General features: G+C 46.6%; 1 protein-coding gene across 1 annotated transcript; it reads right to left on the bottom strand.

The window, feature by feature from the left end:
• Window positions 1-12,722: 12,722 nt before the first annotated feature.
• Window positions 12,723-71,257, bottom strand: Fstl1 (follistatin like 1). The gene is made up of 11 exons (XM_048422537.3): window positions 71,081-71,257; window positions 70,884-70,940; window positions 31,674-31,778; window positions 28,227-28,356; window positions 27,129-27,161; window positions 25,326-25,456; window positions 21,203-21,321; window positions 19,898-20,010; window positions 19,493-19,603; window positions 17,001-17,077; window positions 12,723-15,378 (listed from the first exon to the last, which is right to left on the bottom strand). Exons 1-11 carry the CDS (start codon window positions 71,240-71,242, stop codon window positions 15,334-15,336), a joined length of 1,083 nt encoding a protein of 360 aa, XP_048278494.2. The 5' UTR covers window positions 71,243-71,257; the 3' UTR covers window positions 12,723-15,333.
• Between the last annotated feature and the right edge of the window lie 832 nt (window positions 71,258-72,089).

Below are 72,089 nucleotides of genomic sequence, written 5' to 3'. Positions count from 1 at the left end.
GACGCTCTGCCTCTGTTAGCTAACCTGCCTCCTCCTTCAGTTGTACTTAGTAAACACACTGAGTTTCCAGGATGCTGGTGCATCTCCATCAGTGTGCACGGCCCACCCCACCTCAGCCTTTCTGTTCATCTGTCTATGGTGTCTTCATTCCTTGTCAGTCCAGCCAGGTCAATCCAAAGCCATGCAGGTCATGGCATAGAATAGTTGCTAGTAGCAACAGTCTATGTCATTTAAAAAAAATCCTTTCTCTTTTCTCTTTGAGGAGGGCACAACCCCTTCTCAAATAATCACTCAGGGACTTGTTCTTTCTTATGAATGTCTGACCTTAGTTTGATTTGTTCCTCGTCAGTTTTTCTTAACTTAAATTATCCCATCCACCTTTTGTCTCTGAGCTTTTACCCTTCTCTATTCTATAGACCTTTCTTTTCTTCTTACTCCGTTGCTGGCCCTGGCATCGTACTCTTCTTCTTGTCTTGTTTTTGCCTTTTCTCTTCTTTTTATTCTCTCTGCCTGTTGGTCCCACCTATCCCTCTCCTGCTTAGCTATTGACCCATTCAGCTCTTTGTTAGACCAAGACAGGCAATGTTAACAGCCTCACAGAGTTAAACAAATGCAACATAAAGGAATGCAACACATTTTTCCACCATTAAACAAATGCTCCACAGCATAAACAAATGTAACACATCTTTGACTAATATTCCATAACAAATCTACGAATGTTTTCAAGTCCCACATCCGTGCTAGACTTACTGCGAGGGTCTGACAGCATCTGCTTCGATCTGGCTAATCATTCATGTTCTGTGTAGTTTTCCTTTCTCCCCTTATTCGTTCAAGGACTGATGCCAGCTTGGCCCAGGGTTTCTAAAGTTAGAGTTAACTTATGCTCATGTAAGTTATAATTTAGACTTATATAATACAGAATAAAATTCTCTTTTATAATTCTTATCCTCCAACTTGTGCTTCATTTAGGTTTCTCAAATGTGTTTTCGCTTCTTACACACACATATGTTGTAAAAATACTTCCAGAGACTGGTGGAAGGTTGAAAAGTTAGCAAAGATTGAAAAGCGATCATGGACAAGTTATTCATTAAACGGGGTGAAATTTTATTTCTGAGAATAAAAATTTGAAGAATGAAACTGAACAATGAGATTAGTAATTTGTAGCAATAACATGGTCAATGAGAATTTTTTGATTTTTTTTAAAGTGTGTGTGTGTGTGTGTGTGTGTGTGTGTGTGTGTGTGTGTGTGCATGCATGCATGCCTTTCATGGCTGTGCAGGTACATGTGTGAGTGCTGGTGGATGGTGGCCAGAGAATGACCTCAGATGTCATCCTTAGAAATACTAAAGGAAGTGTGTGCACTTCCTATAGACAAGGTCTCTCATCGGCCTGGAGGTCCTCAGTTGGGCTATCCAGACTGGTCAGCAAGACCTAGGGATTCTTCTGTCTTTGCCTCCCCAGGGCTGGAAGTAAAAGCACATGCTACCATGGCAGGCATTTTCATGTGGGTTCTGGAGAGGGAAGGTCCTGACGCTGTCAGTCAAGCACTATTCTGAATGAATTCTCTCCCTACTCTGGAAACTGCCTTTTAATATTTGATTTTCATTTGGGTAATTCCCTAAATCCAACCTGACTTGACCTGGCTGTAAGAGAGAAACAAGACTTGCATAGATAGGAAGTGCTTGCTGCACCGGCATGAGGATTCAATTTCAGATCCCCAGAACTCCTGTAAAAGCCAGGTGCAGAGGCACACATCTGTAACTGCCAGTGATCAGTGGGGACAGGGGTCGGGGTGGTACCCCTGAAACTTGTTGGCCAGCTGGTCCAGCCAATTATTGAGCTCCAGGTTCATTAAGAGACTCTGACTCAAAAATACGGTGAAGAGTAACTGAAGAGTACTCTAGTGTCAACTTCTGGTCTACACACACACACACACACACACACACACACACACACGAACATGTTTACCCATACACTCTCGCATACACACAATTTAAAAAAAAAACTTCTGTATGCCAGTTAGTAATGGCGCACGCCTTTAAACCCAGCACTTGGGAGGCAGAGGCAGAAGGATCTCTGTGAGTTTGAGACCAGCCAGCCAGGTCTACAGAACAGGACAGCCAGGACTACACAGAGAAACCCTATCTCAAAAACACAACAGGACATATATATGTCTTTTATAGATATATGCTTGAAATCAAGCAACTTTAAGCTGCTGATACCAACATATTATATGTTTTAAGTGCCTGCACTTACTTACTGGACCAAAGTAAAGTGATATGGCCTCAAGAAATTAAATTAGGCCATTTGGAGGGTCCACTGTTGGTGAAGACTGTTTGTTTGTTCCCAGTTGCCCACCCCAGAAATGATCACACAGAAACTATTAATTAAAACGCTACTTGGCCAATCACTTAGTCATACTTCTAGCTAGCTCTTATATCTTAAATTAATCCATTTCTATTATTTTACATTTTACCACAAGTCTTGTGGTTTACTGGTAAGGTTCCAGGGCATGTCTGTCCCCTCTGGCAGCTGCACGGTGTCTCTCTTACTCTGCCTATTCTCTCTCTCTCTTTTTCCAGCCTGGCTATAGTATGTTAAACCATTGGCTGAAAGCAGCTTCTTTATTAACCAATGGCAATAAAACATATTCACAGTATCCAGAGGGGAATCCCACATCAGTCCATAACAAAACTTAAGCTGGGGAAATTATATTGAGAGCAATCAAACATTTTATACTTTATCAGAAACAGATATAATGGCCACTGTTAGGATCAATACAGTTGTAGTTGCCAGGATACAATGATGTTTGCAAGCAAGGCAGGGTACACAGCTTAATGTCTAAGACCAATTGTCCTGTCAAGCTCCCATGCTTCCTTGACCACAATGGGATCATACAGAGAAACACGAAGCAGCCTGAACCGTCGCTGCCTGAGGGAGCACATCAATCTCTCAAGAACTGGAAGGCACACTGTGCCCCAGGAGCCATGGTCTCTAACCTGAAAAACCTGTGACACATGCTTCTCAGGCAGTTAGTCCAGGCCAGCTCCATGGTTCCCTGCAACATGCATGTATGAATATTTAAGAAAATATTTTAAAAAGAGACTTCAAACTTAAATTTTTTAAAATTCTTATTAACTATAATACAGTCTTTTGAAAGGCGAACTGATGGAGATGGGGGTGCGCAGGATGGAAGAAGAACACGGTACTTTCTTGAATGTCTTAAAATTGGAGTGAAGTAGATCATCTAAGCCACCCACCATTCGGTCTACTTGGAAACGTGTATCAAGAGGATTTCAAGTTGTCCAACCCATTTCTGACCATGCGTCCATGTTCCCTGAGTCACTTTCCCAAATTTATTTGGTTTCTCGTGTCGGTTAACTTGTAGTCACCATTGCAATCTCATAAGAACCATGGTGACCTTAGGAGTCATCTTAGGGGGTAATAGTTCGGGAGCAGGGCGGGGGGCGGGGACACTTTCTCAGCATGTGCAGAACCCAGAATGAAATGAAGGAAGAAGATGAGAGGGATATGCTGTGCTGAGTCTCAGAAGCAGCTGGGCACGGTGACAAAGGCCTGTAACCCCAGCACTTGGATGTCAGAGGGAGGAAGAAGGTCATCGCAGGATGGGGACTAATCTGCTCTACATAGCAAGTTTGAGACCAGCATGAGATTTATAGACGGACTCTTAAAAAGCATTTAATTGAGCCTTTCCCCAGTTACAGAATGCTTCCTGCTACAGCCTGGATGTGTACACCCTTCAGTTCACAAGTTTAAACCTAATGCTGAGTTCTCTACCATCATGAATGATAGTGAATGTTCCTATTAAAGAGGCCCGAGGGAGCTTATTTATCCCATTTGTCCTGTGAGGACACAGACAGAAAGCACCATCTTGGAGGGGTAGAGCAAGTCCTCTACAGACACCACATTTGCTGTGCCTTGATTTTAGACTTTCTAACCTGCAGGTTATGAACAATATAATGTTTTAATTACTCAGTATAAGCTATTTTAGTACAGTAGCGTGAATAGATCAAGAAACTATGGTGTGCTATGTCCTCAGGATTGAAATAGTCCTTCCTGGTGAGAGAAAGGAAACTCACAAGGTACAGGAAGTTCACGCAACCAACAAGGTTGAGGAAGCTCACCAAGCTACCAGACTGAGGTCCACTAAGCCCTACCCGAAGGTTATTTAAGTGGTAAATGATGACAAGGAGAGAAGACACTTTTCTGCTATGTTATAATGTCCTAGTAACGTTTCTGTTGCTGTGGTAAAACACCAAGCAACTTGGGCATGAAAACGTTTATTTCAGTTTAGTGTTGCAGTCTACTGTGAAGGGAAGTCAGGGTGGAAACTGAAGCAGAGGCCATGGGGGATACTGCTTTATTGGCTTGCTCCCTCTGGCTTGCTCAGTTCGCTTTCTTATACCCTAGGCCCATCTGCCCAGGGATGGCACCACCCACAGGGGACTGGATCCTTCTACATATTCGTCAATAGAGAAGGTGCCCCACAGGCTTGCCTAAAGGACAATCTGATGGGGTTATTTTTTCAACTGAGGTCCTCTCTTCTTTTCACTTCATTTTGGGTTCTGAAAGTGTCCCCGCCTCCGCTCCACTCCTGAACTATTACCCTCTAAGATGACTTCTAAGGTCACCATGGTTCTTATGAGATTGGAATGGGGACTACAAGTTAACTGACACGAGAAACCAAATAAATTTGGGAAAGTGACACAGGGAACATGGACGAATGATCAGAAATGGATTGGATAACTTGGTATCCTCTTGATACACGTTTCCAAGTAGACCAAATGGTAGGTGGCTTCATATCAGGTGGGGAAAAAAAACAGCCAGGATGACAAGGAGCTCCTGAGAGGCAGCTTTTTTTTACTTCCTCACACATGCTGTGGTGGGCTTTCTGGTGATACAGTTGTGAGAACATAGCCTCTTACCCATGTTTCTGTAGTTTACCAATTAAAATTTGAGAGGATTTTGTTTTTAAAAAAATCTATTATCAGTGCCATTTCCGGGGCAAATGGAACACAGGGACCAAGAGAACCAAAGGTAAATTTGGGAGCAGCAGTCACGTGACTCCCGCTATGCATAAGTGCATAAGACACGCAAGTGCCTAAGGGCAGAGCTTCTACGGCACAGCTCCAATATGGATTTCTTCCCACAGGATTGTGTATATGGCTGCAGCGGCCTTGCCTGGCCCCTGCCGTGGGTGAGAAGACACGCATCTGAGGCTGAGCTGAGGATGGAGCACCTGCAGGGGAAATCGTAGTGCGATCCTCTTCCTGTATGTAGTATGGGATGTAGCGTGTGACTACAGGAATGTCTCCTAGAACAGCTGATAGATGAAGGAATATTGCGAGTCCTGAAAGCAGTACTCATGAATGTAGGCAGGCAAAGGCAGCAGGTACCTGGCCCCGGCTGTGAGTGGGGATACATGTATCCGAGGCTGAGCTCCCTGCCCGAAGGAGATGAAGGAATTACAGCCCAGGGGAAAGGACAGGCAGATGCTGTTCTCTGGAATGGCCACTGAAGAAACAGGAAGAGTGGAGAGAGGGAGGAGGAAACTGAGATGTTGTCCTCGTTCTTATAGTTAATGGGGCCTGAGAGAAAGGCTAATGATTAGACCCGCACTAAAGAACCCCAGGTAGGAGTTGAGCAGTGAGGGAGGAGAGAGTAAGGAAGAAGTGTTAGAAGGTAACTGTCAGGGAGAGCTGGGGCTATAGCCCAGTGGCAGCGCACCTGCCTAGCATCTGGAGGGCCCTAAATTCCACCCCTGGGACTGCTCCACCTTGTAAGGGATCATTTAAGCTGGGCATGGTGGAATATACCTGTAACCCCAGCACTTGGGTGGTAGAGCAAAGAGGATCCAAGATCACAGTCACTCGGCTTCATAATGAGTTTGAGGCCAGCCTTAGCTATATGGGATCCTGTTTTTGTTTTTAAAGATATACCTTTATTATGATAAAGGTAAGAAAGATCCAACCTTTATTATGGAGAAAGGGAAAAAGTCTATGAATCAGTTCTCAGATGAGGGCCTTGATCTTGTGCGGTGCAGGAAACTATGGTGATCAGGGAATGCTCTGCCTCGAATTGCTTGGATTGTAAGAGACTTCTGGCTTGTGAGGCTGTGGGACATGGGGACAGATGGGGTGTTTGGAGGGCTATGGAGGTGGGAAACTGCATAATATAGTCACTCACCCCTGCTCGAGACAAAGGCTGCGGAACCTTAGGCCAGAGGAGGGTAATCAGTTCTGGCTGAGGTCCCTGTGAATAGCAGGGACTGGAACACAGCCAAGGAGAGACAGGCGTGAAGGAAACGGCACAAGAGAAGCAGTACTTGATGTACAGACCGTGGTCCAAATAGGCCTGGGGTCAGGAGAGTTAAGACAGAAGTGAATTCAGCAGGAACCTCCATGCCGGTGTGCGGCTGTAGCAGCTTGGCTCAGACGCAGGGTAAGAAGGAGAGGCTCTGGCAGACCTGTGTGATTTAGACAGGCGTGTAAATTGGGCTTACCACGTGCCGTGCGGGAAACTTGCAGCAGCGTGTGAGGAGAGAGGAAAGCCAACGGCCGTTGTTCAAGGTCATGCAGAAGCAAATCTAGCAAGATTTGTGTTGAGCTGGAATTTCTAAGGTTGTGGGGGGAGGAAATGTGACGGTGTGTGGGGGGTGATAGAAAGGCAGATGCTGGACTAGGGGAGCCATTGGAAGGCTTCACATCCGAGGTGGAAGTTAGAGCAGAACAGGTACAAAATACTGAGCTTGTCCCAGAGGTGGCCAGTAGATCACCAGAATATGCTGTGTGTGTTTCTCCTCTGCAACAAAGCACACCAGGGTGGCATTAGTGGCCGACACTGTTTGCTCAGGTCAAGGCCCTTTCTGCAGTCAAGTTTAGTCAATGGCGAATCAGTGTACAGGGCACACTGCCTAGAGTCTGTCTGACTAGGAGAACCTGTGTCAGCAGTGGGCATGTGTTGGGAGCCACCTGGAGGCACAGGTGGTCCTGCAGTTTGGAGGTATACCTGGCTTGGCCGCGTGGGGCTGAGCACCCTTGCCTGCACCCTTGCTTGCACATGCTCAGACCAGCAGAATGGCATTAACCAATCAGGACAGCGTTCAAGCCTCTCCACCGTTTAAAAGCAGCTGCCTCGGGACTCTACTTCCTCTCTCTAAGCTTTCTCTCGTCCCTGCTCTATCTTCCCTTCCCCCAATTTTCCTCAATGGAATGCTCCGAATAAAGACGTGACCAGGGAAGGAATTCTCGTTTTTAGTGGCATTCATTCCTGCCGGACAGGATGCGCGCCGCAACCATGCGTGAGGGCATGGCCTGTTCCCAGCAGTCATGGGCCAGAATAAGGAGCATGCGCTGTTCCTCCCTAGTCTGTCAGGGTGGGGACACGCACATGACTATACCCCAGGATGAGAAGGCCACGTTCATGGATAAAGACTGGATTACTGAGTGCTAAATCAGGCCCACCCGTGTAGCTGTGCCTAATATTTCTCTCTTGACAGAACAACAGGTCTGAATGATGAGATGTTTTTGTGGTATTTTTCAACGGGATAACATTTTTGTTTTCATTTTCTTTAATTAAAAATCTGAGATATTATAGGAAAGAATGGGTTTCATTAAGCTGTTTTATAAACATATCACTTTATTTGTTATTATTCACCCCCATTTTCTATTATATCCTCAGGTCTCCTTAGCCCTTCTTGCTGGCGCCCTTCCTTTCCTGAAATAGTTGTTTTTTAATACTTTTCTGTCATACAAATTCCATTACCCACTCTTTTACCTCTTCCTTTAGGAGTTTCTCCTCCTCTCTCATGGTAGTCTATTTTCAACACACACACACACACACACTCCACAAACCCACACTCACACACACACACACCCCTCCACGCACACACATACACACACGCCCGCACACCCACACCCACCCACACACACACACAAACCCACACTCACACACACATATACCCCTCCACACACACACATGCACACACGCGCGCGCGCACACACATGCACACAAACCCACACTCACACACACACATACCTCCCCATACACATGCACACACACACACACCACACAAACCCACACTCACACACACATACCCTACACGCACACACATGCGCACACACGCGCACACACACACCACACAAACCCACACTCACACACACATACCCCTCCACGCACACACACGCGCACGCGCACACACACGCGCACACGCACACACACGCGCACACATGCACACACACACGCACGCATGTGCACACACGCACACACTTTAGTTACTGCCGATGAGAGGAAATAGTCTGGCTTATTTCACGTAACATAATGGTCTGCACCCATCTGTTCCCCTGCAGATGTCAGGATTTCGCTTCTCTTTGGGACTGGAGGAAGTTCCTGTATCCGTTTATGTACTTCATTTCTTTATCCATCCATTAACCATCAGACACGGAGGCCAGTCCTGTTCCTCAGCTACTGCAGACAGTAGGTTCGTAGCGTGTAGCTGAGCCGTATGCAGCTCTAGTCTTAATTTATTGCAGAGCCTCCACGCTGTTTCTGAAGCGACTCCCCTGGCTCGTGGATAAGGGTCCCGTCTCTTCACATCCTGGCCAGCATTCGAGGTCGTTTGTGTTCTTCCCCACAGCCATTCTGACTGGGTTGAAATTACTTTTAATTTGCATTTCCCTGATGCCTAAGAGCATGAAGCCTTCTGAACTATGCATTTGCTGTTTGTATTTTCCTCTTTATCCTCTTAATTTATTTATTCTATTTATTGATTTGAGGTGTTTTTTTTTTTTTCCACTTACACTTTGCAGTTCTTTACGTACCCTGGGTGTCAGCCTCTAGTTTGCTGTGTAATTGGTGGAGATTTTTCCCAGATGTAGACTGCTTTTCCATTCTATTACAGCAGTTCTCAACCTGTGAGTTGTGACCCATTTGGGAGTCGCATACCAGATAGCCTGTATTTCAGAGAGTCGCATTAGGTTACATAACAGTAGCAAAAATTACAATTATGAAGTAGCAAAGAGATAATTTTATGGTTCTTGGCCACCACAGCATGAAAAATTATATGAGGGTCACAGCATTCGAAGGTGGAGAACCAATGTTCTATAGATTTTGGTCATTTGATCTATGATGCACTCTGAAGTGTTTTCATTGACTTTTAAAATTTTTGTTTTGTTTGGATGAGCTATGCAGAAGGAGAGTGGGTTACTGAAACCATTCACTTGGGAGGATTGCCATGAGTCTGAGGCCAGTCTGGTTTACAAAGTGAGCTCCAGATAGGGCTTTAGAAGGCAACTTTGCCAAAAATGAAAGAACAAATGTATAAATAGCAGATGAACAAGGCAAGGAAACTAAGGAGGAAGCAAGGTTAAGTAAATGAAAGGTAAGAGGGTGGAGAAGAACGTCATAGAGGGGAAGGAAAAAGAGCAGGAAGTGCTGAAAAAAACAAAAAGAACAAAACAAAAAATTCCTAACAATGACAGTGCTTGAAAGTAAAATTAGAGAACTACAAGGAGAATAAAATATAAAAGTATAAGTTTAAGATATAATAAGAGAAATTTAAAAACTAATAAGCATTTAGTGTGTGGGGGGTGAAAACACAGAAATGGGGTAGTAAGGAAAAGATTGCCCACTAATGGAAAACACTGCAGGAAACAATTTTGATATATAAAGAATAATTTTTTTTTAAATTCTGGGGACTGGAGAGTTGGCTCAGTGGTTCAGAGCACTGGGCGCTGCTCTTGCAGAGAACAGTTTTGATTCCTAGCACCTGCATGGCAGCTCACAACTGCACCCGCATGGCAGCTCACAACTGCACCCGCATGGCAGCTCACAACTGCACCCGCATGGCAGCTCACAACTGCACCCGCATGGCAGCTCACAACTGCAGTCTGTAACTCCAGTTTCAGGGGATCCAATTTCTTCCACAGACACCAGGCTGGCATGCGATACACATACATACATGTAGGCAAAACATTAATATAATTAAAATAAAATAAATAGATCATGGACACTAAAAGCATATAAAGAATGGTCTGGAGAGATGCTCAGCGAACCACTTGCTGCTCTTGCAGCAGACCTGATTTTGTACCCAGAACCCACATGCAGGCCCACAACCCTCTGTAACTCCAATTCCAGAGTATCTGACACCCTTTTCCGTCCTTCACAGGCACCAGGAAGACAGGTGATGCATATACTTACATGCAAGGAAATATTCATATACATAAATAAGCCAAAAAATTTAAACATGATCAAATAAAAATACTGCGAAACTGTAGGGGGTTTTGCTTGTTTTTTAAAGCGAAAAGTCAGAGCAGCTTCTTTTTGGTTGTTCAGAAATTGGAGACTGCATTTCCTGCATGGGCAGGTGGGGATATTTTCCTGTGGTTTATGCTGTTGCTGTGACTACATTGGGCAAGTGTCCAGTATCTGCTCAAGCTGTCTTCATTGAAAAGCGTCTCTCCTTTTTCTACCAGGGGCCTCTGCTGGCCTCACTTCCCTTTGCAGCCTGTTGACTGTTGCAGGCTCTCCCAGTCTCCCAAGTCTCTCAAGACTGTACCTGTCAGTGGGGCAAAGTGTATTGGGACGGTGGTTAGCAACTGAGTCCTGAGGCAGCAGAGGCCTTCTCTTCATATTTTAAAGTCCTCCTAAATATTAATTATCCTACTAGAAAGATACACTTCATAGAGCTTGGACTCTACAACAGTATATAGGTGGCCCTAGAGGTTGATCCATCCTGCTGACCTCAGCCTAGGGGCTATTTTATGTTACTTTAAATGGATAAGATCTGCTCTTAACCACAGATGGCAGGGTTTTGCATCTCATTGTCAGAGTTCAGCCTCTAGAGTCTACACTTTTGGGCTTGTCAGGATCTGGCCTTCCTGCTCTCCACAGTTGCCTCCCAGGTCTGTCTCTCAGCCCAGGGCTGTGCTATGCTGAGTTCTGAGCCCACAGACTGTCTCAGGTCTAAATAAGAGCCTTCAAAAGATGGTATGTGGCCACTGCCTGGCAAAACATACAGTGACAAAATGGGTGGGAATTCCATCTACCTGTCTGCCAGAGGAATCCGTCTCACCAAAACCTGCTGCTAGATTTAAGACTCACTGCTGCGGAATATTTGTTTACACTGTGAAGATGTGTCTTTGTCAGGGCACCTTCTGATTGGTTTAATGAAGAGCTGAAAGGCCAATAGCTAGACAGGAAGGAGGTAGGCAGGACTTCTGGGGTCAGAGATGACTCTGGGAAGAAGAAAGGTGGAGGCACTAGGAGACCCAGAACAAGCAGGATGTGCAGGAGAGGTAACAGCCATGAGCAACATGGCAGAATGTGGCTTAATTAATAAATGGGCTAACTGAAGTTATAAGAGCTAGTGAGAAACAAGCCTTAGATATAGGCTGAGCTTTCATAATAAGAAGTCTCTGTGTCATTATTTGGGAGCTGGAGGGACAGAGAAAGACTCATTACATCTCATGCCAGGTCCTGAGCGCAAAGCTGCCTGTCTCTTGTCACCAGAACTAGCTGGATTACCTTTCAGATGACACTTCTTCTGGGAAGCTGTGCTGGCTAGTTTTACGTCAACTTGACATAAGGTAGAGTCATTGGAGAAAGGCGCCTCAGTTGAGAAAATGCCTCCATAAGATTGGGCTGTAGGCAAGCCTATAAGGGGCATTTTTAAGTTAGTGATTGATGGGGTAGGGGCCAGCTCATTGTGGGTGGTGTTGTCCCTGGGTTGGTGGTGTTGGGTTCTATAAGAAATTAGGCTGAGCAAAACATGAGAAAGCCAGTAAGTAGCAGCCCGCCATGGCCTCTGCATCAGCTCCTGCTTCCGGGCTCCTGCCCTCATTTTTGAACGTTTATATGAAAGTATGAGTAAAACAAACCCTTTTCTTCCCAAGTTGCTTTCGGTCATGGTGCTCCATCATAGCAGGAGGAACCCTGATTAGGACAGGAGCCCAGCGGCTGGAGCTGTGTTCAGCTTGTATCCTCTCAAGCTCTTGTTCTCTCCTTGAAGCAGATTCCAATCTGCTAACTCTTCTTAACTGAGTTAGAGAGAGCTACCTTACTTTAGCTGCTGAATCCCAAGGCCAACTGGCGCTTGCTTGAAATGAACAGTGGTGGATTCTTTCCAATCCTGGTAAAAATGTTTCATTATAGAATTGTAGTCTTTAAGCATCTTACAGCTATGCTATGCTGCTGGGGAGATGCGTTACACATAATACTTCGTAGTTACAGGTTAGCACGCTGCACTACCATCTTCCAGGCAAGATGTGCCCACTGGTGCAACCAACTACCTTCTGGTTGGATTTAAAGCCCATTCCATAGGCAGGGACTCACGTTTGGTACTTCAAGCCAGAGCCGGGGGAGGGGAAAGATCCCAATGGCGGAAGCTGCTGCCATTGTGCTCGGCAGCTGTGATGGGCCTGTTAAGCTGCCTTCTAGACTTTTCTTCACAGTCACAGATTTTGGTTGCTGTCATCCTTGGTAAGTTATGGGCAGGAGTTATTGTGGAAACTCACAACTGGTCAAACTGATGAGAATAAATTATTGTTGCCACGTATGGTGGCCCAACGTTGAACATTAAATAGAAGGAAATAATCATTTATTAATATCACCCCCACCAAGGCTCACCTACTTTTATGTGGTAAAAGGTAAATGCTCTCATAATTTCATTTGGCCTTCACTGGAGATAAGAGAACCAACAAATCTATGATTTTAGTTTTATTTATTAATAGTAACAAAAATCAGAAATTACAAAAACAAGTTAAATGAACTATGGAAGCACACTAAATACAAAGGCATTTTCATAACCACACGGGCAACAGAAAGCTGTTGAAACTATTTCCTGAAGTTTAACATTTAGGTCATGGGTATAATGAAGGAATTCAGACTGTTCACATGGACTTGGCTATAGATGGAGGAGCCTGCTTTCCCAAGACTGACAGTAGTACCCATAGTCCGGCATTTGTATATGGGGAGGCCTCCCTGGGCTCTGAATCTTTAAGAGACACTGCTGTTTATTAAGGACACACACACAAAGCCCAAGGAGCTTGCAGCCGTGGCCTACAGGCCTCTGGAGGACTGTAGGAACTGAACTGGATGCAGTCCTGCTTGTTAGTCCCATGCAAAGCTCCACCTAAGGCTCTCCAAACTAGGCTACTTAGCAGCTTTTCATGAATGGTTAAGGCACCACATAATCTACGGTGCCGCAGACAACAGCCGCCTTATTTACACAGAGTAGTGGCACTCAAGAGGAACGTTGGCTTACCCTTGGGTATTCAGTGTTATGGGGTGGGGTAGCCAAGGTTGAAAACCACTGTGCTAAAGATGACTGGTGAACAGATACTGTAGCTGCTTGCTTCAGCAAAGTGATATTCCTGCCCTCCCCCATCACATCCAAGAACTGGCAAAACTTTTGATTAAGGCATGCTGCTGCTGCTGTGAGTTCTCCAAGGCACTCGGAGAGGGAGTTGAAATCCAGACTGCACCAGGGGTTCAAAGAGTTTTTGAATGGGATGGTACATAAAAGCTCAGAACACTCGGCAACAGAGTCGTCTCCTTTCGAAAGAGAGCAGGGAAACTATTCAGGAGGAATTCCACTTCCATCCCAACTTTCTGCATTTGCCTGTGCAGGAAAACCTCAATACTTTATCTGTAGGGTCTATAGTGAGTTTTGCAAATAAGATAAGGGTCTCATTTTTTTGGAGGGGGGATGTTAAGTGCACATGAAACATGGCAATAAGGGAGTTAAAGAATCAGAGGTTCAAAGAACGAATGGATCTGCAATAACTGAGTGGTGTGTCGCTCCCCCACCGTCCCCTTGCTAAGATTCAATCCTCATTTTCAACTGTTTTCAAATCTGAAAACTTCTGCCTTCATCTGTATGGGGAAATCTCTGACTCCAACTAGAGACAGCACTCGTGTGCACTATGTGGAGAAGGGTGAAGGTTTTCCTTCACACTCTCTTCCTGGGCAGACTGACCCATGAAGTCCTCACTCCAGCTACCTGAAAGGATCATTTAGACCAAGGCAAAACCGGGCCATGCTGTTACCGGCTGTCTTTTCTTGTTGTATGGCTTCATCTAGCCTAAGGAGAGGGCAGTGAACCACTAGCTTCCTCTGGACCAGCTACCTAAGCCACAAACTATATTATTTATTAAATTCCAGGATGCATTCTTATCAGCTTGCTAAGGAAACTGACACCCAGAAATAAGAGCAGAGAGGGCCAGAGCCACACTGCCAGTTAGCCACGGATCACAGTGTGTTGGCAGGCTGGGACAGCCTGGGCTTCCGTCCTTGAAACATCTCACAAGAAACAAAAACAAATGAACTATTTGGGTCTCAACAACTGTCTATGAAGATGCTTCGTCCTATGGCTTCTGTCTGAGGCATCTATCCCGTATTCTTGGCACGTAGCTTACCTTCTGGAAGTCAGGGGTGGGGTGGTGCAGCCCTGGGTTGCATCTAGTCTAGTGTGTGGCAGGGGAAGGGGCCATTTATGCTGCAGAGTTCCCTGTACCCAGAAAAGCTCCCAACCTCCTTTCCCCTTTGAAACAGTAGGACTACTGAAAAAAATAATTATGAAAGCTTAAAATCTAGCCAAGAAAAATATACTAAAAAATGACAATAATAATATAATGATAATAATCGAGGAATGAAGTCAGCTTGCCAAAAAAAAAAAAAACAGTCTTTTACAGAGAAATAGCACCTTTGGTTAAAAAAAAATGTATTTTAAAATTTTGGTTAGGTCTCCATGGCGCTTGAAGTACACTAAGTATCTGCATCATTTAAACACAACCTCCTGGAAACTCCATCCAGATCTGAGGGACACAGGTAACTAGTGGGATGGCTGTGTATTCAGGTGATTGTTGGGACCAGGAGGGGAAGCAGACATGCTGCATGCAACAGTGGTGACAGGGTCCGGGCAGCAGGGCTCCTCCCTTCCTCCAGCAGAGCCAGCTCAGTCCTCCCCACAACATCACATGCCTGCCCTGCGGCCTCCACTCAGCTGCCGTGCCCCAGGAAGGGTTCCTTCAGACCCGCGTCTGCTCCTCTGTCAGCCTGATGCAGTTGCCTTACTCGCCTCCGGCCCCACAGCACCCTATGGTTTCTCTTAAAGCACTCCTAGAAATGAAGGTCGTGGCCTTCCCTCGCTAGCCAGCCACCCTCATTTCCTTCATTGCAAAACAAACGAAATAATATTCATTGCCAGACAAGCAAATACTGGTGGTTTAGTGATCGCAGCAGACGCTCGTGTGTGCTGGACGCAGCGCTGAAGAGGAGACGCTGGGCTCTAGACACGGCGCTGTGTGCTTCTTGTTAGATCTCTTTGGTGTTTACCTTCTTGGTCTTTTCAGCGGTTTCCTTTGAGATGGAGGAAGAAACAATCATTATGCAAATATTAAAAAGTTAATGGCATTTATCCAGGGCCTCAGACTTTCTGTAGCATCAACAGTCACACGATTATGCGACTTTAGTAGCTTACTTGTACAGCTACTCATTGTGTGATAAACAACACAAAGCTATGTCCAATTTGTGCATGGTCATTCAGGAGTAGTTTACTGACTTTAAGAGCTGACCTTATAAGGACATCTTATAAAATAAGCACATCAGATAATTATTGTCCCAGTTTTAAGGATACTAAAGGATACCATGTCCCACAAAATGACTAAAATCGATAGGCCCAGAGGCAGACTATCTGTGCTTGAATTTGTCTTGTTCAGCTTTCCTAGTGTCCTGGGAATATTTTGAAATCTATACCTTAGTGTCTTCAACTGTAACACAAGGTCAATACTGTTCCAGCTCTTACAACCGTGCCTGACACATTCCTCCAAAGATGTGCAGACAGCTGATAAGGACACAACATTAGATATTGGAGGAATGCAAAGGAAAGCATACTGAGATGCCACTATGCATCCAGTAGGTCAGACGAAATAAAGAAAACTAGTAACAAATGTTGGCATGGATGTGAAAAAAATGGAGACCTGTTGGGGAGGGCATACAATGAACGGTGCTCGGAAAGCGGTTTGGCCACCCTTCAGGGGTTAAACAGAGCGTTATTTTATGACCTGAATTCTATTCCTAAATATAAACCATGCCCACAGGAACTTAAACAGTCAAGCTCACAGCAGCGTCATTCATCAGAGCTAGAAGGCACCTAAATATTCGTCAGCTATGGGATACATACACAGAATGCCAGGTGTGTGGAACGGCACTTACATAAAGAGGAAGGAAGTAGATCCATGCTGCAAGCAAGAACCTGAGAAGCACTATGCTAAGTACAAGAAATCAGGAAGAAAAGAGCGTGCTACCTGACATGCCCAGACCAGGCGCATCTACAGCGTCAGAAAATAGGTTAGCAATTGCCAGGGCAGGGGGAAGGAAGGAAAGAGGAGCTGCTGCTAGTGGGCATGGGGGATGGAAGGAAAGGGGAGTGCTGCTAGTGGGCATGGGGTTCCTTTGCGGGAGGTTAAAACACCCCGGAAACAGACTGTGGGGAATGGCTGACAATCTTAGGAACACACTGACAGCCACTTTCTTGCATAACTGCATATTTTAAAGGGGTAAATTATATGACATGGGAATTCGATTTTGGTTTCAGAACTGCCTCTAGGAAACCGCTGATAACATGGGCTGGAGACTTAGAGGCCCGGCTGGTACTCCATGTCCTGCTGCCTCCTCGTGACCTGCACCTCCATCTCTGCTCACAGCTTTCTCTGCCTGTCTACCCACACATGCTAAAGGACGGACATGCTAAATATTGTTTCCTGGTAGCAGCTCGCAGATGTCGGCTGGTGGAAGGTTTGGAGAGATACCTCAGCCCCTCTCACCCTCAGCAACTCCTTCAGGGTACGGTCTATACCACAGTTTGGTAGTACAGGTATTAAGCGAAGTGTGTTTCTCTCATTTCCCGGGGCTCTGGACGCGAGTGGCATTAAGAGCCTGTGAGAAACAGCAACCTTTGAACCAGCACCGTGGCTGCTCACCTGGTGCTTCTGGAGTTCCTGGACGTATCTGGTCTTCTGCTCCTCTGTCTGGGTCTGGGTCCCCTTCTGATTCTTTCCTGTATGAAAATCAAAGTTCAGAGCAGTGAGGGCTGTGGTCAGCCAGGGGGGACTCTACCTAACAGACTCGGAGGAGAGCTGAGCTGCCGACCCCTCTCTGAGCATTAAGGCACCCAGTGTCATACAAATAAGCCATCTCTCCTAATTCTCTGGCTTCCATTCCTGCTGTTCTCTTTAACACACCCACAAGGCAGGCTGGTCCTACAGAAAAGCAAAGGCGACAACTTGCGTACTGCCTCAGGAAACTCCTCCGGGGCAGTGATTCTCAACCGTTCCCACACCCTCACAAGGTCCCAGAGAACATTTGCAAATGTAATTTTTCTGACCCATGATGTAGATGTAATTCATTGGCAGATGGTTTGTCTACCATGCAAATCGTGCCCCCCACCCCCATTTTCAACCCCTCAGAACCGGAAAACAAATAAACAAATACATTCAAATTGCCTGGCTTTCAACTATAGAAATTTTGATGTAATTGATTGGGGTGGGAGGTAGCTGGGTCCCAGAGTTTTTTGCTCTCTGGAAGGTTCTGTACACTCAGGGTGGATAACTATGACATGGAACAAACATTTCTTAAGTACAAAGAAAAAATAGTAAAAAACAAACAAACGAACAAACAAAGAAAACAAAAACAAAAAAATCCGAAACAAAACCAAAACATTTCAACCAAACCAAACAAAATGAAACAATAAAACTCACAACCAACCAACCAAGTTAAAAGCAAAAACCTGACCCAGGTCCCCAAGATATTCGTTTTGTAGATTACCATCTAGAAGGTTTGGGAGAGTGCCCGGGAATCCATTTGCCAAACACAACATTTACCGTTAGGAAACAACAGACACTGGCATCAGTCTGTTCCTCACAGCCAGTTCTCGTGGCCCTGGCTCTTTCTCTGGTGTTATCTCAATGCCCCTGTTTGTTTGTGCCTTTGAGCCTTGTGATCTAAGATGATATTGCTCATTTTCAGATATGGGCCTGAAAATGCCTCAATTTCCTCTTATGTCACAGCCTTACACCAAGACGTGTTGAGGTCCCATAGACCAACTGCAAGGAGGGCACGCAGTCCACGGCGTGACCATGGAAACTGACAAAGGCTCATGGGAGCGGTATGCTGTCTGATGCACAGTGATTGGCTTATTACCCAGACGTTTGTGTTTAGGGTTTTGTAAGTCAGTGCACTTATTCCTCCTGCATCTTAGAAATGGAGAGGAATTCTTTCCAAAGAGAGAACAAGAGCAGTTAAGATATATGAAAGGGAGTTGGGGAAGACAAATGGGGGTGCTTCCCGGTTGAGGCAGACTGGGTCCCTGTTTAAAGATGTCCTCTGACGACTTCCATAGCTTCTCTCTCTCTCTCTCTCTCTCTCTCTCTCTCTCTCTCTCTCTCTCTCTCTCTGTGTGTGTGTGTGTGTGTGTGTGTGTGTCTATCAGGAAATCCTTATCTCTAAACAGCCTCTTCTGCTTTCCCATCTGTTCCCGTGGATCGGTTGGGATCTATTCTCTCACACTGAAGCAGACTTGGACCTAGGAAGGTTACTCAACCTACCTACGGATAACACTGGCTTCCACCTATACCGGTCTGGGCTCCCTGGCTAGAGCATTTCCTGGGTCTTTGATTGCTATCTCTCAGTGTCTCTCACACCCAATCCCCCTGCACATAATTTTAAGTACCAACTTTTTCTTGCTTCAGTTAACTTCTTAAACTATAACCCCAGGGTCATTCCTGCAGGTGTAACTTTTAAGTCAGGTTTTAACTGACATTTCTTTTCATACTCAGTGTGGCTGAGTTCTGGATCTGGCTTTAATATCCTTCTATGATTCGCTTTCATCTGGCTCTTTGCTTCAGTCTGACTTTGATGGAAGTCTCCTCTTGATCGTTGGCATCCCTGCAGCTTAGGTCTCTGATGGGACACAAGTGGTTCCAACATACCCTTTGACCTCTGTTCTGCCTCCCAAACTCTGACACCTGTATGTACCCAACCCATTTTGCCCATCTCCATGATCTTAATTTTTCATTTTTTAAATTTATTTTTTACATTTTTCATTTACTCTTTTTCCTGCATGGTATGGCAAATTAAGTCATTTTGGCTTCTGACCACCTGACTCTTTTATATACAGAATTTCCTTAAGTCTCCGAAGGATTAAGTTGGCTACTATGCAAAGACTGTGGTGGGAAAGATAGTGCTGGCACACATTTTTCTTTCATGATGATTATTTCAGTCTCATATCGACCTTTATTGGGCACCATTCTCTCTCATTTGATGCCCCTGGAACACGTGCTCCACCAACAGTGTTCCTCAGCAGGGCTGTGGGGCTGCCTCTTCCAGCCCCTGCTCTTTTCCCACCATACCCATGTCACCTTCTCTCACCCCAGTCACAGCTCCGCCCCCCCATTCTGCCCTAACTATGGCTCACCATCACAGGTCATTGCTGTGCAGACCCAGTGTCCGCAGGAGCAGACACAGCGGTTACAGTCTACCTCGGTCTCGGCTCCGTCTGCGTAGGTTTCATCCTCCAGGGCACACTCTGTTGGACCAGAAATAAAGGCAGCAGTTGGGACATGAGGGTGGAACGGGGTAGTATCTTTGGTACAGGCTGAGCACCTACATGGCCCCCTTCCCAGACAAGGACTGCCTTGTCTCTCATGGCCAAATGCCCCGTAAACTCATCACCTTACTCCATCATAAAGACAACAGGATGAACAGCCCAGTACCATGCATGGGGGCTAGCTTAGTTATCTTGGATACCAGTTAGTTCTGGCTGCACGTTCCCTGTAACCCTCCCACCTCCACCAACACTCAGTTTCTGGCTTAGGCATACTCTTCTCAGGAGGGTTGAAGGACGGGTTGAGGCACTTGAGGAACTCCTGGAAGTTGAGTTTCCAGTCAGCGTCCTCATCAGACAGCTCGATGAGAGCATCCACGCAGAGTCCTCTGAAATACAACACAAGGGAAATGTCATTGGCAAGGCTGCCGCTTCTTCCCTAGGAAAGGAGCAAGCACAAGGCTCACAGAACCTGGAGCCCCGGGCGAGATGGCTGCTCACAGAAAACTCTTCTTTCCTCCTTGACCTGTCTGTCACGCCATCACCCAGTTACCCCGTAAGCACCGACCTTTAGCTTATTTGACTGGATCTTATATCACATAGGCTTTTCCCAGGGTACGACTGTCAGTTCAACCAGTCCGTAAAACCAAAGCAAAAGAGAGATGGCAGATGACGTGAAAAAGAACACAGGACTTGAAAGAATATGAAATTCAAGCCAGCATCACCACCATCACCGTTGTAAAAGGTTCTTTTACAAGTTTTATAGACCCTTGGCTCCATCACCCCCTCTGCTGAGTAAGACTTGGGCCCTGGGGCTCAGCCACTTCCTACTCAAGTGTCCCTGAACCAGAACTCAATCTTTCTGAGTTTATTTTCCCACCTCTAAAGACAGGGAGAAAGTCCTTCTCTCATTGAAATGTTTTGAGGGTCAAACATTGAAATTATTAAATTATCAAAATCCAGGTTACCAAAATATGAGTGGTTATCTATTCCTTAAGGTCCAGGACGATGGTTAGAAAGATTCAAAGAAGCTGCACTTTGAACTTGTTCTGAACAAAAGAGAGACAACCTTTCCATGTTTAATTCTTCCCAATGTACTAGTACCATACCAGAAACTTCTTTGTTTATTAATATTTATTCTAAGCTAATACGAAAAGAAGGACATATATTCATAACAATTAGAGAATGGTACACGGAACATCACTGGTCATTTTAAACACTGGGGATGAAATAATTTAGTCTACGATGAGAGACTACATTAATACAGTTCCGTCAGAAGATCAATGGCAGAATCAGTTGCCACACTCGGGAGAAATGTGGGTATGGCATGTTCTTGACAATGTGTTCCAAAATTACAGTCTTCTCTCCTTGCAAGTTCTGACCCCAGACAATAGCTGATTGGCCGGATATCAATGTTGTTGGAAATCCCAGTTTTATAATGTCCCCAGACTAGATCAGGAGAGAAACCCTACTCTTCCGTTTCTTTCACACCGGCACTGGCAGCTCCTCTGCTGGTAGAAGGGGTTCAAGCCCCCACCCCCAGGCTCCCTTCCCTGGTTGTGGCCAGGCCCTCGTCCCCACCTGAGCAGCCTGTTGTTCTCCTGGTCAGCGTAAGTGGTGATGTTGATGGCTGTTTCATTCTGCTCCACGAATTTCAGGAATTCACTGGAGTCCAGGCGAGAGTCACCGTTATCAAAGTTCTAGAAGGAGATGAAGAGATTTCTCAGGAGAGTGTAGAAAGCCTGCTTTACGGTGTATCCTCTGGCCTAACTGCTCAGCTCATCTTATTCTTAATACACCACAACCCTGTCCTCGCCTGGCCACAAGGAACTACAGTAGGAATTGGTGGCTCAGATCAGTGGGCACCCAAACTAGGAAGTGGTACTCCAAGGGGAGCAAGTAAAGGTGCCTGAACAGAAGCCATCAGGGGGTTTCTTTCAGCATGGGATCCTGCTCAGGAGGGCAGCCTGAACAGATGTCTGCATTACTTAAGAATACCATGTGATCCAGTCCCTGAAATTGTCCTACAGGCATTGGTGACATCATCATCTCACACCTAGTAAACATATAACAAGGTGTGGCATTATAAGCAGGTAATTAGAATCTGGGAGGTAAAGCCCCAGATCTACGATTCTGACAGGCTACTCAGGAGAAGCAGCAGAGCCGGTGATCTTCCAGGCTCCCTTTGGGAACCACAGGAGTCTATCTCGCTGTTTAAGGCCAGCCTCCTTCCTCCTCTGCCCTACACTGCAGTGCCGGTGCACATGTGTGCACAGGTCCTCAGCTACACTGTGTAAGCCAACGACCTGTGATACCCTGGGAACATGGCTGAACAAGGAGTGCTGAGGGCGGCCATCATTCCCTCCAAAACAAGATGCCTGAACAAAACCTCAGCTATCTGGAACCACGTAACAAGCCTAAGCCCTAGTAACAAGAGGAGGCAACACCTGGAAGGTTTAGATAAATTCCATGTTGGATGCTACCGCTACCCTAAGGAGCACTAGGGGACCCCTTCATTCCCCACACCTTTCTTAGACTGTGCTGGGAAACAATTACCATCTTCCTGCTACTTTCAAGTTGGCTCCTTACATTGTGAAGAGTCTGGAAGAAATGTCTGCCTAGACTCCTGGGTAGGGGGAGAAATGAAGCCAATTGTTTTCTCAGGACTGCTACGTGCCACATGTAAAATGTTCGTGGCATATACAGTGAGGGTAACACGAAAGACCACATCTTTGCTTAGGACCTGTTTATCACTCTTGTCCTGAGAGTCTCAGGGACAGGTCTGAGACATTCTTTATGCACTCTTGCGCTGAGGAAATCTCCCCATAATTCCACTTGTGAGGTTTTTGACTAATTAAAGATGCACAGTTCAGTAAGCTTGCTCGGAGAGGAGAGGGAGCATTCCGACGGCCCTAGAACGTTTCTGAGTACAGCTAGAGCAAGCCCCGTCCCCTGTCTCGCGACAGAAGCGATGGAGGGAAAAGAACGGTCCTGTAGTAGGTACACAGCCACTGCCTGGGCACTCTGGACAGTCCAGCTGGCTCTCAAAAGTCAGTGCTTCGGGTGCACACTTCAACCATCAGGGAACCAGAATGCAGGCCTGATAAAGGGGGCACCCCATCCCAGGTCTTTTCAGTCTCAGGTCTTAAATCTGGTACCTGCCCAGAAATAGCATTAAGCTCAGTGGCATCTCAATCTCTGGCCAGAATCCAGCATAGTTGATTCAACTAACCCTCCACCAAGGCTGGATACCCCTGCATGCTTGTCTGTAGCTCTGTTTCTGAGTCAGAAACGTTTTTTCAGTTTTGATTGTGTGGCTGTAGAATGGAAGGAAGAGGAACATCTGGAGACACGTACTAGGGAATATTTGAATGTCAACAGTTTTCATAGGAGATGGTGAGTTGAACCATCTGCTCATACAAAGCAGCTGAAGCAATAGGGTATACAGTACTGGGGTCAAGGAGGGAAGAAGGCTGGCTCCAGAGGTCCCGCCCTCTAAGAGTCTCCCGTCTAGTGTCACAGGTATGAACAGATTGGTATGAAAGGGTCTCCTTACCAGGCTCCCCTTCTGTTTTGAGTTCATCAAAGAAATGGTGACTGGATCATTGGGACGGGAAAGGCAGTGTGGGCCTTACTTGAACTGACTTGATTTGCCATTCAGCTACGTGAGGAGAGCCAGCTGGGCTGGAGAACAAGTCTCTGGCACAGGGAAGTCTGAGACATCAGCTCTCTCACCTACAGCAGCTATGGGCCTGGTGGGACAGCATCTCCCTCAGATGTCTTGACAGAGGAGCTTTGTGTTTGTAAGCTGGCAGGAAGCTTTCTGAGATGGGAGATGGCTCCAGAGAAAGCTCTTTTCCCAAGTGGCCATGCTGCCTGCCTGCCTGCCTTCCTTTCTTCCTTCCTTCCTTCCTTCCTTCCTTCCTTCCTTCCTTCCTTCCTTCCTTTTTTCCTTCCTTCCTTCCTTCTTTCCTTCCTTCCTTCCTTCCTTCCTTCCTTCCTTCCTTCCTTCCTTCCTTCCTTCCTTCCTTCCTTCCTTTGCTAGGAGCCTGTAAGGTGTTACTGCCTGGGGACATGGAGATGTGTTGAGTGGCACAGTGGCCTGGATACTTTGCAATCAAATTTAATAGCAGGTATCAGAAGTGCCTGAGGCCGTCTGCCATATACAAATGGTTACAAGATTCCAAGTGGCCCTTTAGAATTAGTGTCCTGTGCCCCAAAGCTCCATGCTGTAAGAACAGGAGAGAGTAAATGCTTACCATAAACTTTGCAGACACTACCCATTTGGCTTTGGGAAAAATAATTTTCTTTAAAAAATTTAAAATTATATTTATTTAGCTGTTGTGCATGTATGTGTGTGTATGTAGGGGTGTCATGCCATAACATATGTGTGGAAGGCAAAGGATCATTTCCAAGGGTTCGTTTTCTTCTTCTGCCCTGTGGGTCCTGGGTACCAAGCGCAGGTCATCAGCCTTGGTGGCCAGCCAGGCCCGAGTCATTTTATGTTCCTGCTCCTGTCTGTTCCCTTGCTCAGCAAAGTGATGGCATTTTCTACAGAAGGGGACTCGCCCACGTCTTCGGTGCTGTCACATGGAAATGGGTGAGACACTGCCCAGTGGGAAGAGCCATGTTTTCTCCCCAGTGTGAGATGAAAACTAGAACCCCAGAGTTTAAATCTCTGCCGTAGTGGAAAAAACTTCTACCTAATAAGAGTAATACAGGAGGTGCCTTAAATGATCAAAAACTCATTTCAGCCCAGCCCAGCATCTCTTCATTTGTGGGTATCCACAATGCCAACTAAAGAATCCAGTTTAGGGTCATGTGAAATGTACTTGTGTGGCCCAAGAGCTCCCGGAAGTTCCTTGCCTGTGTGGGGCTACTCCGAGTCCTGGCTGGCTAGTTGTTGGGACAGCAGGCTTTGTGAGCACGCACTGGAGTGAGTGTCCAAGGCACTGCCCTTAATATGAGCATCTTGAAAGCATAGGGGCTTGGTGCTCCCGTGGGAATGTGGTACCTGAATGTGTGGCTGAGTGTAAGAAGTATCTGGGATGGGTGTGTGTGGTTTGCGTGTCTCGAATACCATGGGTGCAGGTCTATGTTCTTGTCAATTAGCAGGGAGATTGCCCCTTTACTTCTCCCAATGATTCTCAAGGTTTCTGAATGATCTTCCTCTGTGATACCCATACCCACTGCCAGTGATTTATCTCCTCACTCATTTCCCCTTCAAAAGCAGTTCTTTCTGGGTCTCCACATGGTACTCTGTCTGTCTCGTCTACTAATACGGTGGACAGCAGCAGTCCTTGGATCCTGGAACAATCTCCAGGCCCACGGGTTCCTTGACTCTTCTCGGATGAAGACACTGTGAATGGCCAAAGTGGGTCTGGTACACCAGAAAGCGCTCTGGACCAGCTTCGGAAGAGTCACACAGGGCAGGAGAAATCCTGGCCACGTTTCCCATGGCAGCTCCTCGAGCCTTTGGCAGTTTTAAATGCTCAAGAGGAACAGCACATGCCTGTCGGATCCCAAAGGTCAACTGCTGGCCCACTCACTGGGCAAGCAGGTTGCTAGGCAACTTTCACAGCTCCATAATAAGACCCGGTGATGAGGGCCGCACTTAGGGTCTCCTGAAAGCCACAAGAGGGGGAAGAGGAAGGCGCCCTTTCTCCAGGACTGAACGCGGCTGGTTGACCCCAGCGCTGAGTACCTTAAAGTACTTGTCCAGGATCTCACTGTAGTTGCTGCCTTTCGAGAACCAGCCGTCTGGAATGATCTCAGCCTCCAGCCACTGGATGATGCGACGCCGGAGCTCATCGCGGTTAGCTTGATAGCAGACAACTGTGGGGGGCAGCGCGGGAGGGGTCGTGAGGTGGGGGGCAGCAAGGTGGGGGAGACATGAGGTGGGGGCAGCGGGAGGGGGGAACGTGAGGTGGGGGCAGCGTGAGGTGGGGGCAGCGGTGGAGGGGGACGTGAGGCGGGGGTGAGGCAGAGAACCCTGGGGTCATTAGCACCCACTGCCCAGAGCCCAGTGCCACTCAGTTCTGAATGCGTCATCCGATTCAGTCTTCACAGCACCCAGGGAGGCAGGATGATCGCACCCAGAGTACAGAATAAAGATAAGAACAGTGGTTCCCAACCTAGGGCTCTCAACCCCTCTTGGGGTTGCACATCAGATATCCTGCATATTAGATATTTACATTACGATATATCTTGCTACATAACAGTAGCAAAAATAAGATTAGAACAGTGGTTCCCAACCTACAGACCTCAACCCCCCTTGGGGTTGCACATCAGATATCCTGCATATCAGATATTTACATCACAAAACAGTAGCAAAATCACAGTTACAAAGTAGCAACAAAATTAATTTTATGGTTGGGGGTCAGGACAACATGAGGGACTATATTAAAGGATCACAGCGTTAGGAAGGTTGAGAAACACTGGACTAGAAACTTGAAACAATGGTGAAACAGAGGAGTTGTTATTTAAGAAAAAAATAAGGAAATAAAAATGAAGGACGTTTTTATGAACGTTATGGAGCATGGGGCAAAATCATCCTCTAAAGTAGCTCTCCTGCTTCTGAGATGAGCTGAATGTGCTAACAAATCAATAAACGAAAACATGCATTATTCATGCTGCTGGATTGCTCAAATTCTCCCTTTCTCACAGACTGAGCCTTTCAAAATATTCTCCCATCATCCTTTGTTATAAACAAGAGAAAACAAGGCCAAGGAAGGGCCACGCCTCAGCCTGGCTCTGGGCAGCTGTTACGTGGGAACAAGTGGGAGTCACGTGGGTAGGAAAGCAGGGAGGAGCCGGCTCTGGCCAAAGGAAATTCCTGGAGGACAGCACATGCTAGGACCGGGAGAGGGCACAGGACCAGGGGCGAACATATGGGCATTTCCCAGTCTGTCCTTCCTAGCCGCATGATTTAGGGCTGACTGGACCCTATGAGCCTCTTTACCGTCACTCTAAGGCAATCGTGGTGAGACCTGCAGGATCACTGTGAGGGCTGGGCCTATAGGCCACGTTGAGATTTTAATGCATCTTGATAGAAAGCTACGGCAGTCGCTGGGCCGGCTTTTCCAAAAGTAGCCGTGTCTTCTGACTTCTCTGGGCCCACGACATGAGCCTGTCTTACAAGACCCTGAAAGAAGGGCTCACTGGCTGGCCCTACAGGACACCACTTAGCAAAAATTCAGAACAGCTAACATTTAGACCCAAACAGCTGCTTTGACCGGCAGACACTAAAGCAGATGAACATTTAAAAAATGCAGTCTAAATAAATAGAGAGAGAGAGAGAGAGAGAGAGAGAGAGAGAGAGAGAGAAATGCAGTCTCATGGTTTTACTGAGCTGTGTGTGCTGCGCTCTGACCAGATCTGGATCAAAAGTCCTGACCCCACAGATGACCCTGGCAGCCCAGCGGGGACTGGGGACTGCGGAAGACGCTTCCTCTGTTAAGGCTCCTCCCTAAGATGCACACACACTGCAGTGAGGTCAGGTACTTACTCGGGCTGGCAGAGGGACTCACGGACTTCTTTTCTGCAAGACAAAAAAAGATGTGTAAGGGTAAAAGGATATGCTGAGGATTTTAGGATTAAACTGTGAAGTCTTGCAACACTGACATTACTTTGCCTTAAATTCTTTTTTTTTTATAAATTAAGATTTGTTTGTTTTTATTTTATATGTATGGTGTTTTGCCTGCATCTATGTCTGTGCACTATTGTGCATCCCTGGTACCTGCAGGTCAGAAGAGGGCATTGGATCCCCTGGAACTGGAGTTACAGCTGGTTGCTATCTGCTATGTGGGTGCTGGGAACTGAACCCAGACCCTCTGCTATGTGGGTGCTGGGAACTGAACCCAGACCCTCTGGAAGAACATCTAGTGCTCTTAACCACTGAGCCATCTCTCCAGTCCCCCTGATTTCAATTCTTACATCCTTTTCTTTCTTGTAGGATCTAAGGATTGGGATCCTTCCTGCCTGCAGACAATGAATTACCTTTTTAAATTTATACTTCTTCCTGGTGGGCTGGGTGGTCCCTGAGATTTCAAAACTTCATATAGAGATTAATTTTGTACAGGGGAGAGAGGAGAATGGTGTCTGGGATAAATCTTCGTGTTTTTCCAGGGAAAGCCAAAGATGGAATGGCTGGGCAGGCTCTACACTTGGAAAGGTCTGGTGACAAGCAACCATGCTTGGGAATCCACCTTTCCAACTGGTCATGATGATAGAGGGGAAATAAAGGAAGCATATTACTAGGCTAGAAAAGCCCACATTTAAAAAAATAAAAAAGGAAAAGGAGACACTGACCTACTTTTTCTAAAAGTCGTGGAAGCCCTTTAAGGACCATTTTTACCATTGTTGACTATTGATACAGCTGCCTTCTTTGCTCTCTGGCTGCAGGTGATGCTGAGAGCTCCAGGTCTGATGCAGGAAGTAGTGGGGAAGGCCCCAGTCGGCCAGGTCAAACCTAGCAGGCTCCTGAAGGTCAGGAAGGAGCATCTCCAAGTGCTTGTGTGGTCAGCCAGGCCGCACTGCTCTGGTTTCCGTCTCCTCCGTCTCCCTGTCACGCGCCCCGCCCTTCGGCGATGACAGCATGTCTTACCTTTGCAGTGTCCATCGTAGTCCACCTGGATCTTGGATCCAGTGAGGCAGGCGTCTCTGTGAAGTTCACAGTGGTTGAGGTAGGTCTTGCCATTACTGCCGCACACAGGTCTCTTGTGAGGTTTGCATTGCTGAAACAGATGGGCGGGAGGATGTCTGTGCAGCCACGCAAGCTAGAACACACACTCACACAGCCATCTTGTCAGGTGAGATGGAGCATGTGTGCCGCCAGGGCCCAGGGAACCCCAGCTCTGGTCACCATCCGTGACTCTACCGCACTCGATACAACAGGCATCTACTACCTCGAGCTCTCCACGTCTCTCCGTCCATCCTGGCTCATTGCCAACTTGCGAGTACACAAACACCCTCCTGCGGCCGAAATACTCGCTTGCACATATGTATTCCCAATGCAACAGCACAGAGAAGCTGTGCTTTCAGGAGATGAAGTCACCAGCGCTCCTTCCTCACGAACGAGTTATGAATTAAGGTTGCCAAAGGGATTTCACACAGCCTTGAACCCTTTGGCCCTTTTACCATTTGCCACGTGAGAACGCTGTGTTCAAGGGTTCTTTTGCAAGCGGAGACCAGGCCCTCACCAGACATTAAGTGAATTTGTTTTGATCTTGCAGGCCGTCCGTAGCCTCCGACACTGTGAGAAGTATACTTCTATATGACTTAGAAAGTGCCCAGCTCAGGCATTTTGTTACGGAAAGAGAAATGAACTAATCCTACTTTCCATGACACAAAAGAACAGAGATGAGAGCTGGGAGCATGGAAACTCAATGCACAAGTGTACACACACACACACACACACACACACATGCATACACACACACACACATACATGCATACACACACATACATGCATACACACACACACGTACATGCATACACACACACACACACACACACACACATCCACACACAACCTGATTTTTCTGGAGCCAAATTACAAGTATTCCATATTCTCCGCAGCATTTGGGAGTCATTGAGCTTTTGGCCTAATTTCACAACCACGGTTGTACAGCAGGCAGTGAGGGTGAACGACAACAGGAAATCATTATGGACAGAAATATGGAATAAAGTTCATCTGGCTTGCAGGCGAGCTAGGACTGCTAGAGGCACAGAGACAAGAGGACAGATGTTAAAATGGTTGCGCGCCCTTCCTGAGCAGGAAAGAAGTCCCATCCCTACATTTTGTACATGAAGCTCCCCAAGGCAGGAAAGGTGAACTTCACTTATTCGTCAGCCAACATTCACTGTGGAGTACATGCTGTTTCGGGTACTGGACAAAACCAACACGGGCTCATCTTTACAGCAAGTCCCGGGAATTCGTTTGCTCAAAATCCCATGACTATCCAAGGACAAGCTGACACTCTGCTCAGACAGCAAGGGTGAAGGGATCCTAGCAGGACCAGGCTTTAGGAAGTTGGTACGCTTTCCCTTCAGGTGCAGTGAATCAGGGTCCAGAGATTAGCAGGGTATTATTTACAGAAAAGCCCATTTCCAGGGTATGGAGCTCCTTGACAGAAGGGAGGACGGAAAAGCCCATGGCCTGTGTTATTTACATCCACATCAAGAATGAAAATTAAAGTCTTGCCTGTTTCTCAGAGGCTCATTTTGACTTCCAAATGCCATTTAAAAACAAAACTTCAAAGTCCACATTCTGTCTGACAATTTAAAGATTTGCATATCCTTTGACCCAGCAGTCCCCCAGTGACCATCAGTTCTAAGAAATAAAGGTATTGGCAAAAGGATGCTGCTGCTGTGGCAGCTAAGAGCCCAGAGAACCACTAACACACCCGTCGCCAAGGAAACGAGTGAATAAAGTTACATCACTAAATACTATTCGGTGTCTCTTGAAAGGTCAAGTTCGTGTGGATCCAAGAGGAGGCCACAGCACACCACAGACTTCAGAGTACAAACTCACACGCGCATGTGTGGAAATAGTAGTTTGTATAAAACAGGGGAAGCTCTGGTGTTTAGAAGTGCTGCTAATGCCAGCTACCTCAGACTAAGGAGAACCGAGACTTTGGTAGCACAAATGTCTAAACACCTACACTATTTGAGACATAGAACAATTGGTAATTTCTAATTTGAAGAAAAATTTTAAAATTTAGTACCATATTTAATTTCAATGCACTTTACATATTAAATAACACTACAATGGGGCGACCAGGTAGATTTTTTTAAAATTTTTAAATTTTTTATTTTTTTGGTTTTTCGAGACAGGGTTTTGCTGTAGCTTTGGAGCCTGTTCTAGAACTAGTTCTTGTAGAGCAGGCTGGCCTCGAACTCATAGAGATCTGCCTGCCTCTGCCTCTGCCTTCCAAGTGCTGGGATTAAAGGCATGTGTCAGACCGGGTGTGGCTACTTCCTGCTACATCAGTGGTCAGTGGAATTAAAGATAGCTCAGCTTTGCAATCATTGCCTCAAAGGACTAACACTAGATTCCTAGGGAAAGCTGAGCAGTTCTTGTTACTTCACACCTAGAAAGTCGAGCTTCAACCTCCAGCATGAGAAACAAACCAAAACCTCAAAAGACAGAAACTCTGACAGATTTGAAACTAGACACAAACGTTTCAGTATATCCGCTTTCATGACTCACATGTCCTTTGGTCTACATTCCATTCTTCCTCACTGTGGTCTCTCAAGCCCGTTTTCACCTTTGAGACTACACCCACCCTTCTGCCTCTTTACACTGCATAGGAGCCACACAAGAGAACATGTGTTCTTTCTCTCTGAGTGTGTGTCACCTCACTTAAATCTCACCTTCCAGGTCCACCTATTTTCTACAAATGCAAGTTTTTCTTTACAGCTGAATAATGTTTCATTGTGTATATGGACCACATTTTCAGCATCTGTTCATCTGCTGGCGGACATCTAAACTGGTTCCATTTCCAGATATATGTATCATATGTGTACGCACGTGTGTGCATGTGCACACACACACAATGTTCATGCATTCACACACACACACACACACACACACACACACACACACACATATTGGCCAGAGGTATCGTCTTTAGTTCTCTGTATGATTTTCTGAGACAGAGTTCTCACTACGCCTGAAGCTCATGATTTGGCTAGAATGACCGACCGGTCAATGCTCTCTATGGATTTGCCCCTCTCCTCCAGTGGGGTCACAGACTGCTGCTGCTATACGAGGCATCTGTGTAGATCCCGAGGCTCTGAACATAATGCAGCAAGCATGTTTCCTGCTGAGCTAGCTCCCTAGCCTCCCTAAACTTTTTTTTTTTTTAAAAAAATAAATGAAACGCTATCTCTTTTAAAATTTAATTTAAAAACCAGAAGTTTCACTCTTAACCCTAGGGGAAGCTTTCCTTGTGTCTTTAGAACAGACACGTTGTGTGTTTATAGAAATGACGGGATTCCTGCAACTTTCCAGCTGCTGCCCTCCCCCACGCCCGCTATCAGGACCTACCTCAATGCAGAGGCATGTGGGCTCCCCCTTCTCTGTGACTGCACACTCCCGGCCAGCTCCACAGAACACATTGGCGCAGATCTTGGATTTGCTCCTTGGTTCTTCCTAAAACACAAATCATAAAGGGAGCCACATTATTGAGACAAGCCCACTGCAGGATAAAACAATGGTGGTCACGACCTTTCAGCCTTGGGACTTTGTCTCCCTGACGTTGTCCTCCAATAACGGGCACTCACAGGTACTGTTCTGGCTCAGGTTTAGGAACCCCAGACTGTTCCCCTAAGAGCAAAGCAAGAATGACTTTCTTGCTTTCCTCCTCATTTAAAAAATACATATGCATTGTGCACTTTGTGATAAAGCTCGCACTGTGCCAGGGTGAGATACAAAGGGCTTTGGTCTCATGAGCTCTGTGGCTCTCAGAGAGGAAGCACTTAGGACACATATATGAGAGTGTCACCGTGGGAGCTCCAGGGAGCAACTGTGTATGAAAGAATCGGGTGAGACTTTCTGAAGATTCCATCTTTAAGGATGAGAAGACTAAGCCAGGAAGAAATGGAAACACGGGAGACGCATCCAGACATCCGAACACCAAGAGGTGTTCACAGCAATGCCATCTCAAAAGACAGGAGAAGGATGACTAAAACGCGGACATGCTATTGTTTGATATTCAGTCACTGTGCGTGCTCAGGATACAAGATAAAGAGGACCAAAGCACCCCAAAGTGAGTAGAATGGCCCACAAGCCTCTTGGTGTTCAGACAGATGTAACGGAAAGGAAGGTCTGAATGCCCTATGAAAATGGGAGCGTTGATAGGCTCAATTTGTTGGTGGCACATCCCTTTACTCCCTTTTCCCGGTGGTAGAGGGCCAGCCCTCCATCTTTCACCACGCATCCTACAGTAGTGGCGTACGTGCAGAGAACGGGATTTGCTACAAGCTTCCTGCCTAAGCCTACTGGGCTGGAGCTGGCTACAAAACAAAAGATGGAAGAAGCCTAGGAATGATTGCGGTTAAGACAACATCCACGCTTCTAGTCCTCTCCTACCACGTCCTCTAAAGGACTCAAACCCTCAAGGCTCGAACAGAATATATCTTAACCGGGGAATCAAGAACTGGTCAAAAACAAACCAAAACAAAACCCCAAGAGAGCCGTGAGACAGCAAAATAACTGCTCTGCTGCCACCTGGAGGCTACTTTGCAAACTCCAGTCTTTTCTTTTCTCCCATAAGCCAGCTTGCCTGCCATGCAGGGTTCTCATTGGTTTATAGCTCATTTGAATTTTCACATATCATTGGTTTACATGCTGTTGCTAAACTCCGCCCCCTTTATGTTGCTACGGAGAATTCATAAAAGCTGGCAAACAGTGAAGAAAAGAGGAAGTAATTCTCAAAGGTTGGAAGAATGGATTTAGATGTCTGTTTCCTAAACGGGGTGGGGTAGGGAATGGGGTGGATAAAAATTCAGACAGACAGGGCTCTCCAGTTCTGTGGGAGCTGGACCTCGGAGGATAAAGCAAAGCAAGTAGGGAGAAGAAAAGAGATTGCTGATTGTTGTCAAAAAACAAAACAACAACAAAAACACCTCAGGTGCCCTCTTCCCTTCCCTGACTCTTTAACCCGTGGGTCCATGAAATGAACAAGAGATGCACAGACGCACACGACAGGGAGCTTGGGCATGTGTCTGCACTCGAATGTTCCCCGCGTGTCCCAAATTAGTCCCTCTGATTCTTCTAGCCACTTATTTCCTCGTCTGTGAAACAGGAGTAAATAGATAGTCCAAAAGTGTGATCCATGGGAACAGCTTAGAAGACCAGCAGCGTTCAGAGCACTTTGTCTCATGTGCATGGTTATTGTGTATCTGGTGAGTGCCGGAGGGTGCATCTGCCAGGGTATGTGTGGAAGTCAGAAGACAACTTTCGGGAGTGGGGTCTCTCTCTCCATCCAGTAAGTTCCAGGAATCAAACTCAGTTGCCAGGCTTGGCCACAAGAGCCTTTACCCACTGAGCTGTCTCACCCCAATGCTTTTTTGGTAAATAATACAGATAAAAGCTGTTCTGTGGCGGCTGAATTCAACCCAAGTCGTTTGCAGAAGCAGTTCTCAAAGCTACGTTTGGAGAATACCTTTTCCTTACAGCCTAACAACTAATATTTGAAGAGGGCAATTAAAACTTGCAAAATGTTTCCATACACATGATTTTACCTTATTGCATGGCTAAGCCAATAAGAATTATTAACCCCATTTTACAAATAAGGAAATTGAGGCTCCAAAAGGTCAAATAATTTGCCTAAGGTCCTAAAACCAAAAAAAGGGAGGATCTTGTATTCAGCGCACGGGTGACTAATCACCCATTCATAAACACCTGGCACCCTGCAACGTGCCCGACTACTGGCGATGCTCCCTAAGCTCCTTAAGCTCTGTAAATCCCTAACCCTGAGGTCATGTCGTCCCCATTTTACAGATGAGGAGGCTGACCTTAGAGACCCAGGACCAAAAAGCAACCGAGTTGGATCTGCCTCCAACCAAAGGGAAGCAATTCTTCCATGTTTGATTTATTTTTACATCCATATGACTTAGGCTAGGGAACTTATAGTGGGAATATGGGTGCTACAATAGGAGGTATGAGGAGGCCGGGCTGAGTGCATTAGGCATTGAGATCCGATACCCGACTCATATTCAACGCTCTTCCGTGTCTGCCGCGGTCATGGTCATGAGCAGGGCATTCTCTTGAAACCTGTTTCCTTGGGTGCAAACATGCAACACTGACGGTTGGAACTACATTGAGAATTAAAAGGGGCAGGCTGTGTGCTATGCAACAGGAAGTGGCTGTCAATGCAGTGGGTGGTTTATTTTCAGTTTTCCCTCTGCAGTGTTGTCACAGTCACCTTGGACTGTCACCGGCACATTCTTCCCTGTCCTCACTTACAGTGGGAAGGTACTGCTGAGGGCAAAAGGAAAGGGCCCTGGAAGTCCCTGGAGGGCCTTTGACAGAGCACAGGGATGGGGGGAGGGGCCCCAGTTACACAACTCTTCTCTTTGCAGGTGACTTGTCTGTCAATAGGTGGCAATCTCTCTCTTTGTCTCACATAGCTCAGAGCTGCAATGCAGAAGAGCTTTCCTGGCTGCTGCAGCTCTACCCAGCTCTGTCCTCCTAGTGAGAAGTGCAGGAATGAGGGAGAAGAGACAGACAGACAGGGACATGGGCAGAAGGAGCTGCCAGTTTGGGGAGGCTGTCCCTCCTGGGGCACTCAATGCCCTTCCTCTCCTCACTCACAGGTACGCTTGACTGCAGAAAGCAAGGTCAACGATGAAGGGCATTCTCTCTAGAAGTGTTTCTCTGTGCTGTTCAGAGCTATCCTTTAAGGCCCAACATTTTGGGGAGCCAGAAAGGCTCCTGGAAAGTTCCTTGGGGTCGGAGCTTCTGCAGAGTGGCTGATTCCATCTGGAAAGTCTAAGGCAGTAGCCTTAGTTGGGCGTCGCCACGGCCTGGAGGGCTGACGTGCTGCGGCTAACTCAGTACCTACAGCTGAGCATAGCTCTGCCGACTTCTGTCCTCACCATCTCTGTGCATCATCCAGTGGCATGTAACAGATGCAGGGGCGTTTGAGATTCAGAAAAGCTCCATGCAGCACTGGTGACAGGCAAGTCAGGGAAGGAACACTAGCTGACCCGGTCCCTGAGCCTCCAGGCTCCCTTCTCTGGTAGGACAGAGGGAGGGCGCTGCCGGCAAAGGGCCAGTTTTGAGGCCTGGCACAGGGATGACATATAGAACTGTCGCATTGTCACCAACCATAGTGACTTTAGGGATCGTTAGCCACACTGGCTCTTGCAGGGTCACCGTGCAAGGTCTCCGGCATGTTCATAAAAGCGTGAACAGACACATAGATCTGAATGCACTCGTGTGACGGACTGGGTGTGGGTGGAGGTGTGCTCTTGAAAAGCCAGCAAATCATCTGGACGTGGAGGCATGTGCTTATCATCCCAGCACCTGGGAGACTGAGGCAGGAAGACACTGAGGTCCCATGTGGGCTACATAACAAGATATTAAAGATACTAAAACAACAACAAATAAATCCCAAACTACAAAACAAAACCCCAAGCAACAGTAACAACAACAAAATATCTGCCTCTGTCTTAAGGTTACTATTATTGTGATGAAACACCATGACCAAAGGCAACTTGGAAAGGAAAGGGTTAATTCGGCTTAAACTTCCACATCACTGTTTATCCTCAAGGGTCAGGACAGGAACTTGGAGGCAGGAGCTGATGCGGAGGCCACCACTGAGGGGTGCTGCTTACTGGCTTGCTCATCATGGCTTGTTTGGCCTGCTTTCTTGTAGAACCCAGGACCACCAGTCCAGGGGTGTCACCTCCTGAGCTGCCCTCCTCCCATCAATCACTAATTAAGAAAATGCCCTATAGGCTTGCCTACAGCTTGATCTATGATTTCTCAATGAGGTTCCTTCCTCTTGGGTGACCTCAGCTTGTGTCTGGTTGACATGAGCTAGCACAGTCTCCAATGGAAACCACCAGGAGTTCCAGCGTGGGCCTCTCTCTTCTCACTTGTCTCCATACTGCTCTCTGGACGTGCGTGGTGAGCTAGATTTCGAAGAGTTGGTCTCCCGGCGAATTCCCACCCCGCACATCCCTCTTAGCAAACGAATGCACAGCAGTTCCACCTTTTCCCAGTTGAAAACTTGCCCTGTCCACTCACGCATGAGAATGCTGCTGCTTGCTTGCACAGCAAACTTTTAAATCAATTTAAACTTAATTTTTTTTTTAAAATTTTGCATTTGTGGGTATGCATCCTGTGTGAGGGATATGCTGTAGGTGCCCAAGGAGACCAAAAGTGGGTACTGGATCCCCTGGGGCTTGAGTCACAGGTGGTCATGAACCAGCAAACAAGGGTGCTGGGAACTGAACTTTGGTTCTCTGGAAGGGCAGTGAGTCCTCTTAACCACCGCTTGGAAATTTGATAGGCTTTTTTTTTCTTTCGAAAAGAAGCCCAACTCTAGGCTCTTCCAGATGTGAAATCCGTGCCTGACTGCCCTCAGATGACACCAGACCCTGGCCTCCAGCTCCCAACTCCAGCCTCTTCCCAATGAACCGCTCTCTCTGGCTGCAAATTAAAGTCAAGAAACAGATCATCTTCAGCCCAAGGTCTTACAGACCTGCAATCGGTTTTTTTGCCAGCAAAATGATAAAGGAGGTTATTTGTAAAACCGGTAGAGGTGATCCTGTCTCAGGGCCAAGCAGCACAAAATACACATGGAAATGTTTCTAAAAAGCCTTGCAAAGTGAAACAGTTTCTACAGGAACCATGTGTGCTGGCAAGGACGGAAGCTTATAAGCAAAGTCATAAATGTCAGCTTAATACATCGCCTCACTAATTGGAACTGGGTCAGCATCATCTTAGTTCTTCTCCTCTTCCCATCCCCCGCCCCCGCCTTCACTCCATCCTTGGCTTATGCCAAGGTAGAGATCCGGCCCCATTTGCCACTGTCCTGTAGTAGAGCGGCTTGGTTGACAAGGAGAAGGGCTCTCCTTGCTTTGTCAGAATGAGCCATGGGGACCTCACGAGACTAGCAGGGCCTCTCTAATGCAGAGCGCCATGGTGCTGGGGACAAACGGGTCTACAGAACTGGGCAGATGGGATCGGGGACACAGGGGTGAGGATGCTGGCTTTGCAGGCAGTCCTCCTGGAGTACAAGCCCATACATAATGAAGCTGTAGACCGTGATGGAGAAAATGAAAGCTCTTCCAGCTGCTAGAATCTAACTGGAGCATCCATCACATGACCCCATGCAGTCTCTGCTCCCCTGCTTTGAGAAGGAACGGGCTAGTGCACCACCTCGGGTGGGAGGAGAGGAAGAGGGAGAGGTGCTCCGCAACAGTAGTTCTGATTGGCTTGGCAGTCAGCAAAGCATTTGTGCCAACTCCATGCTTAAGTGTCCTTTGCCTGTGTGTGTTCCCAGCCAACGCCTTTTGGGTTCTGAGCGGCCCAAAGCTTGACTGTTTGGTGGGGACTTCAATAAGAGCAGGCAACTGGGAATGTAAAATGGAGCCCAGGGTTCTGGGAGGGACCTGGCAAACAAAAGCACTGAAACAGATGCTTAATTAGCATCCAGGACAATCCAACTCTCCATTTGTTTCATGGGTTCCTTCTTTAACAAGAGCTTTCTAACAAATGGTTCTGGGCCTCTCAGCCTGTCAGAGTCCTGCAGAATAGCCTGTGCACATATGGCTTAGCTCAGAGAAGCACTAAATGGCTTGCATACTTGGGCTGCCCACAGACACCCCCCCACCCCCCTACCCTCACCTCCCCTCCCCCCGCTCAGGGAACAGCTTTCACGTTAAATGGCATTTGGGAATACAAAGTTTCAATTATACAAGATGAAAAGTTTCTGCAGATGATGCTTTTTTTAAAATTTAAACTATACTGTAATGGGTGTTTTTAATTTGCCAAGAAAAGGGACATTTAATCTTCTCGGGGCACACACAAAATAGTAACTACATCTTAGAGGTAACAGTAGCTTGATTGTATATGAATATAAAAACACTGGGCTGGAGCGATGGTTTAATCACTGAAGGCTAAGGCTCACAACCAAAAATAAGGATGCAAAAATCATCAAGTTGCTTTGATCAAATACATACAATTTTTGTATACCAGTCAAAGTTTAGAACGCCTGGGTGAAACTTCCAAGCACAGAACACTTATGTATTCCAAATTTATCCTAGTGGATTTGCACAAGAGATTCATTTTCGTTCTTCAGGTTCAGCCAAAGATTTGTCCACTTTAACAGTCACTGTGGGGCAGATACAGAGTTCTGCAGGTTTCTTCAAATAAGGGAAGTAAATTATTTAAATGAATTTAAAATGAAGAAGGCCCGTATTAGTTAGAGAATGCTGACAGGGACAGAGTGTGAGAGCGCACACCTGCAGTCCCAGTGCTCGGGAGGCAGAGGCAGGCGGATCTCTGTGAGTTCGAGGTCAGCCTGGTCTACAGAGGGAGTTCCAGGACAGCCAGGGCTACAGCATTAGACCCTGCTGGGTATGGTGGTGAGCACACCTGCACCCCCAGTTCTGAGTGAGGAAGTCACCCAAGTCTAGTAGTTCCATGCTAGTTTAGGAAACAAAGGGACACTCTGCCTCGAAACAAGTAAACAAAGGGGGAGAAAAAACTAATCAAGATAACAGTCTGTGACCAGCATGGCGTGAAGGATATAGAATATAGTGGTATAAGATGGGGCTTACACCACTCCCTGCAGGGTCTACCCACAAACCCTGTGGACATGTGGAGAAACAGAGAAGAAAGGATTGGGAGCACACAGAGATGGCCTCATGGGAGGAGAAAGACGTCTAGAACTTTCTAAAGAATATTGAGGTCTGGCAATATACTGGGTGTAGGGGAAGGAAGGGATGAGCCTGAGAGATGTGGAGGCCTTTGGTTTTGGGGGACCATAGTCTGTCAGAGATACAGCCATGACAACAGGGTAGGGTGAGCACAAGGTAGGAAGGGACGAGTCAGGTATGGACAAGAGTCTAAGCAGATAGTAGGACATCCCATTGACAGCTAGAATAGGGACAGGGATGCACATCTGGATGCCATCTGCGTGGGAACGAGAGGTGGGGGAAGAGGAGCTCGGACTCAGGAGGAAAGGGTGAGGTAGAGGCTGAGAGCAGCGGGGGAGGGGAGGAGGACTCGGAAACAGGGTACAGGGATGGCAGAGCGTGTGCCCACCAGCCCACAGGGCAATCAGAAAGGCACCTTTGCTCCAGGCAGATGCAGTGCTGGGCCAGGGTACAGGGTCTGACAAGCACAATCCGGATTGGGTAGCAGACACTCTCGTTTCTCTGCCTGCCCACAGCCCAAGGGCTCTGAAGGGAAAACAGCCAAAAGAAAGTGGCAGTGGTGGAGGAAGATTCGGGAAACTGGGGAGAAGCCCAACTAGCCCAGCACTCCAAAGAGCTCCGGAGATGGACACAATGGTGTGAGAAGGGGTCTGGTAAATGTTAGGATGAGGCAGTGGGAGAACTGCAGCCCTGAACCAGTCACCAAGAGACACACCTGAAGGAGGACCCTGCAAATGTGCCTGCCTCCGGTGTGGTGTGACCTGGGAAGAAGTTTAACATCTTCAAGCCTCAGTTAATCAGTCTATAGTACGCAAGGGTTGGACATGATGCTCAACTCATGTCCCTTGAGTTGCTTGAATTCCATTAACTAGTGTTATCATTCATAACGAGGGTGACCCAAGGCCAGTCCCACGAGGGGCAGTGGCAGGTGACCCGAGGCCTTGGCGCGGGAGGCAGAGAGATATATCAATGCGGAGAGAGCGTGGGTATAGAGTTTATTTAGTGGGTATTGGGAATGGTATATAAGAGTAAGGGGTTATGGAGAAGGGGAGAGAAGGGATACAGAGAAAGAGGAAAGAGAGAGGAGGGAGGGAAGGGGAGAAGGTAGAGAGGCAGTAGTTACCTCTTTAGAAGAGGGATGAGGGGCTGGAGAGGAGGCAGGTGGTCCCCTTGCCTTGGTGGTGGGAAGGGAGAGATTGGGAGTGGGCGGGGATTGTCTCTTAAAGGGACAGGGTACCCAGGTGACAGGCCAGCAGGTTACAACTAGCTCAAGCATTTTACCACACCATGTGATCCTCCCAGTAATGTTTACCTCCCAAGTAAGCTCACAGGAATGCCTACACTAAGAGAAAGATTGCCTTCAGACTTTTTGAGACAGGATCTCACTAAGTAGCCCTGATTTACCTCAAGCATGTTAGGTATATGTCAGGGCTGGTACTGAACCAGCAGCCATCCTTCTGCCTCAGCCTCCTGGGTACTGGGATTACAGGCATGTCTGTCATGCCCAGCTTGTGTGCACACCAGCTTGCTGGCATTTCAAGGCTTTTTGCTGGAGGCATTAGAGTAGGTTCTTAGAGTCTAAGGACTTCATAGGAAAGGCTTTTCTGTTTTCTCCTGGATCATTCTAGAGCAGTGGTTCTCAACCTGAGGGTTGTAACCCCTTTGGGGGTCAACCAATCCTTTCACAGGATCGACCAATCCTGCATATCAGAGATTTACATTATGATTCATAATTTTGTGGTTGGGGGTCACCACAACAGGAGGAACTGTTTTAAAAAGGGTCGAAGCATTAGGAGGCTGAGAACCACTGACCTAGAGGGAAACAGTGGGTACCAAGTGGGTGTAGTTCCCTGGGGAGGAGCCTGCTGGAACTTTTTACTCCACTAGAACGCTACTAATAAAGTTTTAATTCTACTTATGTTTGCCTTGTATGAAAAAAGAGTGGGGGAAGAAAGAGAAAATGGCTAACGGAAATTCACTAGCGATTCAGAGCCCCCTTTCCTGCCAAGAACCTGTCACAGAAGTATGTCTGGTGCTGCCAGGCCTCACATTTACTCTGCATTCATGCTCTAATTATTTCCACATGCAGTTCAAGAAAAATGCCTGATCAAGAGTTTCTTTTTAAAAAAAAAAAAATCCCCCCACACCTAAATCCCCAATACTCTCAATTCTGGGTGGCGAAGGCTCCAGCTCAGATGACTGAGCCATCCCAGACAGCCAGTTTTAGAAACATCCCCAGCAGCAAAAGCCACATCTGGACCTCTGACATCCCTGTTTGCTCCCAGCCCTCCCTCCATCCTGAGCAAACTGACCCTCCATCTCCGGAGGCTTCCCCAGCCAGGAACGAATTAGCATCCATTCTTCAGAATTCTGAGTGGAATGCAGAGTTCGTTGTTCTGACTTGGTGGGAGGGAGTGCAGACAGGGATACAACCAAGAGGCATCTTGCTTGCTCCATTAGCCAATTCCAGCAGTACCTGGGAGGTGGCTGTTGGCAACACACACTTGCCAGGAAAGGAATGGGCTGTGGTAATAACCACAGTAACTACCGTGGTTGGGGATAGTGAACTCTACTCCTCACCCCTATCTGAGGCTTAATTCCATTATCCCAATTCACACTGGGCTCCCTGTCTTAGTCAGTGTTCTACTGCCGCAAAGAGACACCACGACTAAGAAGTCTCTTATGAAAGAAAGCCTTTAAATGGGGGGGCTCACTTAAAGTTTCAGGGGTTTAGTCCACTATCACGGCAGGGGGCATGGTGGAAAGCATGCATGGTGCTGGAGAAGCAGCTGAGAGCAAGCCGCTAGAAAGACTCTGAAAACCCACCTCGAGACACACTTCCTCCAATAAGGTGACACTTCTTGGTCCTTCTAATCCTTTCAAATAGCGACCAAGCATTCAAATATAAAAGAGCCTATGGGGGGCGCTCCTATTCAAACCACTCTACTGCCCTAGTCTCAGGAGAAGTCACTGTGCTGCTGAGTGGTTCCCACGTGCTTGGCTGCCTGACTCTCTTACCAGCCCTTAGACACATCCACAGCAAATGGTCTTCCCCTCTCTGGGTGACTAGCCCTGTTTAACGTGGCCTTCGCATCCTTGACCTCGTCACTGCAGATGCCCCTCTTTTCAGACTGCTCGACTATGAAGAGTGGGGGGAGGGACCTGTGAGCAGAGTAAGTGGCCAGGACAGGTTAAAAGCACAAATCTGGGCTCCTGAGGTTTTCCAAGTCCAAATGAGAGCTCATTATTACCCTTTGAGAATAATGGTGCTAGGAGATATTGCTGGATGCTTCTTTAGCCTTCAGATGGGCAGAGAAGGTCCCACAAGACCAGCTTAGAAAACACTACCACCTAAATTCTTCCTGTCCTTCAAGGTTTAGCTCGGGCCATGCCACTTCATCCTCAGTGAGCCTTTCTTTTTGATGGTTATAAGCTCCTCCTTCCTCATCTGACTTGTAATTCTCCCTTGTATGAATCCATTTTGATTATTTTTTTTTTAAAAAGTAATTGACTGTCTATATATTTTCTTTCCAGCTGAGCTACAACCTTCTAGGGGATAGAAGTCAAGCTTTAGCGTCATTTTGTAGGTCCTAGCATATCAGCCATGTCACTCAATCAACCCTAAGGAAGAGTTAAAGGGCAGAGTTGGGTCACATTACTATGGGTTTGGGCAGCAAGACACAGTGACAATACCAACTCCTCACCTGGAACTGACCCAAGGGTGGAGTCTTCTGCAGAAAGAGATTGAAGACCCCACAAATCTCCATCAGACCATTAATATCTAGCCTGGAATTTTACCAATCTGAGATTGTCTATAAGACCCACCATAGACACCCGCAGGTGTGTGTCTATGAGCCCGTGTGCACTGATGAGGCAGCTTGGGAGGCAACGGGTGGCAGGGATGGCTTTCCGGGTCTATGATTCCTGTATGCTCCAGCAGAGACAGGCTGAATGAATAAGAAAGGAGAGAAGGAAGGTGGACGGAGTCCGGTGGGACTGCAGGGCGTACGTTCAGACTGGATAAATGCAGCCTAACACCTTGGTGGCCTAGTCAGAGAAGCAAGCAAGACAAGATGAGAGAAAGAGTGGAAGGGGCTGGTTCCTTGGGGCCGCTGTTTGGCAACCTCTCCCTAGGAACCCCGCACCTTCATTATCCTAGGACGTAAAAGCAACTGGGCTGCTCAATAAACTGCTCTGTCCCTTTTGTGGCAGAACATCCGAGTCTCCTGGCTATTGGCAGAACATCTGGGTCTCCTGGCACCCCACTTGGGTTCACGGCTAGCCTGGTAATGGGCTGTAATTTACTGGAAAGAGAACTGGGAGGGAAGGCCCAGACTTAGCTGGACCTATGGAGGGTGTTTTCCCCGGGGCTGGGTACTGTCAAAGAGATTGTGAGGCCCAACCAAGACCTTCTGTCAATGGAACTAGGAGACCTGGGATAGGAGGAAGCACGATGAGGCTTCGGTTTAACGAGAGGACAGAGCTCTGAGACTCTTTTGGAGGATGTGTGGTTGCAAAACAGCTGTCAAGATTCCAGCATCCTGACAATTTTTTTTTTCTAGTCTAAAAGTGTTGAACGGGTTAAAACTTAGAAACTCCCAACCAAATGAAGTCTCCATATGTGTGTGGCTCAGGAGGGTTCTAGGAGACACAGACAGATGTAATTAGAAGTGCGCAGACACTGTGTTGCCATGGAAACTGCTGGCCAGGAGAAACCTTCCCGGGAACTGCCTGAGGCTCCCAGCCCCTGGGTCCCTGTCCCACCCTTCAGTGATGCTAAATGTGAGCCAATGGCTCCCTTAGCGTCACCCCAAGGAAGGGAGATGAGTTTCTGGGCTGAGGGTCAGACTGGGAGGCCACACGCTCCAGTGCTGTTTATTGCAGTCAGCGACTCTGAGAAGACCAGTGATAAAGGGCAAGCAGAACAGGGTCTGTGGGTGCGGCTTTCAGCCATCTGTCCTATCCGCTGGGACAACTGAAAGGGGGCAGACAGCAGGCACCAACCATGGCCCTAATCACACTGATCATGAGGTCTACAGAGGGGGGAAGGGGGAGATTATTTTATAGAGTAGGAACTCTGACTTGATGTCTGCGGGTCCCCAGAAACTCAGGTACAGATTTGAGGACTGGATTTCAATGGAACATACAGATACTAAAAAACACAACTGGAACTCTCTCTGTGCTAAGAAATTACTACTCAGGGCATGGGCTGCCTCTTGCGGCCCTGTATCAGCAGTCATGATGCTGGGAAGCTTGGGAGAGGGGAGCACCCATGTTTCTAAACCTAGGTCATTATAAATCCTCTCACCTGCTTCTCTAAAAGAGAACCCATTCCATACACTGTCACCGGAAGATGGTGCCTCTGAACTGCTTCCTGGTGGTAAAGGGACCAGGAGTTAATCATTTTCAGCAGGGAGGCTTAAGAAATCTCCCCAGAAGAGAGGACATTTCTTGGGGTGCATTCTTACACATTCCTTAACCAAAAGCAGCAGCTCTAGGTTCCTGTGGTCAGGAAGTGCAGGGAAAGGTCGGGGTCCCCTGGGAGACCAGCAGAAATGACTATATTTTAGGCATAATAGAGCCAGGCTGAATACTATGAGCATCTGGTTCAGCCACAAGCACAGTTACAAAATTGCAGGCTATTTAGAGGGTAAGGCCCACCCAGGATGCATCCTCTAGTAATGTCCCAGACACTGCCAGTCCCAGCCATCTGTATCTAGCAGGAGTCCTGCTGGTCACTGCACAGCCACGCCGGCGGTGGACCCCATCTCCAGTCTGGCTTTAGACCAGAAGCTACTGAGCTAACGTCCTCATTTATCTGTACTCAGGCTCAGACTCTCAGACTGGAAAAGTGGGGTACAGCTCTCTGCCAAGTTTGGGACTTCCCCAAGACTCCTGAGGTTAAGCAGGGTGCCTTAAGACGTACAAGGATCAACCTTTACCCATTGCTCTCTCTCTCTTCTCTGGCCATCCCCAGGATTTTAACAAGTCTGATTAGAGAAATGTGTCTTTCTAGAACAAATTAAGAGCTACATGAAACCAGTTCCTGTGGAGAAAGGTAAGACTCTAAACAGAAACAAATCTTTGAACAATCCTTATTTCTCCAAGGTAAAATGTGTAGACTCCCTTTCTAAGAAAAGTGAAAAACAAAAACAAAACAAAACAAAACAGGCCAAATAACCAAGCAGTAAAATAACACATTCACACACACACGTACACACACACACACACACACACACACACACCCCTTCATCCTTTCTCCCCCAAACCATGTTGTATCCATGTGCTGGAGGCTTGAAGAAGAACAGAGTACAGCACATGTCTGAACAGCTCACAGATAGGTGAAGAGCGAACATGTATGTGGGCTTTCAAAGAACAGAAATGCCGTGGTCTAATAGTGTTGACTCCTATGGCTAAGTGAGGCTGTAGCCAAAATGACCTCCCACCCCAAAGTCATGTTTCAAGTATTTTACCCTTGGCTTGCAGCACTGCTTTGAAGGTGATGGAGCCTTGAGGAGGGAGGGCCTGGCTAGGAGCAGGTCACTAGGGGCAGGCCTTTGACGATCAGGCCATCCCTGACTCGATCTCTTGTCTGCTCCTTGGTTGGTGGCCATGTGATGAGAAACCACAGGATCAAGTTCCCAGCACCAGGGACTTTGTCATTCCTGTCACCTCTTTTGCTGTCAGACTGAACTCTCTCTGCAACTATGTGACAGAGGAAGCCTGTTCTCCCTGAGTTATTGTTGGAATTGTTCTGATCTGTCAGGTTTGTTTGTTGGCCAGAAAAGCAACCAACATAAGTGACAGTTGTCTGGAGAACTCTTAACTAACAAACACGGAAGACCAGCCTCAGGCCGTTAAGTTATCTATTTATTTAATACCAGCCACTTTTCTATAAAGCCAAAAGAAGTATTTTGTAAAAACAAATAGAAGCAAAAAATTATTTTAAACCATATTTCCCAAATGTTACCCTTTCAATGTACTACTAGAAAAGCTTACATATTTTTTTTCATACTGTCTTGACTTAATTGGATTTTTTTTTCCAAGACGGAGTTTCTTTGTGTAGCCTTAGGCTATCCTAGAATTCCCTCTGTAGATCAGGTTGGCCTCGAACTCACAGAAAGATGTCTGCCTCTACCTCCTGAGTGCTGGGATTAAAGGCAGGCACCCCCAATGCCTGGCAGTTAACTGTGTATTTTGTAAAAAAATAATTTTATTAATTTTCTTTTCTGACAACTTCATACAGGAGCACAATGCATTCTGGTCATCTTTCCCTTCCTCCCGTCCTCTCCTCTCTGTCACACTCCCAATCCCTTAAGTCCCTTCTGTGGAGGTCTCTCTGTTTTGCTTTGTGATCCAAGTTTAATCAGGGTGAGCTGTGTGACTATGAGTTTGGAATTGTCTGCTGGAACCTGAGAGGATCATGGGTACAGACTGAAGACAATGTGCCCTTCCCCCAGAGTCTCCTGGTTGCGAGGAACACCTCTGCCATCCCTGAATGACGACTGACAGACCTCGGCTTACGCAGGCCCAATGGCGGCCACCTTAGCTGCTGTGATGTCATGACTGCCATGGCTGAATCATGCCCAGAAGACAGCATTTTGTAGGTTCTACCCTCCAACTTCTGGCTTTTGCTATCTTCCTGTCTCCTCTTCTACAAAGTTCCCTAGGAATTACACAGGGGATATCAATGTCCTGGTTAGGACTGGGTACTCGGCTGCTCCAAGAACCTGGAGTAGTCATGGATCTCTGCAGTCAGCACCATTCACTGCCATAGGATGACTCTTGGATACAGGTGAGCAGCATGTGTCTATGTTTACAGACAAATATTTCTAAAACAGTTCAGGAACATGTCAATCTAGCTACACAGTAGAGACTCACCATCTAGGACCTCAGAACTCCTCAACCATGGATTTTTGACTGGGATTACAGTGCCAGGCAGGAATTCCTACTTGACAGCCTATCGTTGACGTTTGCAGGATTCACAGTTGGTTCAAGTCATGGATGCCTATAGCAGTCTGTAGGCTTTTTGGGAACTCTGAAAGCTAGAGAGCCTGCAGGAAGCATCCACCTTAGCTCCAGTTTGATCTCTCTTCATCTTGCAGTGAAAGTGTGCGGTGTCTTCAGCAATAGGATCATTTCAACCAGTTCTAGTAGGAAAGGCAGTGAATGGCAAGAGCCTGTGTTGTTTCGGGGTGGGTGGGTTCTGGGCTCATCTGATGAATAACTCGTAAGGAGATAATTGGGTATTTCTCTTATATTTTTGGTTGTGAGCCTAGCCTTTAATGGCTGAGCCATCTCTCCAGCCTGAATATTTCTCATCTGAACTAGCCACACTGGATCTGTTATAGCTCCTTGGTGGCTCGAGAAGCCACTCATACTAAAGAGCACAACTCTCGACAGTGCTCAGCTCTGATCTTACTGAATCAGAGGAGGAGCTTTGAATGTTCTAGAAGGGTATATATAACTGAAGTCCACACATGATATGAAGATATGGGCAAGGCAGCAAACTGAGCTGTGTCTAGGAGCAAGATGTGGAAGGAAGGAACAGACTTCACAGTGGACCAGTGCCATGGGCACACAAGCCTCACTTTGACTCTGCTGTAAATGCCCAGAGTCCAGTTCCAGTCACAGGATGGTTTCCTCTATGAGCAAAATGCTGACTTCAGTGGGACAGCACAGCAGGTAACGGAGCTTGCAGACAAACCCGATGACCTGCGTTTATCCCTGAGTTCACATCGTCGAAGGAGGGACCTCACCAGCATATTGCTTTCTGACACGTACACACATGCCAAGGCACACACACCAATCTTTCCCACATAAGGAAATGAAAATGTCCAAAAATAAAAAGTTTGCTATTTTCTACGGTTAAACTTTGAGCAGCTTGGCTTGTGAACTGCCCCACGTGGATCACATAAACAAACGGCTAAATAAGCAACATATTTTGAGCTTTCATGAACATATTAGACAATAAGGTGGCTATGTGTTGTCAAAAACTTCCCTCTTTGTCATTTACGTGATTTTTTCTCTCTCCCTTTCCTTCTCTCTCTCTTTCTCTCTCTCTCTCTCTACACACACACACATACACATACACACACACACACAGGCACACACGCACGCATGCACATGTACACTATTAGTGTTTTGAGATTAAATCATTGAAAACACACGTTTTACTATTGGAACATTTCTGCCTTGCATTCTTCCCTTGGAGCAGCTGGGAAGAAAAAGCTGGAAAAGCGACGTGTGCTGCCCAATCAGCCCAGGCCCCAGCTCACAGGAAGCCTACAGAGCGATGGTGAGAACTCGGTTCCATTGCAGTAAAAACCTTCTATTTTTTTTTCAGGGAACAAAATCCCATGAGACCCTCATGTTGTACCAACAATGCACAAAGACCTCCTTCTGTGCAAAAGGCTGACGGCGGCTGTACTGGTTTTAGCTGCTACGGTCAGATCTGCATTTATGGAGGAAAAATATCCCAAGTACTATGTAACAGGAGAGTTCCAGAAACCACCACTCATTGCTTCTAACTGATCAACTCTGGAGAAATGCCACATATTTGACTGCTTTTGGTTACCCTAAGAGACCTCGGACGCCACTCAAAGGTGGAGTGACAGGCTGTGATAAGACAGGAAAAAAACTGATCTGTGGGTCAAATGTAAGAGTCTGGAAAGCCCGCTACCAGGAGAGCTGGGGGTTGGGAGGGGCAGCTCCCTGCTTCAGTGCTGTTCACTGTGTTGGGGGAGTCGTTTCCGGAATAAAGGAGTTCTTCCACGAGACCCACATGTGTCCATCTGGCAGCATTGGATGCTTTGTGCTTCTTTGTTTGGAGACATCACGCTCATGGCTGCAGTGACATGCGAGTGCCAGGACAGGAAGGACTTCCCCAAAGCGAGGGTCACAGTAAGTGGCAAAGTCAGGAGAGGGAGAGGGACTCGTAGGCTGCAGGAAGTCAGTCCACCAACAGCGGAATGTCACGCTTTATGCTGTACTCGGGGAGCATGCGCTTCCTCTGGGAATGGTGCCCAGTTACACCAGAATTCCTGAGCGTGGAAGTTAAAGAACAAAAATATTTACTACTCAGCTAGCCTCTGCTAAAATTCCAGCTTCTTTGGGACCCGAAAGGATTAGAATCCAGGAGTCTGATTAAGCAAAGTCACCATTGCTAGGATGCTCAAGGTTAAACAAAAGGGTCGATGGGGCAGGATGGTCAACCACTTCCCTTGGCACAGAGATGATGACACTGGGATTCAGAATAAAAGGCAGGGCACCACACTGCACAGGACCACAGCCTCATTAATCGTCCAGTTGGTGAGCAATGCCACCAGCACTTACTAGGCATCCATTGAGTAAACCATTATTCAATAAACACAGTTCTAGGGGGAGCTGGGGACTCTCTGGTAAGAGAAGCCAACAAGGGTTCTGTTTTAAGGAGCACGTGTTCTAGGAGGATGGAGAGTAAACAAACAAGAACAAGTCCATGTCACCTCGATGATGGAGGGCCGCATAGTACGGGTTACCGAAAGCTGGGGAAGAAGAGACCTTACCTCGTATGGACGGTTAACATCTGAAAACTGAAGCATGAGCAGGTCATGCACAGGGAAGGGAAGGTAAAGCAGGATGGGATGTGTTCTGCCTCCAGAGCAGGAAGAAGGCCACTGTGACTATGGTACACAGTACCACAGGAAGAGAAGGGGGCAAGGGGCTGGCAAAGGCCAGCGCATCGAGGGCCGTAAGGTCACTGAGAAGATAAATAATACAATAAGGGACATTGGAGGGCGGTGCACAGAAAGTGACACTGCAGATGGGGATTTTACCAAGGCTACTAGAGATGCTGTGCAGAGAAGCAGATGGCCAGGCGATACAGAGAAAACACAGAGCATCTAGGACGCTCCCGTAGTGATGCAGGCATGCAATGAGGGTGGCGGTGGAGACAGAGGACACTCAACACAGGTGATGCAATCCGACAGGAGAGCCTGTAGCAGGATTTGTTAAGAGACTGGTAATGAAAATAAGATACCAGAGAAGGCCGGATGTGGCACACACACCTTTACCCCTAGCACTGGGGTGGGTTTTAGATCAGCCTGGACTACACAGTGAGCTCAGGACAGCTAGAGCTACAACTTGAGACCCTGTCTTAATTCAGAGAGAATTCTTGAATATTTTCACCTACAGACAGAGCCATGTTGTTGGCTCCAACCTGAGTCATTCCCAGAAGACTTTTCCCCTGGACTTGCCTTTTCCAGATAGGTCCTGTATCATCCTCATGAAAGGGGTTCATTAGAAAGCAAGTTCTGCAAGGCCCAGGGTTAGACACAGATAAGCTCTGCTTGCAGAAGTTCGTTTGGATCACTCCTGGAGCATTAGCTTTGAAATATTCATGGCAGTAGGGCTCACACATAATCCTAGCATTTGAAAGCTGAGGTTGAAGGATGTTCCGTGAGTTTGAGGCCAGCCTAGGCTACAGAGTAATACCATGTGTGTGTGTGTGTGTGTGTGTGTGTGTGTGTGTGTGTGTGTGTGTGTTGGCGCTCCAACGTGGTCGGCTATCTCCACACAAAACCCGAGAAAGCTTGAAAAGGAACTCTAGATAAAAACAACAAAAACAAGAAAAGTTTAGCCGCATCACCTCCCCCTCCCCACCGGGTTTTGCTTGTTGGCGGTATGCTGCAGCTCCTTTAAGAGAGGTCTTCCTGATTCCGTGTTAGGCAGCTTCCTGGTTCACAGCTCTGACTCTTTTGGATGGTTTGCCTACAGAGCACTTGAATGGAGTTTGTGGGCCCAGATGCTTGTATGCTTGGGGTTAGGAGGAAAAGTAGCTGAGACCATGCCTGTGGCTCAGCGCCCCCCAACCTGGGTAGGTGACTGGATCAGGTCTGCTAGGAGTGCACAGGCAGGAGAGCATGGCGGATTCCAGCTGTCATACACAGAGATATGTCCAGGTCGCACAGTGCACTGCGTGGCAGATTTGGCTTTTACTCCGATAAAAAGGGTTTATTTGCTGCACGGTACTACCCAGAGTTGAGGTGGTGACGATGGCACCCACCCGGCGATCCTAGAACCTGCGGTGAACTACCTCCACCATATTTAAAGCCTGAGAGAGGTGAAGCCAGCACCCAGGGCCGCTGAGACCAAGTTGCTTAGCATTTTAAAAAGTACTCTTGGACAGAAAATGATTTCAGATACACAATAGAACAGATTCAGACATAAAAGACCTCTAAACGAGACACAATGTGTTTAAAAAATGTACACAGGCGGGGCTGGAGAGATGGCTCAGTGGGTAAGAACACTGATTGTTCTTCCAGAGGTCCTGAGTTCAATTCCCAGCAACCACATGGTGGCTCACAACCATCTGTAAAAGAAATCTGGTGCCCCCTTCTGGCCTGCAGGCACACATGCAGACAGAACACTGTAAACAAAATAAATAAATAAATAAATAAATCTTCTTTAAAAAAATGTACATAGGCTTGGGAAAAATAATAAGCCACATAAAGATGTAATATACACAGAGAGTCTGGATTGTGTATATTATTGTGTTTTCTTTGAATTTTTTGACTGTTAAAGAGACAAAAGACCTTTTATTGTATGGGCTGCTAAGCTAAGCTAAACCAATATATATATACTTTAAAAGTATCCTGTCTTCAAAATTTGGGTCTAAGGATATGTTGCTTTGGAAAAGAGGTTCTTCTTTTGTTTCCACAGAAGATGAAAACCTGTGAATTCATTCCAAGCTAATGTGGTTTGATGGATCAAGACCCCCTGAAAGGTCGTCTCTTGAATGCCCCTCAAAAAATTACTTCTCCCAATAAACAGCAGAAAGCAGTTTGAAGAGAACCACACCCATATTCCCAAAAATTGTTTATAAATGTTTGTTTATATTTAAAGGGGGATATGCTATAGAGATTTGCATTAGTATGGATTTTGGTTTATTGATATAAATTTAAGGTCAATTTTGTTATACTGTGTGTATATATATTTCTGCTCTTGATTAAGGTATTGTGTTTATGCAGCTTATTTAAAAATGTAATGTATAATTAAGAAATATAGGTTAATAAATAATCACTTATAATAGTCAAGCTTGTAGTCATGTTAGTTGAGTTTTCTAGATATATAGATATATTTCATTTAGATAGGTATTCTTCAAATCTTTTAGAGACCTTCAGAATATGTCATTTAAATCTTTTAAGAAGTTAGAACTTTTCATGACAGTGAGACACATCTGCTCCTGGCAGCACCAATTACTTCAAGAGGATGATGGGCATTGAAGAGGCTCCTTATGGAGTTTGTTAGCCATTTTGGAAAGAAATTGCTCTTTCCTGGACTGCTTAATGGTTATGTTGGGTGGACTGGACATGCAGGACCCACAGAGAAATGACTGCTGAACTTGCCTAAACAAGAGATGGTCCTTTGGGGTTCCTGCTTCATGGAGTCTGCTAGACATTCTGCAAGACACAGAAGAAAGTGACTGACAAACTGCCAATACAGGCAGAACTGTCTTTGAAATTTCCTGCTTCATGGAAAAATCTGCTGGGTACTATGGGCCTGCAGGCTGAAGATGGATGCCCCAATGGTACAGAAGAACTTTGGGTGACTGTACAGGCAGTGGGATGTCTCTGTCAATTCTAGAGTTTTGGAAGTTGCTTATAATGCACATCCTGTTTACTTAGTTAATATCATATCCTTCTAGAATCTTTGATGGAGTTGAAAAATTTATAGTTAGAGTTTTCCTTAGTTTTTATAAAAGATAAAGTATATATAAGTATTGTAGGGGGCTGGAGAGATGACTCAGTGGTTAAGAGCACTGGCTGCTCTTCCAGAGGTCCTGAGTTCAATTCCCAGCAACCACATGGTGGCTCAAAACCATCTGTAATGAGATCTGGCGCCCTCCTCTAGTGTGCAGGCATATATGCAGGCAGAACACAGTATACATAATAAAAAAATACATCTTTAAAAAATATAAGTATTGTAACTGTAATTCTTACTTGATACCTGTTTTGCTATGTGTAATTCTACTATGTTAAAATTAAAATCTTCCTTTTTATATTGACAGAAAAGGGGGGCTGATGTGGGATTCCCCTCTGTATGCTGTGAATACCATTGATTAATAAGGAAATTGTCTTGGCCTGTTGATAGGGCAGAGTAGAACTAGGCGGGAAAAACTAATCTGAATGCTGGGAGAAAGGAGGCGGAGTTAGGAGAAGCCATGTAGCCTGGCCAGAGACAGATGCCAGATAGAACTTTACCCAGTAAACCATAGCCATGTGGTGATACACAGATTAATAGAAATGGGTTAAATTAATATGTAAGAGCTAGTCAATAAGAAGTTAGAGCTAACAGGCCAAGCAGTGATTTAATTAATACAGTTTCTGTGTTATGATTTCGGGAGTCTGGGCAGTTGGGAACCAATAAGTGGCCTCCATACTACATGTATGCATGTATATATGTATCTCTGTGTGTAATTTATGCTAGGTTTTGAAATGGTGTTCTGTGGAGAAACGGTTGAAATCATTGTAAAGCACTGCTTTGTCTTCCTCTTCACATATTCTGATACTGGTGAAGTTCTGTAAAGTCCTGTACTTAAAAACCATTTAGTGTAGCACAGACTTTAACATCGCACAATACAGTCCAGGGTTAGGCTTCGTGCCTTTTCCTGCAGTTCTACGACCTGCCAGAACTGAAGAGGTCTCAATTGTCTACCTTCTACAAGACACTTTGGATCTCTCGCCTCCCTGGCCACACACCATACTGATGCTTTTTAAATTCCCAGAAGCATCATTTCTCCTTAAGCTTCCTCTCAGACCCTATCTTAACTTTGCAAAATCAACCCACCCGCCCAGGTATCATTCCAACCATTCATCCCATCCGCAGTGGTCAGTGTTCTCACAGCTTATATCAGGAAACACTGACGGCAGATCAGCAATTCTTCACTGGAGCACTCCTCCTTTGCCACGGCAAAGGCGGCAATGGCGTTTCCGTCCTGCACCACAACTGCTCTCCTTTTCCCCATCCTCCTCCTCGTCATTTTCTACTTTCCCGTTTTTATTACTGTGTAAAGCATTGGCTTTCACTACGGCAGCTTCATACAGACTTTGACATTTCTGTTGCTCCTCGCTCCCCCCCTCATCCTCTTCTGTCATTCTCCTTCCTCCCCACAGCGGTGCCCATTCTGCCTTCATGCTTCCTCTCTGAGCTTCCAAGCCCCCGTTTCTAGGACAAGACCATGGAACAGTTGGTGCTTTGGATATCCCAGCCACCGAAGTTCTTAACCTTTCTTTCTCCCACAAAGGGAACTTTATGGCTTTCTGAATATGGCTCCTATCACATCTGAGGTCACAGGTCCGCAGTCTAGGGCCTATGATAGCATCCAGGTGCCCAGGAGCCAAACACACTCTCACTCCACATGAATGAACACGCACTCACACACACATCACACACACACACACACACACAGTCAAAACACCAGCCAGCCACGCAGAAAGCCAGCCCTGCCCCACTCTCTAGCACAAGCAAAAAGAAGACATTTCGTATAATTAAAACCAACCACCTGAGAGTAAGGAGGTCTTTACATCCCAGGTCCCTGTGACATGAGTAATTAAGGTCTCCAGGACAATGCCATTTACAATGAGCACAATGACAGCAGCACCTGTAAAAATAATCCAGCCAACCAAGGGAACAGCCTGTGAGGAGAGCAGGCTCCTAATTAAACCACCATTCAGTGGAACAACTTAAGACATGAGGAGCCTTCTGTTTGATTAAATGTGTAAGGGGATTTTGAGGGGAAATACAATTTCCTAAGCTGTAAAATGACTGAACCAGTTCAAAATCCGTGAAAGTTAGTTATTCTAATGGGACTTTATATCACCACTATGGCTTTCAGGGGGGATTAAAAATGCCTAAAAGATGATATTGAATGCATAACAAACAGTCAGTGCCGCATCTCACCCAGATCAAACTATACAGGGCCCTTTTGTAGAAAATAAACAGACCTTTCCCCAGTTATATTTCTAGGAGAAAGCTGTTAACTTTATAACTGCCCTGGAAGTAATATGGCCCCTTACAAAAAATAGGAAATTTTATCAAAAAATAAGGAGCTGGCTGGGAAGTGGTGGCACATGCCCTTAATTTCAGCACTCGGGAGGCAGAGGCTGGTTTATCTCTGTGAGTTTGAGGCCAGCCTGGTCTACAGAGTGAGTTCCAGGACAGCCAGAGCTGTTACCCAAAGAAAACTTGTCTCAAAAAAGAAAGAGAGAAAGAGGGAGGGAGGGAGGGAGGGAGCGCTGGAGAGAAGGCTCAGCAATTAAGAGTGCATGCAGGGTTTTCAGTTCAAATCCTGGTACCCATATCAGGTGGCTCACCTGTAAGTACAGCTTAGGGAACCAACGCCTCTGACCTCCATGGTCCCTTACACACAGAGACACAGACAAACACACACACACATAAATAAATAAAATTAGAAAAGGAATAGACTGAAGTTATTAACTGGAGTTATTAGGGACATAACCTCAGCCCTGGCAACCCCTAAGATATGCCAGGCTGGGTCTCCCATCCTCAATAAGCCAATCAACAAACAAGCAATAGTGGAAAGTAGAAAAAGGAGATTTCTTCAACGAGGCTACATTAGGAAGAGTATCATTACCCCCCCCCCGCCCCTGCCCCGCAAGTCCACTGTTAGGGTCCTAGTGATATTTAGGTTTTAACAGATGACATAAGGTGTGCTAAGGAGTCCAGATAAAGATGGGGTCCTTCTCCCCATCACTGGCTCCGGACACTACCACCAAGTGATCTGACAAGTTGTAAGAACTGTGAAACATCTCCTAGGAGACAAGGTCCCCTCCCTTCTGGCTACCACCAGGCTTCAGCTTTTCCCACCATGAGCTTCCTGGAGCAAGTCCATTCTCTCAGGGCCAGTTATTTCAGCATTCTCATAGCCAAAGGGTAACGGTCACACAGGGAAGACTGCACGTGACACATCCAACCTTAGCAAGCGCCTGGACTCGAGCCTCACTCTCCTTCTTTTGCTATCTTCTGGAAGGGAACTGAGGAAGCCAAAGCCAGCGGGTCTTCCTTGGCCGGGGTCCTCCTGATCCTCAGCCAGGTCGTGCTGCATTGCAGCAATCTTGCTGAGCAAGATGCAGACACTGACTGATGCAGAAAGGGAAAGTCTTGCCTTTAAAATAAATGCCTACCCAGGGATTCTGATTCCGTGCATGCCTGTCAGCAAAGTCAAGGCAACACGGGCTGAGACAGGAAAGGAAGTGGAAAGTGAAGGAGAAAAGGGGGAGGAACCAGGCATATTCACATTCCTGAGATTCTCAGGACCAGAGGAGCCTGGAGCTTCTGGGTAGCCTGGTCCTGCCCTAGTTGAGTGCAGCATTATAGTTGCAGCATTCTGAGAAACCTGCTCCCACCAGGCACTGGTGCATACATGTTCTCTCCGAAAGACGCTTTTGGGAACTAAGCTGGGCCAGCGAGAAGCTATGAAGCTTCCCTGGGCCCTCACGGCCGAGGCTGCATCAGTAAAGGGGGCTTGGGTGTGTGAGCATCTGTACATCCGCTTTACTACACAGTAGCTGGTCCAGCAGGAATCCCTCCTCTATCAGGACCACCCCAAGTTTTAAATGATCCAAGCATCCCTGTGACAGTGACCAGGAACTCCTCTGGGCAGTCTTTGAGTTCCTTATCCATTTTCATGCTGTCTTATAAATGTTATGCCCCAAACATGGATCTCTCTCCGAACTTAGTTGGTTTAACTAATTGCAGGCATTTTTGGTTAAAATGGGATGATTGGCTGACTGAATGAATGACATCTGGGTTCACTAGTAGTCAAGTTTCATAGTCACAAAAGTAAGCACTGTACCTAGGCTTGGAGTGATGACATGGCGGTATAGCAGCAGTCACACAGTGAAATAACTAAGCAGAGGGAATTCCAATACACACTTGCCCCTCTCCATTAGTTCCCATAGGAACTTGTTGTCGAGGCTAAGCCTTACTATGGGATACTGGCAGATGACTGTGCTCCCCCAGGGGTGAAATTTAAGTCAGTATGCATGGGTGTGCATATGACAGTTGCATGTGCAAATGTGTGTCCATACATGTTCTAACCTGTACAAGAACCCTTTTAGGAAGGACACAAACAGTGCATGAGTAGTCTCTATTCTGAACCAGAAGTCGGGGCAATTGAGCACCTGGCTATCTACTAGGGCTTGGAAACAGGAGCCAAGACAGGGCACCAAACATCAGTGGGACTGAAGCATCCATGTTGACCTTGGCTTCCTTACTAAGGCCATCCCAACAAGTCACTTGATTTCATTGAGTATGTCAGAGGCAAAAAAAACCCAGTGCCTGAGACAGCCACAAACACTCAACACTGACTCATAGATCAAGGCCAGGGGACCAAGGCAGGAGGCAAGAAGAATTCCAAGCAACTTTTCTACACAGCTATTTTGTAAGCCATTTTTTTTTTTAAAAAAAAGGAAAGTGTGAAGGTTTGAAAAAAAAATCAAAAGAAAGTTGTTTGTGTCAAGAAATCTCACACTGAGCAGTGATGGTGCACATATCTTTAATCCCAGCACTCAGGAGGCAGAGGCAGGCAGATCTGTGAGTTCGAGGCCAGCTTGGTCTACAAGGCTACACAGGCTCTCTGTGTAGAGAAACCCTGTCTCAAAAAAACCAGCCAAACCAAACCAAAATCTTAAATTGTACTCTTTGGAATTTGTCTTATTCTGTACTTTTTTTAAGGATTTTTTTCTCGATCCCAAGGGGATTTGGCACCTCTCATTTCTTTCTTGGTGTTCATACATAGTTGACACTTGAAGTAGAAAACCAAATGACTTTTATTTGTGGAGTAATCAGGATTCAGGGTTCTGGGGCACAAAGATTCTTCAGACACCAACCACATCCTGGACCTCTACGCTGCACTCAATACATAAGAGCAGGACCCAGGGGGTATCCTGTTTCCCTTCATTCTGTGTTCTTACTCCTTAGCCAACCTCTTTCCAATGGTCCCCAAGATGGAAAGTTAAGGCAGGAACTAATCAAATACCCTTCTTCCTCTAAACAGAGTATTTTGACAACCCAAAGTGGGTGGACTGTAAACTGCAGTTCACTCTCACTCCTTTTGGGGGATGGGGTAAATGTCTGTCTCAGTTCCCCCTTGGGGTGCCATTGAGTTATTCACTCCAGTCTCCTCTGGGCAAAGACAGAGGCTTCCTCGAGCTAGCTTCCACCAAGGGCACTTCTCAGCCACATCGTCAGCCAGTACTTCTCAGTTCAGAACCTCACAAGGCAGCTGAGTCCTGGGCAGGCTCATAGCCAGACACTCACTGGCTTCCTACATGTGTGGGTACATGCCAGTCCCCCAAGACAACTCAGGGCTGACTTTGAGAAAGGCAGGAAATGAGCAAGGAGAGGAACCAGTACGAGCACGGCTGAGGCAGTCGGGGCTGCAGAGCCCTGTGGGCTGCTGGGAAGGCTCAGTGCCAAGCAGACGCTGTCTAGACTTTAGCTGGCCTCTCCCAGTGGAGGGGCGAGTGAGGGAGGAGGGGAGCCAGGCCAGAAAGCCTGTAGCTCTTTGTTCAGCTAATGCAAACATATGACACAGCCTGACAGGCTCCAGGCTGGGGGCTCACTCTATCTAAGACACTTCCTTCAGGGGCTGGAATCCAGCTATAGGCTGAGGGAGGTTCTGGCAATCCATCCATCAGAGGGGAGCTGGGGGTGCTTCTCTTCATTCCTGAGGACCCCTAGTTCCCCCACGGAAACTGAAGTGAGCAACAGCCAAAAGAGGCACACTGTAGGGGTGAAGGGCCGTATTTTAAAGTTCTTTCCAGTGTGTTGTTTTAGCTTGTCCTTATGAAGAACTAGCTTTTGATGGAGGTCTCAAACCTCTGATGAAAACAGTTGATTAAAACTGGTACAGATGTAGAAATGGCCACCGCTGTCCCATAAGCTCCTGACTCTGAGGTAATGCTGGCTTTAGGAGGCTTTACTAACCAGTCGGTAGGGGCCGGGGCCTTTTCTGCTGGGTGGCAGAGGGGGTCTGTGTCGGGAGACATGGCTCGGTGAGTATAGTGCAGGATAGAACTGGCCCCATCGGCCCCTCATCCAGGTGTCTGCGTAACAGACAATCATACTTAGCAACTAGATTGGAGGTCAGAGCTGTTTCAGTTAGCCTCATGTGGTATGGAAGTTCTGAATACATCTCAAGGACACCGAGACTGCCTGAAAATATCTTGAGTCACTGGTCATTAGCTGCCAATGTTCCCACACAATAACTGCAGTTCAGCATGCGTCCGAGAAGCAGCTGGGGCTGGACTCAAGCGCGGATCATGACCACATCCACGTGGTTGGAGTGGGTGAGGCAGCAGCATCAACTCAGGTACCAAAGCCATCCAGCCACTGGGACTGTGCGGAGTCCACACCACCAGCAAAGTCCTGGTGTTTCAGATTCTGACTTCCAGAAACAAGACACAGTCGCAGGGGCTTCAAGCCCTGGGTTTACATCCTGCCCCTAGCTGATGTGGGGTAACTGAGTAGTTTCTTCATGGGTAAAATGAGGATTAGAATAGCTACTTCTCAGTGTGTGAGAATTAAGTAGAAGTTCCTTCATTTTCTGCCCCTTTCCAAGCTCAGCACGGGGAGATTCTTCTCAGCCCGGTCTTACTGTTTCTCACACTGGACCATTCTGAGGCCGTGTGTGACTGATGGTCCGCCTACTTCTCCCACTAGACCGAAGGCTCCTGTGACCAGGGCCTTCACCAGCATGAGCTTAGTACCCCACAGGGGGCACAAATGTGAAACCTTTGCCTCCCCTCTTTCCTGTAGACATTGAAAAAACAGACTGTATCGGACGAGTGATAAAAGCAGTGTGTATGGCTTTGCCGGTTTAAACTGTGTGAAGGCAAGCAGGAGGTCTGTACAGATTTTGTCAGCTCCTAACACAGACCAGGCCTTTCAGGGTGATGTAGAAGGGAAGCAGGGGGAATGTGAGAAGGAAAAGGCTAGACAGAAAGGAGGAGAGAGCATGGGAAGATGGCAGCGAGGAACCCTGGCCTGGGACTAGGTAGCTGTGAGGGCAGAAGGGGAAGTCAGGCTGGGCTCAGATGAAGCCACGCTTTTGTAGTAGGACTCTGGGTTCCCTCAGAGAGTCAGTGCGGTATTCCTCACTATCGGGGAACACTTCCCAGGACCCCCATGCCACCAACTATTTTACTACTCTACACTGTCATTTAATAGCAAAAGCACTCTGCAATAGAGTCTGTTTAAAGAACAGGTTTGAAGGCCAGACATGGTGGTACAGCTGTCATCTCAGCATTTGGGAGGCAGAGGCAGGAGCGAGGCCAGTCTGAGGTGCACAGCAAGATTCTGCCATGGTGTGGGAGGTCCTTCTGTCTATGGGTTGCTTTTATTGGCTAATGAATAAAGAACTACTTTGAGCCTATAGCAGAGCAGGGTAGGGAGGAGCAGAGATAGGCAGGGAGGACTAAACTCCCTGGAATGCTGGGAGGAAGAAGGGCAGAGTCAGAGAGAGACACCATGGAGTCGCCAGAGTCAGACATGTCGAATCTTTGCCGGTAAGCCACTGCCACATGGCAATATACAGAGTAATGGAAATGGGTTAAATAAGAGTTAGTCAATAAGAAGCTAGAGCTAATGGGCTGAGCAGTGTTTTAATTAAAACAGTTTCTGTATGATTATTTCGGGTCAAAGCTAGCTGGGCGGCCAGGAACCAACAAGCGGCCCCCTCCTCCAACAGATTGGCACCCAACGTGGGGCCAACTGTGTAATTATTTCGTGGCTGGGCAGCCAGGACCAACTCCTTGCAACACTGCCACATGGGCTGGGGGACAAGCTCAGTGGCAGAGCTTTTGGCTAGGTTGGGCTAGGCCTAGGAGTCAATGCTTTAGCATAACTAAAAACAGGTAAAGAAAACAGGCAAAACAGACTTGGAGATACCTAGTTTGAGAACAAGAGACAATGAAGGAGGAAACTTGAGGATCCAATGACAAGGAAATGGGAAAACACCATAAAGAAGAGACAGCATCTCAGATAGAGCTCTCTACAAAATGCAGCCTCAGCTGACATTCTGATATAGAAAACAAGCTTGGGAGGCAGAAAGGATACCGACTGCCTGGGGCAGTCTCTGGAATTAGGGATCGGAAGGGGCCACACCTCTCACGGCTGCATTTCAGAACTGTCTAAACCCGAGGCAAGAGGTCAGGAAGGGCTGGTACTCATTCCAGGGATCCCCGATGGCTGGCCCCATTCGGGCTGCACACCATTTGTGAGGGAGGCAGCACCTCCAGGAAAAGACCTGTGTAGTCCTATGAGTCTCACACTGCTGCTAATGGAAAGACACGTGTGAAGTAACTGATATCACACCCCAGCAAGGGCCCGAGGCTTCTGCAGATTAATAAGTCATATTTATTAAGTATCATTGACGGATGCAGAAAAGACTGGGAAAAGGCAATTTTTTCCTTAGATGCAGGATTTTAATTTAAAAAATAACAAAGGAGAAAACAGCCACTTTCCCTAACATGAATTCAAATATTCCACTAAACACAGACAGATAGACACACACACACACACACACACACACACACACACACACTATGTACACATGCATGTGCTTGCAACACAACATAGCTTTTGCCATATATTACGTGATTCATTTGGCAATGGCCTGAGTGGTCACAAACAGTGCCTTGATTATTCAGGACACAGGACGTATCAGGCAGCATAAATTCCAGCTTATTCCTGAAAATGGTGAAATAGTGATTACTTCCAAATGAGGACATAAAAAGTCCGTGAAGAGATTACATGAAAATCTTTCAACCATGGCAGAAAATGCAAATTTATAGGCTATATTTTTGCATTATAACCACCCAGAGAACATTCTATTAGCAAGTTATTGCCAGACTCTGCTAATGCAGAAGCTGCTATCCGTGACAGTAGCCTCTCTTCCAGTCTGAAGCAGAGCAAGCGTGTATTTCACCAGGGCAGCCAAGAAAACTCTTATTGCCAGTCTTCGCTGATGGCCAACATGATGGGCTTGGCTCACTTTAAGGTGTTTACAGTAACTCAAACAACGTAGATGCTTGGGCCAGAAACCAGTAAGGGGCTTCTCTTGACACTTCCCACCTCAGGTCCACCATCTCTTGTTCTCTACACCAGTCACACCGTTCTGAACTCACCCTTCCTATTATCCTAGTTTCGGTTCAAATCTGTCAGTGCTTGCTAGACTAGACTGAGTATTCCAGTGGGGATGACAAACAGCTTTCACCTCACACGGAGACTGACTAATTGCTAGTGGCTGTACAGAATACTGTTGAATAAGATTTTCAAACCTCCTCTGAATTCAGCAGGAAAGAATTCTGTTATTGATTAGTAATGCCTGTCATGTCATGGATAGGGGCAAGTAAGGACTGCATGAAGGCTTTGCTCATGCCATCTTGGCAAGCCATTTATTCCAGTGTTGGGGGTACTTATTTTCACTGCCTATAGAGTTCATTAAAATCATCACGTTACTGAGTTGATCAATTCCCTGGGAGCTATAGAGCATCATCCAACATATTCTCTCAAAGCAAGCCCTGTTCGTTCTCCTCTTTCAGTATTTCGTCTAGGGTCTTGACGTCATGAGGATTCCTGTGACCATTTCCTTTTCCAGGGAGAATTTATCCTCCTAATGCTGTGCTGGGGAGGTGGCTCAGCAGGAAAGCACTGGCCATGCAAATGTGAGCAACAGAATTCAGATGCCCAGAACCCACACAAATGCTGGATAGACATGGTGGCCCGCCTACAAGCCTGGCACTTTGAAGACAGATACAGAATCCCTGGAGCAAGTCCTATCTAGTCCTAGCTTTAAGCTCTGGGTTTAATTGAAAGACCCTGGCTCAGTTCATAAGGTGGAGCGCAAAGGGGGAATACATCCGGCATTGATCCTGGGTCTCCACACACATACAGACACACACATATGCATGACATCCCATTAAGTGTTCACATACATGCCAACACTGACCTGTACACACAGATCACATGCACATAACATGAGAACAAAATCACCTTCAGCCCCACCACTTACAGGTAAGGTTTTGAGCACAGCTCAGAGGGGGCACCTATGCCTGTGCCCTCCCTCTCCTACCAGTTGTCATGGCAGTTCTAAGTTTACAGCTGTTCTAAATAACACAACTGGCATCTTATGAAGACTCGCCTTGAATAGAATAATCAACTACACATTCATGCAAATACTTCCATAACATCTGAGTTGCAAGACTCCTGAGAGAATTAATCAACCTTTGCACTGATTCATTAAAAACTCATTATTGCTAAAACGTGGACTAAAAATTTGCCAAATGTTGCTAGACACCAAGAGACTGATTGAAAGGAAACCCCTGATGGACAAGGAACGATGAAGTGTGCTCTAGGCCAAAGCCGTGCACACTGTTTCTAGTATGAGGCTTTTCTACCCTGAGCTTACAGCCTTTCTTCACCAACGCCGTCTGTCTTCACTGGGGAGTGGCTACCCGGGAAGGTCTGGATAGAAGTTTATCAAGTTACACATTATAGATGTGCCTATTTTACTAATGTAGAGGAATTTTCATGGACAGGGGAGATGGCTCAGTGGTTAAGAGTACTTGTTCTTGAATAGGACCCAGGTTTGATTCCCAGCACCTACGTGGTGGATCACAACCATCTCTAACTCCAGGACCAGGGGATCTTATGCCCTTTTCTGATCTCCAAGGTACACAGGGGGTGAACAGACATAAAGGCAGGCACAACAGTCATGCATATAAAATAAATATATCTTTTTTAAGGTGGGAATTTTCAAAAGAATTATGGAAGGACCTCTCAGATCCTTCCCCCCTCCCAATCCTCTCTCTCTTCCTCTCTTTTTGAGGTAAGTTCTTACCATGCAGGTCTGGCTGGCCTAGAATTCTCTATGTTGACCAGGATGACCTCAAATTCACTTGCTAATTATGTTATTCTAATCTACATTTTATCTGTTAGCACTTAAGGTTCCTGGACCACCAGTGGACCTCAAGGAATCAGAGGGCAGAGACCAAGCCTTGTACATCATGCTGGATTCTGCTCTGTGCACGGGTGCAGGACAGCTTGTCCTGAACCAGACAGTTGTCTGATGGAAACAGTGAAGGGAATCCCGGTGTCACTCATGGCTCACTCAGGGAACTATCCTTGCCAGAGCCACGGGGGTTGGAATTGGGCGATCTGGGAAGACGTCAGCATTTAACTTCCAAGGTTGCTCACCACCTCACTTACAAAATGAACACATTCTTTTTTCTAAGAGCATGATATCTGATATTATGGAGCCAATAAAATAAGTGTCTGTTCAAAATATTCCCCTGGATGTCCAGCTGTTTGGAGAGGGAAAAAAAGAAAGAAAGAAAGAAAGAAAGAAAGAAAGAAAGAAAGAAAGAAAGAAAGAAAGAAAGAAAGAAAGAAGCCATCATGATTCCAATCCATCAGTGTGGTCCTGGGTATTTATAGCTCATCTTTTACTTTTTCTTCTTGCCAAGACCTGTGCTGCTGTCTAGCTGACCACTTCTTTGGGATATACCTCTGGGGTTCTTATAGCCACCTGAACCACAGTCCCAAGTCTCTTCCTAGGACAGCTCTTTCAGCTTGCTCCCACGAGCTTCCTGCCACCATACTCACTTTGACAGGAACTGTAACGGGTCCACCTTCTAGAGACACTGGCAGCAGCGGCGCCTCAATCCGCCAGGTGCTTGCCCATCTGTTTTGGCTATTCAGTGGTGCCTCTGCCATGTTTTAACCGCTCAGTTCCCAAGAGTGCCTTCAGAATCACAGCAAGTAGTTTATTTGCCACAGGATAAACAGGAGACGATTTTGGTGCTCGGGAGCTGCAGCTGGAGGGTGTGGGTTACACGGAAAGCTCAAGGACAGTTCTACAGAAGGCAGAGGTGTTCCCAGCCCTTCCCATCCTGGCAGAGACAGCCCTAGGGGTTAACTACATGCAGGTGGAGAGGTGTAAATGACACTAGGCCCTGTGACTTCCAAGGGACAAAGCCCTGACAGTCTGCTAGCTTGGCACATCTACAGCTAAGCAGAGTGCATCTGTCTGTAGAACTGTTGCTGCTTCTCCTCACCACTGTCTCAAGAGACACATTCCCAGCTCACAGCTCAAGTATAGATGCCCTACTGGAATGAGTGATCTCCTCTGTAAACCTGTCCTTTGTATATATAGTTTACAATAATGAGTTTTTAGACCTTGAATGCTGAGAACCACAGCAAAAATACGCCAGAGCATGCATAGAGGGGAATGCATGAAGAAACATTTGGACACTTATTAAGACTGTCCTTCCGGATCAAGGAGATACAAATGAGAAAAGAAGTCAAACTCTCACTATTTGCTGATGATGTGATAGTTTACATAAGTGACCCCAAAAATTCTACCAAGGAACTTCTACAACTCATAAACACTTTCAGTAATGTAGCAGGATACAAGATTAACTCAAAAAAATCAGTAGCCCTCTTTTACACAGATGATAAATGGGCTGATAAAGAAATCAGAGAAACGTCACCCTTCACAAAAGCCACAAATAGCATAAAATATCTCGGAGTAACTCCAATGAAAGAAGTGGAAGACTTGAATGACAAGAGCTTTAAATCTTTGAAGACAGAAATTGAAGAAGACACCAGAAAGTGGAAAGATCTCCCATGCTCTTGGGTAGGTGGAATTAACATAGTAAAAATGGCAATCTTACCAAGGCAATCTACAGATTCAAAGCAATATCCATCAAAATCCCAGTAAAATTCTTTACAGGCCTCAAAAGAATGGTATTCAACTTCATATGGAAAAGCAAAAAAAAAAAAAAAAAAAAAAAAAAAAAAAAAAAAAAAAAAAAGAGGATAGCTAAAACAATCCTAGGCAATAAAAGAACTTCTGGAGGCATCACAATCCTTAATTTCAAACTCTACTATAGAGCAATAGTACTGAAAACAGGTCAGTATTGGCATAAAAACAGACAGGAGGACCAATAGAACCGAACTGAAGACCTGGATTTTAATCCACACACCTACGAACACCTGATTTTTGACAAAAAAGCAAAAAATATAAAATGGAAAAAAGAAAGCATATTTAACAAATAGTGCTGGCATACCTGGATATCAGCATGTAGAAGAATGAAAATAGATCCATATCTATCACCATGCATAAAACTCAAGTCCAAATAGATCAAAGACCTCAACATAAGGCCAACCACACTGATCCTCATAGAAGAGAAAGTGGGAAGTACACTTGCACACATTGGCACAGGAGACCACTTTCTAAATAGAACCCCAGCAGCACAGACACTGAGAGAAACAATTAATGGGACCTCCAGAAACTGAAAAGCTTCTGTAAAGCAAAGGACATGGTCAACAAGACAAAACAACAGCCTACAGAATGGAAAAAGATCTTCACTAATCCCACAGACAGAAGTCTGATCTCCAAAATATACAAAGAACTCAAGAAACTGGTCATCAAAAGGATAAATAATCCAATAAAAAAAATGGAGTACAGACCTAAACAGAGAACTCTCAACAGAGGAATCTAAAATGAAAGACACTTAAGGAAATGCTCAACACCCTTAGTCATCAGAAAAATGCAAATCAAAACAACTCTGAGATTCCATCTTACACCTACAAGAATGGCCAAGATCAAAAACACTGATGACAACTTATGCTGGAGAGGTTGTGGGGTAAAGGGAACACTCCTGCATTGCTGGCGGTAGTGCAAGCTGGTACAGCCCTTTGGATATCAGTGTGGCGATTTCTCAGAAAATTAGAAAACAACCTTCCTCAATGCCCAGAAATACCACTTTTGGCTATATATCCAAAGGGTGTTCAATCATACCACAAGGACATGTGCTCAACTATGTTCATAGCAGCATTGTTTGTCATAGCCAGAACCTGGAAACAACCTAAATGCCCCTTGACTTAAGAATGGATAAGGAAAGTGTGGTACATTTACACAATGGAGTACTACACAGCAGAAAAAAATGATGAAATCTTGAAATTTGCAAGCAAATGGATGGAGCTAGAAAACATCATATTGAGTGAGGTAATCCAGATACAGAAAGACAAATATCATATGTACTCACTCATAAGTGGTTTTTAAACATAAAACAAAGAAACCCAGCCTATACATCACAATCCCAGAGAACCTAGACAACAATGAGGACCCTAAGAGAACCATACATGGATCTAAAATACATGGGAAATATAAAATACACAAGCTTTCCTGAGTAAATTGGGAGCATGGGGGCCATGGGAAGGGGTTGGAGGGGAGGGGAGAAGCAGAAAGGGGAGCAGAGAAAGCTGTAGAGCTCAATAAAATCAATTAAAAAAAAAGATTGTCCTCCTAAAGCAGGCAGTTGGGCTATGTGTCCCCTCTAGCCTGCCATATGAAAGAAACTAAATTATACTTCTCACGATTCCAGGGGCACACAAGCTGATGCCTGAAATTCTCTAAATCACCCCTATATTGCATTACCAAAGCTTCCCAAAGAACTGTGGTCATTCCCAGTGGGAGGAGCCTGGAAAGAAAAAGCAGGCAGGTGTGATGGTTAATGCAAGTCCCCTCTCTGCTGCTGTCCCTCCCCAGTCTAGCCCTGTCCAATATGTGTAGATCTAGAGACATGCAGAGCTCTGAAGAACGTGTGTGTGTGTGTGTGTGTGTGTGTGTGTGTGTGTGTGTGTTCACATGGATGGGGCAGAATTCTGGTGGAGGCTGGCTGAAAAAAGACCCTGGTAGCAGAGACAAGGTGAAGGGAGGAGGGAGTAAACAGCCCCAACATTGTTACTCTGAGGTCCCAGGTATCATACCACTGGAAAATACTGAAAACAATGTAATACTTCTCCTTAGTGAGATTTGGTAATAGTTTTTCGAATGTAACCAAGTAGAATTTACACACTGGCCACCCTTCCTTAAAAAGGAACAGCTCTGTTTCTGAAAGTTGATTCCAAAGACTTTGGGTTTTTCAAAAGCCAACAGAAGTTGTAAAACCATCACAGTTTTTAAGAAGCGAATTAAATCCTTGGGTTTGATTATGACAGTGAAAAACACCAAGAAAGTTCACTTTATTTCCTATGTTTCATTTTTTGGGAGTTCAACAGTATTTGCACAATGGCCACAGATCTAAATTTTACTAAAATGGACTCATGCCAAAAGACTAGAAATACCTTATTTGAGTGTTTGCTGAATGTTCTTACGGTTAACAAGGGAAAAAAAATTGTCCTGCAAGCATCATTAACTGCAAATACAGTGTTTAAAATGTATGCCAAGTCACGTCTCCCATAGAGGGTTAATTTACTTTTCCGCCATGATTAGAGATGCCGTACTTAACACGTGCATTAAAACTTGCCAAGAGTTACCTGAAAGGTCAGGCAATAAAGGCTGGGTTGATTGAAAGATAATAATCCCTAATAAAGTGAAGTCATGAAACAGAGCATGGCTGTGGCTCCCGTCCGTGATCCGTCTTCATTGTGTGTGTGTCCGACTTCACTGCCTCTTTTCTGCATCAACTCCTTGGTTTGCATGCCTCAGCACCCCAACTCCCCCACCCTGCTGCACCAAGGTTTTGCCTGGGAACTGAATACTGGCTATTCTTCCATAGAGCTCCAGCAGGAAATTGCTGAGGGCCTGGCTACCTTGGTTGAGCGATTCCCTGCAGTGCAGTGGGTTGAGGAGGCCAGAGTGAAGGGCAGGTTACCTAGGACAGACCCCAGACCTTGGGGCACACAGCCTTGTGTGGAAGAGTCCCAGTCCTTTGCGGTCCTTACCTCTGCAAAGAGTTCCTGCAGCTTCACAAAGGGGTTGGCAATTCTTAACTGATTGTGAAACTAACCAGGGATTCACTTCATCTACCACAGAGCACAGCTGCCTTTTCTATATCCTCTATGTCATCACTATCGTATCGTCATCATCATCATCATCATCATCATCATCATCATCAGAGACAGGGTCCCACTATGTAGCTCTGGCTGTACTGGAATTTACTATGTAGACCAGGCTGGCCTCACAGATATCAGCCTGCCTCTGCCTCCCAAGTGCTAGGATTAGAGATGAGCACCCTGCAGGCCATCACAGGGATGGAGGAGTATTCTATAACCAGGACTGAAAAATATCGGGGCTATTTCCTCCACTCAAACTCTGAAGAAAAATGAATGAGGAGCAGGCTGGGGCTCAAGGAAGGTTTGCAGGGTAGTATGGGAACATACCGATCCACTTTCGGAGCGAATCAGTTATATGAACATAGACGGTTTAAGTAGTTCCTTAACTTTGTCCCTGCTCTGCCAGATGGAACTAGCAAAGCCCACCTCACAGGCTTTGAAAGGCTTTAGAAGAAATGATACAAGTGATACAAGCACCCAATGTCTGATGTCAAAATACCTGGCGGAATTCTAAGCCTTCATGATTACAAGTAGGGTCAGGCAGTGATTAAGAGTCTGGGGTCTGGAGCTAGAAAGCCTTAGCTCCAATCTTGCCCCCACTATTGTAACTGAAGGCATTTGATAAGTTACATAAACTTCTCTGACTCGGTTTCTCTATGATTGAAGTAGAATTTTCTTATAAGTAGTAGCTATCCAATAAATACTTGCTGCTTTTATTACAATGGAAGTAAAAATAGCTTGTTTCTACCTCAATCAATAATGCAGTGAATTAAAGAAAACATCAGTACAGAATGTGTCTTTTTTTTTGAAGAAAAAAGACTGCATGCATTTATGAATTCTGGGGCAGAATCAAGCTGTGATGTAAAGGGTGGGGCTAAACTGTAATATGAAAGAAAAACTCAAAGAAGGGCTATAAACCACCCACCAGGGAGCTATTTCTTTTGTAACGCACATTCCACTTCTTCTTTCTCATGCTTTTTAATTCCTTCCACATTTCCTGCCATAATTATCAAATGTTTAGTTTCTGACCTCACTCTTCTGGAGACTGGAGCCCAGGGAATTTAGAATTGTTTATTTTCTGCCCATAAACCTTTGAGTTAATGGAGGGGCTTGTGAGTGTAGGGTTTTGTTTGTAGTGTCTCTGGAAGGTCACTGGAGTTGAAAAGAAAACATTACAAGAAAGAAAGAAAGAAAGAAAGAAAGAAAGAAAGAAAGAGAGAGAGAGAGAGAGAGAGAGAGAGAGAGAGAGAGAGAGAGAAAGAGAGAGAAGAAAGGAAGGAAGGAAGAGGAGAGAGAGGGAGAGAGAGAGAGAGAGAGAGAGAGAGAGAGAGAGAGAGAGCTGCTGCATGTTTTAACTAGGAACCAGAGGCCCCGCAAAGGGCAGAACCCAGATTCTCACACTTGCTCAACAGAGTTTAAGGGAAAATTTGGACTGTAAAGGGCTCTAATGGAGCCCAGATAATAACAAAAAATCCAAGACATTTTACAAAGAGAAGACATTTTGGGGAATCACAATTCACTCTATAAAAGAGAAAGGAAATTTCATTCTGCTATTTTAAAAACCTTTTAAAACCTCCCCCACCAGGAAAAACTTGGAAAGGAAAAGTGCGTGACTATTCGCAGTTTCCTCTGAAGTGAACAGAAGAACTCAAGGCGCCTTTTTGAACTCTGGGGCTGCTCTCTGGCCGCCGCCTCTGCTTCTATCCGCCCAGTCTGTCCCCACTCTCCACTCCCCAGCCTCCCTCCATATTAGGCGTGGTGGGGCTCCAGCTTAATGGCCCAAACTACTTCAGAATTGAGATTTAAGTTTGTTAAGTAGAATTTCTGCTGGGAGCACTCCAGAATCCCACTCTATCGAAAAAGTGGGGATCCTCAGTCGCACCCCCAGAGAGCATCCCTGGGGCGCACGTCCGACCGCCAGGCGCGCAAACCCCAGAGATCAGTCACCTACCTCGCCGTGGACCAGGGCGACGGCCAACAGTGCTAGCGCCAGCCAGCGTTTCCACATCTGCGGAAGAGAGAATAGGGTGAGACTGAAGGTTCTGGGCCCCGCGCGGACCCTGGAAACTTCCTCGGGTCCCGCAGACTCGTTTCCTTCTCCCAGCACCCCAGCTTCCCGGAGCCACCCAACCTTCTCTCCGCACTCACCGTGCTCGGGTCCGGGGCTCCGGAAGGCGCGGAGCGGGGCAGAGAGCTGGAGTAAAAGGTGGGCTCGTCGCTGATCGCCAGGCTCCAAGGAAGTCCGACCTGGCCTCGCCGCCCCTTAAGACCCCTCCTTCCCCGCCCGTCGGCCCCCCAGCTCCTCCCCATTCTCCTCCCCTTCTGCAGCGCAACCCCGGCGGCTCCCGCTGCGCTCCCTCCTCCCGGCTCCCGCCCGGAGCCCAGGAGCTTCCAAGCACCGTTGGCATCCCTGTCCTCTCCCGGACCCACACCGAGAATCCTCAGGCACCTCAAAAGAAGACACGGGGTGTCTGTGTCTTGGGGGACCCTGCAACAAAGGCGGGGGGGGAGACGACCGCGGAAACCCCACCCCCGGGAGGGGCGCTGGCCTGCGGCAGTCCGGGTGACAGCAGGAACTAGTTGCGGGCTGCAGAACCGACCAGGTGGGCAGCACAGTGGGAGTCCATTCCCGGCCTGGGACTCGAACCTGAGCATTCCAGAGCCACCCCTCATCTCTGAAAGAGATAGAGAGAGCAGAGGATTCAAGGGTGCAAGTAGAAAAAAGTGGGCACTAGAGCCCAAGAAGGGCTGGTGAGCAGAAGGCTACTTTGCATTCATCTGTGAGTGTACTGGAGAGAGGGCATAACTGCCCCGCTTTGCTAAGAGCCTGAGTGCCACGTATTTCTATTATTCCCTCTAGGCCAGGAACGTGGTCCCCTCTCCCCCATCCACTCCTCACCAATGCCCCTGTTATAAGGCACCCTCGACATTTCTGGTCATGTCCATATTTGTGCATCCCGTGACTGTCTTCAAAGGTGTTCCACCTCTTTAAGGGTGCGGACCCACTACGTTAAGACTTCCCTGTCTTTGACCAGGAATGCATCTATGTCAACACTTCAGCCCCACTCCCCACCAGCTCAGGGGTTCCACTCATCACTCCTTCAGAGCTTGTCTCCCAACCCCTTGTGCCTTTCCCATAGCAGGGCTGTCACCATAA

Source organism: Myodes glareolus, chromosome 2, assembly GCF_982192425.1.
Source record: "Myodes glareolus chromosome 2, mMyoGla1.1, whole genome shotgun sequence".
NCBI lineage: Eukaryota > Metazoa > Chordata > Mammalia > Rodentia > Cricetidae > Myodes > Myodes glareolus.
The sequence above is the reverse complement of the archived record's forward strand: the minus strand, read 5'-3'. Positions and strand labels throughout refer to the sequence as shown.

Coding starts and splice junctions, on each gene's coding strand:
- Fstl1 (XM_048422537.3), bottom strand. CDS start 71,242: ATGGGGAGGAGCTGGGGGGCCGACGGGCGGGGAAGGAGGGGTCTTAAG. Junction 70,941..71,080: donor GAGCCCCGGACCCGAGCACG/GTGAGTGCGGAG, acceptor TCTCTTCCGCAG/ATGTGGAAACGCTGGCTGGC. Junction 31,779..70,883: donor TCGCCCTGGTCCACGGCGAG/GTAGGTGACTGA, acceptor TTTGTGTTTTAG/GAAGAACCAAGGAGCAAATC.